The sequence below is a fragment of the Myzus persicae genome, unplaced genomic scaffold, assembly GCF_001856785.1.
Source record: "Myzus persicae strain clone G006 unplaced genomic scaffold, MPER_G0061.0, whole genome shotgun sequence".
Lineage (NCBI taxonomy): Eukaryota > Metazoa > Arthropoda > Insecta > Hemiptera > Aphididae > Myzus > Myzus persicae.
Genome location: NW_019101513.1, coordinates 1 through 57,816, shown reverse-complemented (window position 1 = coordinate 57,816; position 57,816 = coordinate 1). Strand labels below are relative to the sequence as shown.

At 29.1% G+C, this 57,816-nt stretch overlaps 2 protein-coding genes and 1 long non-coding RNA gene across 3 annotated transcripts; all 3 read left to right on the top strand.

The window, feature by feature from the left end:
• The first annotated feature begins 2,935 nt into the window (after positions 1 to 2,935).
• LOC111029405 (complement component 1 Q subcomponent-binding protein, mitochondrial) lies at positions 2,936 to 5,298 on the top strand. Its single transcript, XM_022308389.1, has 5 exons — positions 2,936 to 3,265; positions 3,347 to 3,497; positions 4,333 to 4,514; positions 4,576 to 4,664; positions 5,059 to 5,298. The coding sequence occupies exons 1-5, from the start codon at positions 3,097 to 3,099 to the stop codon at positions 5,197 to 5,199; spliced, it is 732 nt and encodes a 243-aa protein (XP_022164081.1). The 5' UTR covers positions 2,936 to 3,096; the 3' UTR covers positions 5,200 to 5,298.
• An 8,023-nt stretch (positions 5,299 to 13,321) lies between these two features.
• On the top strand, positions 13,322 to 29,051 carry LOC111029392 (beta-glucuronidase). The gene is made up of 13 exons (XM_022308369.1): positions 13,322 to 13,578; positions 16,977 to 17,194; positions 20,039 to 20,221; positions 20,715 to 20,881; positions 21,607 to 21,752; positions 23,238 to 23,455; positions 23,773 to 23,916; positions 24,010 to 24,182; positions 24,738 to 24,881; positions 26,854 to 26,938; positions 27,079 to 27,255; positions 27,371 to 27,509; positions 28,095 to 29,051. Exons 2-13 carry the CDS (start codon positions 16,991 to 16,993, stop codon positions 28,271 to 28,273), a joined length of 1,959 nt encoding a protein of 652 aa, XP_022164061.1. The 5' UTR covers positions 13,322 to 13,578; positions 16,977 to 16,990; the 3' UTR covers positions 28,274 to 29,051.
• Positions 29,052 to 47,348: 18,297 nt separating this feature from the next.
• LOC111029408 lies at positions 47,349 to 50,532 on the top strand. The gene is made up of 2 exons (XR_002604010.1): positions 47,349 to 47,435; positions 50,112 to 50,532. It is a non-coding gene; the product is annotated as an uncharacterized LOC111029408 (long non-coding RNA).
• Positions 50,533 to 57,816: the final 7,284 nt, after the last annotated feature.

The window sequence follows — 57,816 nt, the reverse complement described above, 5'->3', positions numbered from 1 at the left end:
CAGTTAAATAACAAGTACCTATAGTGGCTCTCATCACATGCCGTCTATAATTGCCAAACTCGATGTTCGTCTCCAACCGGGTGGGGAGGGGAAATAGCTCCATTTTGATGCTTAAAATGTGTGCATCCACTTTCCCATAACATTTATTTTTTTCATTAATTTAACTCTATAGTTAATTTTTTTTTATCTAAGGTTTTTTAAGGTTAGAGTTATTTAAGGGAGACTTCTGATTAATCGTTCCTTAATAATCTAATTAGTTAGAGTATTTTTTTTTGTTTAGTAATTTTTGTGTAAAAAGCTAATGATTACAATATAAACTGAAATTACTAGCTCCTAGTTAAACTATTTTTTTTAAATATTTTTTTTTGCGGTGTAAATCAGTTCCGGTACAAAAAAATCGCTTACTCAAATCAGCTACAAATGATGATACGGAGCTAGGTACTACTTGTAAAATATAAACTATAATACCAATAGGTAATAGATTAAGCAGGGACGCCTTGTATTTTGTATGTAGATTATTCGCCGTTTAGATTTAATTAAATAAAAAACAAAAATTATTCGGCGTAAAACCGAATCTGGTTATACATTTTTTAGGCTGATAAAATGTCGTTTGTACATATTAAAAGTAGCACCTACGAGATATTTTTCCTCTGCAAAGAAAATTAAGGAATCGTCGATATGATTTTGGGTTGAGGAACAATGTTTGGTACCTATTTAAAGCATGCTACATTTTCTTAAGAATTTAATTGTTTGTTTTAATTTTTGATTTGTAGTTATTTGGCAATAAACAAAGTGTTACAGAAATCGGGTAAAAAAAAAGCTTTGAAAAGCTTAAAACAGATCCACGTTGAAATACTAGATTATTTATTTCAAATTTAAAAATAAAATATTAGAAGTATTAATATATATTATTTTATATTATTTTCCTAATTACATCATAAACCAAATTACAATGTATACTCCCGATTAAATTTTCATAATTTTTGATATAAACCAGGATTTTATAAAAAAAAATGTTTTTCTTCTGGGCGAGGTTAGAGTACCTCTAGATGTGACACAGCTAAGTTTCATCGGAAGAGTCAATGTTTACACACAAATTTGTTTTTATATTATTTTGAGACTTAAATTTACTTTTTAAACTTAAATTGAATATTTATTTCCACGGACAATTTGCTAACTAGGTGACGTACAAGCATTTGTTTTTATTTCAAAAGTGCAATTTATAAAAATATTCGGAAGGCAAAACGATCCAAACACCTTCTTTTTACCAAGCCTAGTTAATACTCACCAATACGTATCTACTTTGCCTACACTATACGCCGAGTAATAGTCTTCAAGTTTGAGAGAAGTATTTAAATCAATATACTATTATTGCTATGCTAATCTTTTATCTTTATATTTTAATATTTTATGCACATTAATCATTATACCATCATATTTATTAGTGTTAACATCTATTTTAGTGTATTTTATACTCTATTCATAGGTGTTAAGTAGTTCAAAATTAATTATTTTACTATAATTATTATTTCGATCATAATATAATATAGTAACTAGCTGAATAACCCGGCTTCGCCCGTGTGTAGTTTTATTTTTTCATATTTACAATATATCCCTATAACTTCTCGGAACAATTCTTAACTACACGACTCACAAAAAGGACAGGTTGTAGGTAGCTGGAAACCTGCGGGCCGCCATGAGCCCGTGCCGTGCAGCACAATGCGTATTGGCGATGAATAATTATAATTGTTAATTACTCCACTAAAATGCAACATTTTTGAAAATCCTTTCTTATGACACTGTGGAAATATGAGAAGAACCTCTATTTCAAATTTCAAGTTCGTTCGTTGTCTACTTCAGATCTCTTATTTTGGATGAATCTGGAAAAAATATACTCTGTCAGCAGCTTCTAGCTATATTTATTTTTATACATTTTTTTTGCTTTTTAAAATGCATTTGCCCGCGGGTACTTATGTTCCCCTCTCAATTTTTTTTTCATTATTTAAACTGACTTTTTTATAAACATTTTTTAAGCTGTGATCACTCGGTGCTATCTGCATAATCATTTTTAAATGAACTAATTGACTCGTTGTTTTTTGATATATCTTCTCGTATTTGACTGTGTTTACAATATCAATCATATTATATATCAAGACGCCCAAGAGATCCTAGATGATATAAATGTAACAAATTATTATCTAGGCTCTCTACATGTACTACCTATGTACCTATACCTAGCATATGCATTAACTCATTATTCCGTCCACCTTTAAAATGTGGTTATGTTCGAATGGATCTAAGAAGTATGGATTTGAGCGCAATCGCGTCAGCTTGTCTTTTCATTAGGTACATGGGCGATGGACGTTATACCATAAAACAATATGCAGTGCAATCTCCACTGTAGTTTATATAATTATTTACCTCGATGTCAACAGCATGATAAAGTAAAGATGTGTGTCAGCAACTACTCTGTAATACGCATATCCGCCATATTGCTTGTCTCCAAGAGATTTAAAACTATTTAAAACTGATTATAAAAATTACGATGGAAAGCAATATGGCTGCATATACATAGGAAAAACTTTGGATGCTCAGACAAGATTTAATTTGTTATTGTTGCTGACTTAGGTACCTAGTTTACATATCATGGTCAACAGCACAATTAAAGAGTGTTGGATATTATCTATAATCGTAACCTGTGATCAACTACAGTTAGCAGTCAACATAAACCAAAAAAAAAAATATATATTGTGTATATTTTGTGTTGACAAAAATACGTTATACGTAATACAAATTTGAAATTTGCGTGGATAAAACAATACAAAGTAAAAAAGTCAATGATTTGAGGTTATGTTGATAAAATTATGATACCCGGTAGGAGGTAGACATGGTAATCAAATGTTGTTGGGTTGTGATGATAATTGATAATACTCGTGCTTGTTCGGCTGTTCTATCTTCCATTACCGAAGCACATGACATAGACATTCTTTCATTTAAATTAGTAATTACAGCATTTATAACTTTAAATTCGATACTCAAAACTATTCTTATATTTAATTACTTTATTCACTGTCGTGTTTTTAAATAATATTAATCATGAATACTTTAATCAGATCGTTGAGATCTACCCTGAAAATTTCCAATGTGGTCGTTAATAATTGCACCAGAAATATATCAACGGCACCCATCTATCGATCAATGTGGTTCGCAACAGGAAATTTAGACCAAATACGACCTTTCAACTCTCGGCTTGCACACTCATCAGGTTGGTTTTAATTGATGAAAACTAAAATGCTTATCATAAAATGAACTTCTAAAATATAATGTACTAACATAAATGTTTTAGTTGAAAAAGAATTGCAACAGTTCTTGGACAATGAAATAAAAAGCGAAGAACAGACGTCGGACAAATCACATTTACCTAAAACATTTGAAGGATTCAAAGTATCTGCTGACGGCGCTGAAGTAGAATTGACGAAGGAAACTTCAGATGAAACGTAAAACCCATATTCTTCGTCTATTACTTGTGTTTCTTTACAAAAAATCCTGTTTTCTAAAATACTTAGATATTTTTACTACACGTATTAAAACATTTTAGGTGCCTCCCTATTTTCAACCATAAGTTAAAGACTAAACTCATATATACCATACAATTTACTACTTTAGGTAAATCTTATTAGGCATGTAACCCATACAATTAATATCTATATTATATTAGGTGTATTCATGAAATCTATGTTTACATATTATTATGAATGATGCATTTAGTGTTGCACCACTATGGACTTGTGCCCATGCCAGGACCCCCTCTTTGGGTAATATGAAATAGTTAATTAAGTATATTAATTTAATCTAAAATATATGTTTAAGTAAATAAATAAATAATAATTTTGTGATAGTTTGTATTATGTAACCCTTGACAAAATTCTTATTTTGCTACTGATTGTTACTCATTATTATAACACAACTTTAAAAACCATTTCATAACTTAATGCACACCAAACATAAATTATAGACCTACAATATTTTAATGTGAACATAACCTAAAATATCAGGTTGGTACTGGTCGGTTGCAAAGTCACCAAACACACATACATTCGTAGTGGACTTAATAGTATTTAAACAATATTACTATCAATCCCAAGTTGTATTCTGAATGAAAGCAAAAATTTGAATTTATATCAGTGAATTTTCTAAATTAATTAAAATATAGGTAGTAAAAAAATCACTGTATACTAGTATATAGTATTTTATCTATTTATGTATTAATATTGCTATTCATTTAAATAAATTCATTTTAAATTTCTAAACAAAAAGCATGTTTGATTGTAGAATTGCTATAAAATTTAACATCAATCACTCGGTAACAGAAGAAGAAACTGACGGAGTAGATAAAGTTGCATTAAGATCTAAGCCAGATTTTGAAATAGATATAACTCGAGGTGATGTTATTCTTGGCTTCAATTGTTCATTTGCCAACAACTTTGAAAACACAGAATTAGATGAATCAAATGGTACTGGTAGTTATATTTATTATAGTTAATTTTCACATTTCTAAATCTTACAATTTTACAGATGAAGTTTTTCACATTGATGAAGTAACTATTTATAAAAACAAATACTCAGACAATAAATATGCTTTAGCTGGAGATACATTGGATGCCGTAAGTTCAATATTATTTTGTTTGTGTGGATATATACTGTTTAGGCAACACAAAATGGCAATACCATACTATGCTATATCATCCTATACTCTATTCCAAATAAGTTGCTCAACTTCGGAACTGTCAGACCACTGTGATTGGCCAGTAGTTCGTAGCTCGCTGATGGCAACTAACGACAGGGTACATGCGTGAACCGCAACTCGTTTCTGTTGTGATTTTCCAAACTTATTTGTAATAGAGTATAGCTTAATTAAGCAAACTGCCTGGACAATGTATATGTTTGCCTACTCAGCTTATCGAAATTGGGCAGTATCTCAATGCCTTGGAAATGTTTAACATTTCTATAATATATTATTTACATTCTTATTTTAATATTTTTATTGTTATTTTGTAGGATCTCTATGATTTATTGAAGACATTCCTAACAGAGAAAGGCATATCCAACACTTTTATTGAAAATATTTCTGATTTGAGTACACAGTATGAACAAAAAGTATATATCAAATTTTTAAATGATTTAAGGAAATTTTTTTAAGATTGTCATTAATGATCCAAAGTATAAACCTAAACACTAACTTTGTATATTATTTTAGTCTCATGTAATAGAAAATAAATTATGAATCTTTCCAATAGTTTTTTTCTTATCAGGTTTTATTTGTTTGTTTTTTTAAATTTTATTATTTTCCTTGGTATTTGTATATCCTGAAATATATTTTCAGTTATAATAATTTTAACTATAAATATTAGTCATGTACTGAGTCTTGTTTTTAGTTTAATCTTAAAAATTATATTTTTTTCATTGTAAATAGTAATTTATTGAATTAGTACATATAAGGGTGTTCCCAGACTTTGGCCGCTTCAAACTCTGCCAAGTTGTCCCAAATCATAGAATATATGCCTAAAGCTAGTCTACTTTTTTCATAATTTTATTGATAACCTGCAATTTTTCTATTATGTGTATAAACTATAAATTCATATAATATGAATGCATCATAATATACACTTTATAACCTAAGGCCTTGCAACATAGAGTGGCTGCTGTTATTAGTTTTTGTCAATAAATTCAAACTTTATTTAAAAACTAAAAATCAACAGTTTTTACCTGTGAGAACCAGAGCCAAAATGACATATTTTGTTTAACATTGTGAACAGTGTAGCTTGGCCACAGCTAGTTTAGACGTTCTCTGGTCGTGTTTGTCTGGGGAAGAGTGGATCACACAAGACCCAAGATTTATGACACATTGTCATGTAACTTCTGACTGTATTTAATTCATGTTTAAGTTACAAAAAACAAATAAGTTGAATATTCAATGTCCTCAAAATGTCGCATTATGCTGAAAAATGTTTCGTTTTCATTAAGAGGACGCCGCACCCGCATGTGTTGTCTCTGTCTTACAAACGCTTAACATACCAAATTTACGCTCAGCAGTTCACGTTTTATGCCGTTAGCTTAAAAATTAGAGTAAATCGATCTATTATGAAACTTGATGATAAGAACTTTATCTGTGTTTTGTTGGAAGTTTTTTTACGACAATTCAGTTTTTAAGCGAGGTATGCTTGTATAATAAATGTAAATTAAAAATGCTCATTACTCACTTAAAAACTGAATTATTGTAAAAAAAACTTCCAACAAAACATAGATAAAGTTCTTAACATAAAGTTTCATAATAGGTCGATTCACTCTAATTTTTAAGCTAACGGCATAAGACTTGAACTGCTGAGCGTAAATTTGGCATGTTTCTCGTTTGTAAGACTGCGACAACGCATGCGGGTGTGGCGTCCTCTTAATAACTACTAAACCTTCAATTAAATTTTCAATGTTTTTGCCCAAGCATACAATTTTTATCGACATTTAAAAAAAAACCAAAACAAACTGTTTAAAATGTCTATAAATACCTAAAAATAATAAAAGATTTTTGAAAATGTTACCATTTATAAATACCTACATTACAGTAGAATTCGCTTATTAGTTATTATGATACTGTTTATAAATGATAACGAAGTTCAAGTACATTGTACATCGATCTTATTCTCTAGGTCCCTTGAAGCGGATTTTAACGTAACGCTAATACAAACATTTTGTGAAAATAACTTTTATCAACGATTTTCATTATATTTTTCCCAATCAATAAGATTTAAGAAAAGTACCGTGAATTGTTTACTTTTACTCCCTTCCCCCTCCTAAAGTACCAACTAGATCCACTTTAATAATAGAATAGTTATTGAAGTCGAAGATTGAAGCATTTTTACTGATTCAAGGGGTTATGCCAGATAGTTATGATAAATAAATACAAATGTAGGATTTACAATGTAACCAAAATTATAAAATATAATAAGTATAGTAATCTACGTATTGAATAATCAAATTTCAAAATTTCGTAAGATATAAAGAATGTTATTTCATTGTACCTATTGTTCTATTTTGGAATGGGTGTGTTCTATACCTAATGTTTTGGTTTGTCCTTTAACCTTTTTTTCTTTAAGTGTTGTGAAAATAATTGTATTGGTTAACACATTCATTGAGTTATAATTACTTGAATAAAATATTGCGTTTGATTTTAATTTATATACATTATTATCGCTTTTCGTGTAGGTTGTGGATAGGCATACGTTTTATATAATGTATTATAGGTACCTACCTATAATAATTATCTCTCCCCTGAATTGGCCATGATAAAAATACGTATTGTCTAATAGAATTATAGCCTATTTAATTGTTGTTAGTGTATCTCATTTCACTTACTTTTTTGGATATGATTTGTTTTGAGTTCCAATCTAAAAGCGTTTTAAAGTAAGTAAACCTCTTTGTGCGTGTGTGCTGTGCTCAATTAGCATGGCTCGTTAGTTGATGCATTTGCATATCAATCATTGTAACCTGTATAGTATTAAATATTAATGTTATAGGTACTACCATAGAAATTCGTTTCAAGGAGATAGAGTTCAATATGTGGCATTTTTTATAAGCTTTGTTAATTTTATTTTTAGATAATGAGCGGAGTGATTTAATGTTACAGTGATGTGTTTTATCTGTGCCCGTCGCAGCCAAGTATTTTCTGTCAGAAAAGTGACTTTATAGTAAGTATTTTGGGAGTCAAAAACACGGAATTTTTAAGCAAAACCAGTTTCTACCGAAATTGATATTTGATTTTCATATTGTTGTGACTCCCGTAGAATCTTATTAAACATTTTCACATATGTTTATATTATTAGCGTGTTCTATACAAAGCAAACAATTTTCAAAATATATTTTGAAACTATTTATAGAAATTTTATATGATCGATCATTTTTAGTTACCTTGCAATAATTGCGTCGTTTAAAAATATTTCATTCAGTCAAAATCAAAAAAGCTTAACAATGTTATTTTAGATTTATTATAAGTTGTCATTACTGGAATAAAAAAAAATCATTGTCCGTAAATCCACAACAATCTTTTATGACTGTCTGAAGATAAAATATTGACGAAATTGGATACTTATGCTAAAAATAACGATTTGTAATCAATTAATGTTGCGTGGAGTGTGGACTAAGAATTTTGCTGGAGAAAATAGAGATTGTTATTGCTGAAGATGACTTGACTACACAACTATATCTAATAAAAAAAAAATGTTTTCAAAATGTTAAGAGCATTTTTAAAAGCGTATTTTGAGCGGTTTTTAGAGCGTATAAATTAGTTTCCAATACATTATATTATATTGTTATGATATATATATATTATATATATTATATATTTAAAATCAAAAATGTACCTTAAAAGTTACTGAGGTTGCCTATATTAGGTCCCTTAAATACACATGTGTCTCCTCAAATACTAATTTATAACACTTATATATTATAATATATGTATTATAGACATATAGATATAGTAAAAGTATAGGTATTGTATAATACAATATATTCCAATTACTAGGTATTTTTATTATATATTTATGTATCAGCTTTAATAAATCTTAATTTATTATAGGCACACTAGTTCACAAATTTGAAATTAGTAATTACTAATAAAAAGTGGGAAAGTACCTATTTAACCGCTCTACTGAACCCATATTGGGTATCTACACTATAGGTGTCTGGTGTCACTCGTTATTGGGTAAGTAAATGTTATAAATGTGTTAAATTTTTACTTAATGGTATATCATTGTATACGACGAACGATATACGACCTATATGGCTGACAAAGTGACAACTAAATATATTTTATTATATGTTTATATTGTTATTATAGGTAGTAATTTATTTGTTTATAAAAAACAGTAAGGCGTTATACGGTACAAATAAGCGAAATTATCTTAAAATCAGTTTAAATATTTTGTAAATGTTATTGAGTATGGAAAATAATAACTTAAGAAATAATGAAATGTTTCAAGTTTTTACGGTTAATGCCCTTTGAATTAGGTAAATTGAAGAAAAAATTAAAATTGTGTTTTGTGTTCCTATAAATATCTATGGTAAATCGTGATTTCACGAGTAGGTATATTACAAGTAATATCCATAATATTTTTTAATTACAACAAAATTATTAAAATCGTTATTTTTGTTTTGCTATTTAACTTTGTCATCATTTTAACAATTTAACTTAAAATTTCTATAAGCAAAAAAAAACTGTGTTTATAATTGTAGATATTTTTTAGATTTTCTGATTTAAGTGTGAATTATGAACTAGGTAGGTACTTATGATTAACCTTATTTTACATTTTCATTCTTATGGCTTATTAACTGTAAAAATTAAACATATTATTAACTTTTAACTACAAAACTATTTGCAGATATTCGTGAATTTTACAAAATTTGCATGTTTCTTTAATTTTTTTAAATACTGAATTTTAAAAGTGAAATGCACTTATGAAATATGAGGAGTTTTGAAAAAAATTTGAATATTGAAAAGTTAACGAGTAGCTCTAAAATTGTAAAAATTGTACAGGTGGAATTTACCTTTAAAAGAGTATGTATAGTTTGTGGAATTTTCAATCTATAATAATTTGTGTAACGATGTGAAACCAGTTTAGTATTAGTAATTAGGAACACTGCCAATTAATACCTATACATGTAATATATGTATGAACATAGAACAATATACATAAGTATACCCGTAGACATAGGTCTGTACTACTATACGTAACTATTGTGTATTAAATACAATAAGACTAACTATAGATCGTAAATCATTTAGTTATACAAACATTTAAAATGTAAACATTCGATAGGATATATTTTATACATATTCCAGTAATAATAGTTAAAAATTGGTTGATTACTTAAAAAGTCATTAAATTATAATATTATGTACGTCGTGTCTGTGCGGAGTACCCGTTGAAATTAAATAATCCGACATATTAAATTTCCGTTAGTGACTACAAAAAGCCAAACAAGATACACCGGAAATGTCCAATTTCAGTACCAAGCATAATATAGAATACAGATCATCCGTAAAGTTCAATTTATATGTACGTAAGGAAGTATGTCAATTATGCAACTAAATCATAAACAAAGTCTACCTAGATATTCGCGTATGTCTAATTGAAAAAAAAATATTTACCTCCAATATTTAGTTTGAGAGCAGTTGAGTACCTATACCAATATAAAATTTCACTCTCTTTTTACGCTGCAGCATGCCAGTATCTATACTAATGTTATGGATGTAGACCGACTAAAACCCTAAGGGGAGGAAGTTCACCGACGACTGGTAGTCTAATGATTTAAAATACCCGTCGGGTACCTACTCGGATCTTCAAAGATTTCTTTAAACGGCTTGTAATTAATAATCAATACTCTCATGTTCGTAAAGCCGTTTCTAATAATATTGTGCTCTATAATTATTTCGAGTGTGTTTTTTTTTTTTAGTTGTTAGTTATTGAGTTACTAATTTATAGTAAGCACATTATGCTGTATAATATTTTATATTGTGCGAATGATTTTCATATATATTTTCGATTTTGAATTAATAGCAAATGACCTATATTTTATTGGTGCTTTGACAATTTATAATAGTTATATAAAGTTAAGTTTTAAATAATTTGTAGTTACTAATTAGTAACACATTTCTTCAAATAACCCATAAATAGTAGGAAATCACATATTTTTAAACGCACAAGGCACAATAAATTATCTTTTGAATATATATTTGTTATTGAATCAAAAAATATTTTCTGTTAAGGCTAATTTTTTACTAACTTAATAAAATAATTTTGATTTGAAAATATTCCAATTAATTTCTAAAAACTGTTGAAAGCAGAATAATTTTTCATGAATTTCGTTAAAAGACATTATTAATATTTAATTATTTATGTTAACATACCCAAAACATACCAATTCAAAAAGCATTATAGTGATCAAATTAAACGTTCTAAGAATTTGAACTTTTTTAATAATAATAATTTGTATTTAAAAATTTATAGATTTATCTACTTTAAGAAATTTGGACTATTTGTATAAAAAATAAAAAATATGGCGTGGCACTAATAAACAACACGTGATTTTTAGTTATTATTTCAAATCTCATAAATAGACATTTTATAAAACAATTATTATGTACAAACAATAATTTTCTTATTAATTGATATTTGTCTAAAATTTAAAAATTAATTTTATAAACTGTTAAATTATATTGTAACTGTCGAATGTCAAATGGCCGTATACAAATTATCCACAGCTCATTTAGCTGTCGGTAAAATAAATACTAAATAGCGTATGTCCAAACACTAAACGGAAATTTGGTGATTAGCACGTGTGTTGTGAATTTCTGGTGAAACCATGAATACTAAGTAGTCTTCATATCATATAGTCGTATTCATATACAATATAGACGTTCAGAAACAAAAGAAAGTTTTATTATAATTTTATTACTTCAGAGTTGAGACTTCCCTTTATTAGAAGTTAATTTTACCAGAAAAAGTGCACAATATACTAAAACAGACTACAAATAGTCCTGTTGGTCCTTTTAAGGACATCGATGTTTGAAGGATCGACACAAAGGGGGAAAGTTTCTAGACTTGATACCATTACGGTACCATTCGTCGGTGCATTGTTGTCACAACGGTTGTTTGTCAATAGACCTATATAATATATTTAATATATCCAACCACGGTATAAGTAATGTACAGGAAAAAGTAGCAGAAAAAATATCAATGTGACGACCAATTGACCTCTTTGGCTATCTTGCTTTGTGTTTCTTAGTCGTTATGTAGAAATTAACATCATTCGGTTAACGAACTCAATATTTACGACAGATTAATTATTACTTAGACGACTATTAGACGTCTGAAGTGTCGATAAAAATAAGCGTTACATTTTATACCTTAATCTGCCAAATAACAACACATTTAATAAAAACAAAAGTTAAATGTCATTTGTTAATCTATTTCGAATTCCACATGATAAGGGTTGATATATATACTGTGTTGCAAGATCATACACTTAAAGTTTACATACTATGTATTTTAAACATATATATTTTATGATAAATCTATTTCAGTATAATATAAAATGTAGACATTTTTCATTTGAGAAAACTTTATATTTTAAAACAAACATAATATGCAATATTGAAGAAGGTAGGTAGGTAATTAATTTATCACTGTGATGTAGTGGTTATTAAGAGCTGGATTATTTGTATAATAGATTCTATAAACTTTTTTCAAATTTAATTTACCCACATGAAAAAAATCACTATTATTTAAGTATATTAAGTATAAAATAAATATAATTTAATCAATGGATTGAATGCGACTATATCAATTTTTTTTTATCTGATCAATATAACTATTTTATTATTTATAATATAAATATAAAAATATATTATAGAATGAATTCTAAAATCACTTAATTTATGTAAAATAATATTATTATTTAACATAATTGTACATCTATATGCATTTATGTATTGTGTTTATATAATATTTCACCAACGTATATTTTTATTGATTAAAAAGTATTTTAAATTCTATTCATTTATATCGCATTTATATTGCATCTAATTATTAATTTATTCTTATATTGTTTGTTTTCAAAACGTAATAGACACTAAAATCAACTACAGACTAAGAGTTTAGTATTAGTGTCTATATAGATGCATAAAATTATTGATTATTGAAATTGTCTATACCTATGGCCTATAAACTATATTTCTATAATAATATCATTTTATTAATAAACAATGAATTTATATAAATATACCTCATACGCCTATATACAATATTAAACGTATTTTTTAAATTATCTTTTTTGTTTAACAATATTATACGCTTTACATGTACCTGCCTTATTTTGCAGTATCAATTAAGTTGAAATTCATAATTTGAAATATTAAACTATACTCACAGTTAATAATCTAGTTGAGTACCAACATTTTCAATTTGTACAAATGGTACTTAAACAATTATTTCAGCCAACTACACGTACCAACGCGCGTTTCGCGTGCTGCGTATTATACCTGTGTTTTGGAAGTCCGTTCAAAATAATAATCGATCAATATTTTAAATTTAATATGATTTTAACTATCCAGTTAAGCATATGAATTATTGATACGATTTTGAAAAAAACGATACGATCGCGTTATGTTTACGATAAAAGTTTATTGGCGCGTGCGCACGTTGAACGTATATCTAATGCAACCCACTTTCATGATAAGTCCTACCGGCTTAAACGGACGGTATGTTAGTTACTACAGACAGTGTGTTGAAGACATTCGTATTCTAAACACAATTCTTATTGAAGACTTTAAATAATTCATAATCATATTATTTATTTTTGATTCAAAGCTAAATAGTGTTAATTATATCTACGAATATAAATTATATTATACTAACGGTTTTTTTAACTTTTTAATTTTATAATATAATTTATTAAATGTTTTAAACATTTTTTTTTTTTTACAAACGAGTAAATGTTGTTGACAAATTCCATACAATCATCTTAGAGGTAACAATACAACTATTACAAATATAATAATTATTAGTTATTATTTATCATGATTTATTTTATGACCCAATGTATATGCATTGTGGTAGCTAAAAGTAGGTAAACAGTTACATATTAATTTTAGTTAATATACTTTTATATTATAAACTATTAACTATTTTATTGAAAATTAAAAAATGTTTTAAAAAAACTGTTTAATAGTGTAAAATATATCACATAGATAAACTAACAATAAGATATTACGAATTTTTAATTAATTTTGAGATACCTATTATATTATAGATACATATTATGTATAATATCAAAATCCACGTATTTTGTATTCTATAGTTTATGCATTGATTATTATTATTTTATTAGGTAGTTTAATTATTATAATAATTACGTTTTGTTAAAAAATTTAAATATTACACATTTTTGATAATGGTAGATATAGTTACAATGCTACATATAAAATTTGATCATTAATTTAAATTGATATAGGTACCTATAAAGCATAACTGAATGGCCTGACAAATGAAATAACTTTTGTTCTAATCAATATTTAAACATTTTTTTATGTTTATAATTTACAGTTGCTTTTGCAACACAGTATACAAATTTTAATTTTTAATTTTTTAATAGTAAAAATAATAAAAAATTTTAATTTAATTATATTTTTTCTGGAAAAATTCAAATATAGTCAAATTGTATAATCTAATTTTTTTTAAAAATGATAGATAATGGTAAAAATGTTAATTTAGGTATGTAAAATAGTTTATTTTTTGCGTTTTTAAGAAAATCGAATAAATCAATTCGAAACATTTTAACTTTTTTAGAAATAATCCTTTTGGGAAATTCAGATACAAGTAAATCTTAAATAATTTATAATACATCTATAATTTTCATACGTTTAACTAGCATCAATTATTGTTTATCAGGTCATTCTGTTATACCCTATATGGTTCATATTTAAATTTTACAACAATTGTCTACTACAAAGAATTTAAATTCATTAAATATTAAAATTGCTTTTATATTTTAAGATACAACTGAAGAAAAATTAAATAATACTATGTATAAAATAGGTACATACATTATCTACGTTATTAAAATATTCCATTCGATTAAAAAAGTAATATTTGGTTTGTAAATTATTTTTCTATCGTAGACTATAAAACATATTATGAAGTTAGAAGAAACGTCATACTTTTTTACTTGGGATATAATAATATTTCATTTACGTTTAGGCAAAGAAGCAGTCATCGATTTACTGAAAAAGAGAGTTATGTTTTGTTTAGTTTTTTCCAGATTAAATTAAGTAATATAAATAAATACGATTGTTAAATTGTTTACTTAAAGCGTTATTCAATGACATAACGACCTACATTTATTATAATAAAACGTTGTTAAAAAGATACATCGTTGAGCTTTTAGAATTAAACACTTCCGAGGTAATACCGATAAGCTTGCATTATATTTACGTTCAACGCGTAGGACGTAGGTACACAAAAAAAGTTATCATAGCATTACTCTTTAGGTCATGTGTTAAATATATCAAATTTTTATAGTATAATAGTATTACTGCGTGCTTGAACCGTTCATTTATACATACAGCTATATTAAAAGTGTTGTTTATAGTTTTATACAAACAACGATTTAATTACCTATGTTATTACAATGATAAAAGTAGAATGAAGTAATTTATTAACTACCTACTTATTTGTAGCACATTGAACCAAATTCAATTACTTTATTTTTACTAATCATGAATAAAAATGTGAGAAATATTTTTTTTGGAATTTGAACATGTGTTACATTTCCAGTATATGTCATAGAATTGCCGCTTAATAATTAAATCACCTGACTGGTATAATTCTGGTTCCGTAAAAACACATACCTATATTACCTATATCTGCAATTATCCAATTATAGTCATTGGTAGTATATAGTATTGGTTCTTACTATATAATAAACTCATTCATTATTATACAATATATATAAGTGTATTATCATACTAATTACATAGGTATAGTAGGTATACGCAAAAGAAAATTATATGAATAACGATAATGTTAGCAGGTACCTATTTATAATTATTCTTCCCAGTTTAATCTGCTTAATCCATTATTTCAAGAATATTCTATTATAATAAACACTATATACAGTACACAACCTATTAAATACAATAAAAATAATATAGTCAATGATTTTACAATAGTAGAAGTGAAAGTGTAATTTAATTGGATTAAATATACGATGTATATTGTAAGGTATCTATAATATATGATTAAATTAAATTATATACTTATTAAATGTTCAAATGATTGGTATGTTATTAATATTATTTTTTATCTCACATTCGTAGGGTACACTAGCAATTACTTTTGTTTTAATCCTATTTGTTTCATTTAAACAAAAGTTGAATACCTAAGTAGTATAATATTAGATTCATAGTTTACACAGTTCAATATTCTGATAACTGCAATTATACTGAAGTCTCGATGAAAAGGTGCCCACCTACTTTATTAGACACACCTTAGCTGTCTATATACGGTTAATAAGCTTTCCTTCGAAATAAACTAAATATCTCGAATCCAGTGGAAAACGTAAACCTCGGTGTCCAGAGCATTTAAGACCATTTTAAATGAAAACTAGAAAATTATAAACAGAAAAATTGACTATTGTGTATATTTTTAGAAAGTTCACGCTGCGACGGTAATCGTGTGAAATTCATAGAGTACAAACAATATTTGTCATAAACCACATATGTGTGTATATATATACAAAGCATAGGACACCGGATTTCTTTGTAAGTCAGCCGGCATCAGGTCGAATTCTCTTAGTAGATAGCCGACGTGGACGGGAAGGGGAAAATCATATTAGGTATGAGATGAGCATATATCGACATAATTTTTTAATTGTCCCACAATACGTTTTGATACTATATAATTATTATGGTCGTGTTTCCCGTACGCGTTTCCTCCGAGAAGACGTAACTTTTTTTCTTTTTCATTTCTTTCTCCGGTTAGTACATAGTACTTACATATATATATATATATATATAATTTATAAACATTCATATAATACATATATATATATATATATATTTGTTACACTCTTTAAACCAGTTCCGATATGATATAAATTACGGCAGGATGATGATTATTATAAAAAAGCAAAAGAACTATTTTGATATTAACGAAAACCAGTTTGTCAATTTTGGTCATAATTTTATTTGTATAATATATATATATATATATATATATTATTATATTTATATAAATTTTCATCATTCATCATTGCATTAATATTATATATTTATATAGAAGTATATAGTCATATTTTTTTGAAAAAATCACATTTTTTTTTCGCTGTCACCCAATTATAATTTTAATAGTATTGTCTTATTTGTATAGAATCAGGCTACTATATGTCAGCCATTATGCGGTGTGCAAGTCTAATGGTTTGCGTCTTAGCTCTGGTGACATGTGCCAGCACCGCAGGTATTTTGTACCCACGAGAGTCCGAATCTCGGGAAGTCAAATCGCTGGATGGCATGTGGAATTTCAGACTATCTCTTCCCGACCCCCTCGTCGGTTTCAAGGAACGCTGGTACATGAAAGACCTGAGCAAGGTACGTTTTTAGTTTTAGTTTAATATGAATGAGTATCAAGGTATTATATTATTATTTCAGTTGTTATACTTGTGACATAATTTTCATAAGTTATGTTAAGACATAAGATGGAAATTATTGTGTGTAATATTATAATATTACACTATAATAGGTACCTAAATAAATTTATTTATGTATATTATATTTGTTACCGAATATTATAAGTTGTTATGTTTGCTGTAGAAAATAAATCTAATAAATCAACCTATTATTGAACATTATATTTATAACATTATAATTATGAGATTAAGAATATAAACTAAAGAAATGTGACTTTTCTAAGAAACATTAATAAGAGGCTAGATATTATTACGTTATATATTTATAAGTTAGGTACAAAAATAAATTATAACTGCAACTATAGTTCCTACGCTCTAGACTGTACTTCATAAATCATAATATAAGCAGTAGTGACAGCTTAATATTATTGATTTCTGGAAACATGTTATGTACAAAATCATACGCGTTTCCTAATTGTTCAAATTGATTGATTAGTTTCTGCGTAATAATTTAATATTCTGCTAAAAAAATTCTCAGTTGTTTTTTTTTTAAATATTATTTTGTTTATTTTTCATAATTCACAAGTTCTCCTAGTCTCTTGCATGGAGAATTTTATTATTTATACTAACATTAGTTACATTAAATATTAATTATTATATTATCTGCAGCCCACTGCCTAAAATACCTAATTTTAGTTTTTACGTTTTCTGATTGATTGATAACAGGTTCACGAAAGATTGAAATTTAACATTACCTACATATTCAAAAAATGTATCTTGGTCTATACATTTCCTTAATAGCGGCTTATTAGTATTAATGATAGATTTTTAAATGTAAATATCAACTAATTGAGTAAAATAATTTTAGACTATAATAATACATACATGATTACCTATGTATTTACTCGAAACAAAAACAATCCAATGCTGTATAATGGAATTAGTAAATTGCATTATTGTTTGGGCATTCAGAACTGTACACAACAACACTGTTATATATATGCTATGCCTGCCTACCTAATTGCCATAACACGCTGCGCCTTATGTGCCTGTCTCACGGAATAACGTTAGAAATATAGGTTTATATACATAATATTACAAATTATAATAAACTGATATACTGCGTACCTACTGTATTGCTTGAACGAGACGACGTGCACTTTAGACGTCTCATATAGTCATATATTGTACACCTATATAGTCAAACAAACGCAAGTGGCACACTCGCTGTTTTCCATAGGTACATCGTAAAGATAGTATAGAAAATACATTATGTATATAACATACATTATAGTGTATGTTATATTCTGTGCAGTTCAAATGCTAAAACCAGAAAACGAATTAAAATCAATAAAAATCATGTAGGCATCATACTAGATTATTATTTATTATTTAATCGACAAACCGGGTTCAGGTGTTCTTGTACGTCTAATTGTCATCTATATTACCTACTACGAAAAAGTAATTAATAGGTCTACCTCAAATAATTAAGCTCAATATGGACGATTATATTCCATATCATAAACAAGTGTCCATTGCACGAAAAGTTATTCACATCGTGTAACAAAATATGTAATATTCACGATATGGATGTCCTCTTCTTAATGAAAATAACGATTTTACTAAATGGATGCGTCATTGCGATAACAATTCAAAGACAATATAATATACAGCCGTACTGGATTTATGTATATTTTAATTTGAAGTGTTGTTCATTGGTTATAAATCGTATTTGTAAATTGATATGAAATTTATTAATTAAGTAGGTACGAGACGGGCACACGTGTACAACAACCAACATTTATGTATTACAAATAATGTGTATACATGAAAATGTAATACAGTGGTATTAGTATTAGTCAAGTATGAGCACTTATGAGTTATGACTTATCTTCATCGTTATATAAACATAAATATTAGTTTTATAATTTTTAAAACCTAATTTAGCAGTCTGTAAACATTACACATGATATGTTCAATTCTTTTTTTATTTCTATTTTATCTTGCGACTAAATAAATATTAAAGATATTGATGCACATCAATACATCGTTTAATTTTAAGAATCATAATGATTTTGACAGATATTTTTAGTGATATAGTACATGCCTATACGTACTTGATAGTTGATACCCGGGTATTAGCATCTACCTACGTCCTACAACCTACTTCATTATTTTGTTGAAATGAATTCGTGTAATATGTTTTCATAATCTGTCATACATAGGGTTAGCATTGTACAGTCGTATTATTGGTTAACGATTTAAAGATTTAAATGTCGTTATTTATATGATTAAAGATACAAACCCGTTTAAACAATGCGTGTACACTGCAATTCTGACTTCTCAATAATATGTTTTAACAAATCGTGTGACGAAAGAATGAGAATAGCGATTATACTAAATTTCTACCGTGGAAATAATAGTATTTCGACACGTACCTACAAGCAACATAATTGCATATACATAACGCCTTTTTAGCGTAATTCGATTTTTGTGATTATATTACCCAGTTATTACGCCACTGCTTGCTATTTCCAGATGAGCCAACCGTTATAAAATGTCAAACAGGTGCGGTTAATATTTGTACATAATATTATTTTTGTATAATAAATTTTGTTTGAAATGTCTTCGAGGATATTTTGTGAAATGTAGTATGGGTACCCATATTTAGTATTTTATAACACTCTTGGGGTACCTACCTATATTATAGCAATTTAGAACTCATGTGTTTGCGGCCATGTAAAATATTATATGGTTTATATTATATGATTTATGAATTATGTTTCATAATTGTATTTTAATTTAGACTGGTCCAGTGCTCCAAATGCCGGTGCCCAGTAGTTACAACGACGTGATGGTGGACAAAAAAATCAGAGATCATGTCGGTTTGGTTTGGTACGATAGATCGTTTTTCGCCCCTGAGTCTTGGAGGCAGCAGGGTTATAGAGTTTTCTTAAGATTTGGCAGTGTTAATTACGCAGCTCAAGTAGTAAGTGAAGTATTACTTAATGTATAATACAACAAAATTAATAATGCATGAAGGTATTCCACTATATGTAATATTACTCAGATTCATTCCATATTCGAATTGGTTATAATTTTTAAGCAATTCGTTTTTATTTTACATTTAATGAGTTCACTTTTGACACCTATATATAAAATAGGTCATAACATTTTAAACTTTATATTTTTTATTTGGGACTTTGTAGTTTTGTACTAACACATAACAGTATTAAAATCTCAATTTTATCAACATAGTTATAAATTATTAGACAAGAATATATTATTATTACAACTGCTGTAATATACTAATATTATTTTATTAATAATAACATACTTGTGTTCAACTGTTGAAATATTTTAGTTATATCATGCGGATAGGTGTTTAATATTTATATAATACTTGGGTACCTAAGTATTACATAAATTCCTTTTACTCATTGGATGAAGCATTATTATAACTTTTATTTTGTTATTTAAAGTGGGTGAATACACATTTAGTACTCAATCACGAAATTGGACATTTACCTTTTCAAAGAGACATAACAGCTAATCTTAAGTTTGGACGGCTGAATAGAATAACCGTAGCCGTGGATAACGTTTTATTAGCAACGACTGTACCACAAGGATCTTTACAAAACATTAGCACGTGAGTATACGATTTTTGCAAAATATCGCGGATAATATAAACTATCTCGTAACACTTAATGTTGCTTACAAACATGTTTTACACCATAGCTGCTGAAAAACACGAAATCTGAACAATAAATTCATAATATTATTAATATACTGTTTAAGTTTATAATAATATTGTGTTACAAAATATTATTATAATATACGTGCTGTGGACCTTGTTCTAATTCCCGAAAAGTTGTGATTCGAACATATTTTAATGCAAGAATACCTATTTTATTTATACCTGTCGCATATGACAATAATTTATGATATTATATTCATTCTAACTTTCCCCGAGCCTCGACGTATCATCATTTAAGAAGTCTTTGTATTATAATTTGTGCGCATCGTTAAACTTCCATGTTATCTATATGCAAATATGCAATTTAATCTCATCAATATCACCCTGCTGCAATGGCCACGACTGTTGCCGTGAGTTTATTTAAAAAATAAGATAATGCAATGACACAAACGACTTGTTTGATATTGTAATTTTTCTCTGTGCTTAGGTATACCCTTGTATTTTAGAAAACAAACAAGAATTGCATACATATTATATTACGATGTTGTGTACACGACGACAAGACGTGCTCATTGCAAAATAATATAAACACAGTCACATAATATAATCTTATAATCTATTATAATATTTTGAAACGCATATCATAACAATAATAATCGTGACTTTATATTATACAGAAATACTGGACCTAAGACCATACAAACGTATACGTTTGACTTCTTCAACTATGCCGGTATACATAGGTCCGTGTTCCTGTACACAACACCTATTTTGTACATCGACGATGTCGACGTGACGACCGATGTCACCGAGGATGGCGTAGGTAAAGTGATTTTTTTGTATTAATAACATATAATATGACTTTGGAGTAAATCGTCATTTCATTTAACACTCGTCAAGTCATAAAAAAATATAGCTAACTTATTCGACGTATATATCTCTGTAGCGTATCAAAGTTAGATCAACTATAGACGAAAAATGGCGACTGTGAATTTTAAAAGTCACTGGTGGGCGGGTGGTATTTATGTAGTGAAATTAAATTATAAGTTATAGATTATAATAACCGTGTGTAAAAACATATAAAACTGTTATAATGAACATTAAAAAATACAACAATAATTAAGTCTAGGGCTTAAAACCGTTCCTGAAATTATAGGCAATCGGCTGAAAATTTTTTGATAACCGATTACCAATTTTCTTGTTCTAAGAAGTGTTGTTAACCAGTTACCGGTTACCTTACACCAGAATAATGTAGTAGCTACCGGTTACCGATTTTTAACGGTTTATGAAATATGTGAATACTAAATAACCGCTTACCGATTTTAAGTTTTAACCGGTTGAAATACCGATTTTCACAAAATGTTTTTTGTTATTACTAATCAATTACAAATTATTTATAATGTGTTTATAATACGGACTAAGATATATCTATACATGGTTTATCTGTATATACTCTTAAGAGGATGTCAGCGCACCATTTGTTTTCTCTATCTGGCCCAAGCGCGCAACATAGACAAAATGCATTTACGAATTATGAATTACTGTATTACGAGAAACGGCCAAATAGGGGAATACCAGTAATATGAAATAATCACTAATCAGCACAGCTATAAATATATTGTTTTTAATATACATCATAAATTCATAAACATATTAGTATTATCCGTATGGCGTAGGTATTGGCGTATGGCGTGTCCCCGGTGTACGTATATTTTGACATTGTGATTGTGTATAATATATAATTATATCATACACTTATAAGTTCAATATAACAGGTAAATATTTTTCTACAAATAAAATATAAACTGAAATAACAATAAATGATTGGTAATTGGAATAAAAAAAATCTTTTCCGCATTATAATGGTAACCGGGTATCGCTAAATGAACGATTTTCAGAAATGTTGATAATTGATTTTTGGTATACGACTTTATAAACTTTTGTTAATCGGTTACCGATATCCGCTTTCCATACTGCAAATAAAACCGTTAAACGGTTTAGGGTTCTTAAAATTTACGGTTCTTAACGGTTTTCGTGAAAAACCGGTAAACGGTTTTAAGCCCTGTAATTAACACGACTTGTCAACAGATAAATCGGTTATAACAAAATTCTATTCCCCCGGATTAATCTGGAATCATATAATTTACGGTTGTTGAATTCCGGGTAGATATAATTGTTGCAAAAAAAGTGAGCCGTTTTTGAGTTAAAATATATTTTATTTTAATAATATGGACTATGTGTACGATATATTCTATTGAAAAATATCTTAGAAATTGTCCGATGATGATGACTACGTCATATTTTTTAGGTATAATTAATTACAACATACAATATGGAGGATCGCTGAGCAGTGGCGAAAAGTTAAATTGTTCAGTAACATTGCTGAACAACGAAAACGTGCGAGAAAAAATCACCGTGATCACCAACGACGAAGAAGGTCTGTCGGGTATTGTAAAAATCGAAAACGCGAAACTGTGGTGGCCGTATTTGATGCACGAAGAACCGGGATATATGTACACGTTGGAGGTATTTACACTTATATATATATTTACAGTATAATCAGTACTCGATATTACAATATAATATAGTATATACTATCATACATCCGTGAAAACGAGCAATAGTATTGTTCGTAATATTCTGTGACAACAATACGATTTTGAGTTTTTCCCGATAAAATCACTTGACGATTTTTCAATGCATTGATAATAATCATTGCAATTCTGAGTTATTCGTACGCGCCGTTGTACGGGCGTACATCCTCGTATATAGTTACTGTCGCGAACTCGCGACACAGACGTAATATAAATGATGACATGTTTTGTTTGAACCGAATATTGTAGATCCGGCTTTCGACCACTTGGAATGTGGACGACGTATACCGATTACCGGTCGGCATCAGGACGATCAAGTGGACGAATACGGCGTTCCTCATCAACAGCAAACCGGCGTACTTGAGAGGGTTTGGGCGACACGAAGATTCAGATGTAATATATTATCGTAGTTGTCACTCGTCACGTTTTCGTGTAGTCGCAGACCGGCGAAACTAATTCTGAGGACTGTCGTGTTGAATTATGTAGATACGAGGGAAAGGAATGGACTACGCGCTGGTGACCAGGGACTACGACCTCATCAAGTGGATCGGAGCGAATTCTTACCGGACGTCGCACTACCCGTACGCTGAAGAAATCATGGACTTTGCCGACAGACATGGCATAATGATCGTAGACGAATGTCCCAGTGTTGACACCGAGTGAGGAAATCATAATTATTACGGGCCACGGTGTGCAGAGTGTGCCTAAAATTCAATAATTTCAGTTTACTGCTATGAAAATGTCCGGTATAATTAATATGTGGCCCGATGTGCGATATGCACTGGTTTTGTAAGAAATTAATACACAGACATAAATAATTAGCTTTTTACAAAAATGTGCGACCAAGAGTTGAAGAGTAAAAAATTTTAGCTTTTTGAAAAACAGATTTTGGGTGTATCACGAGATAATAGGCGCGTGAATACACCTGCTTCGTGTCTACAACTCTTCACTCGCACAACATAACTATATATAGTAAATACTTATAACTTATATAGTAAATATTTTAATTTGGCTATTTAGCAGCAATTACCTACTTACATTATTGCGCTTGCAATTCTAATTATAGCAGGCTTCCACTTTTTCGACTTTGAATAGCAGTTAATTTAAATTGGGTCGATTAACAATAATAATATATAGCGCCTTATTAAATGTACGATAATAACTTTATCCTAAAATATTAAATTTACCAATAATTGTTATGTACACATTTTCAGTAATTTTTCTGATAAACTATTGAAGAAACATACTACGAGCTTAGCGGAACTAATCAAGAGGGACAAAAATAGACCTAGTGTGGTCATGTGGTCCATTGCAAACGAGCCACGATCGGATCACAAAGACGCCGATTCGTATTTCAAGTGAGCGTTGTCCTTTTTCTAGACAGATAATAGACAACACAGTTTACACAAAAGATACTGTGATGGTGTACACTTTTCACATTTTATTGGATCGCATTGATGTAAATCATAAAATACACAACCCTAGTATAAGGAATAAGTAATAATTATTCCTTATTCTATGACTCCAACCACGTTTAATAAACACATGCACACAATCACACGTCATCCATGCGTCGATATAAGCCAAATTATTCGGTTAATAACGAAATTACAATAAAACCATTTTGTACCGTGGCACAAGCACTTTTCTATTTTATAATCAATGATATTGGACTTGTCTTGAAAAGTATTAATGATTTTATAATATTTCATTCAATTTGAAGTCATTATAAAACATCATCTAAAAAAATAAACTTTTTAAGTTAGAATTTTAGCCAGCTTTTAATTTTTGAATTACGTCATGTGATTTAAAGTTGCCCATCCAAAACATAATATTTGGATGGATACAAATCAGATTTTAAACGAGTAGTTGATTAGTTATAACTTATAACTTATAAGTATTGGTGATCTGAGTTGATGACACAGGTTTTGGTCTTCTACTCCACCCATCGAAATTTTAATTACTTAGGTATATGAGGTAAAAGTTATGTCTAATTAACTGCTTGTTCGAAATTTGATTGTGATGCAATGAAATTCTTAGAAACATAATATATTCTACCTTGGTATATAAAAATGGATACTGTGATTCAAAAAAGAAAAAAAAAATTATAACGAAAAAACATTTTGTATTGTATAGCGACTTAAAATTATTTTCAAAGGTTAGGTTGTAAAATACATATTCATCGAGATAATAAGTGTTACTGTGAAAAATTAAAAATAATTACACAGTATACTCGTATATTCATAATTCGTATTATATTATAATTAATTATAATAGTTTTCAAATAATCTGACGTTGTGTTCGAGCTTATACAATTTATTACAACAATATTGTTTTACAATTATTGGATGATTAGAACATTTTAATCGAAAATCTCATGTTTACTTTCCGAGGAAAATTTGTATTATTATTTTGTTATCGATATAGGTACGTCGTGTAATTTGTCAAATCTAAGGATAGGACACGTCCAGTTACTGCCGCTCTGAACAAATGGTACAGCATTGACAGGGCGGTAAGTATTTATAATTATTAACTATCATTATGCTATGAACACAAATATATGTTTATGGTATTGTGGTCAATATTATTGCAAAAGAGTATTCAACTTTGTACTTGTGCTTTAATTTTATCTTAGCTTCTTTTTAATTTTACTACTATTATACGTCGCTGTAACATAATATTTTAACGGTACTATAGCTTTTAAAATGGATACCTTAAAATACACTCCATCTAGATAAATAATTGTAGTTTCACAACACATTACACACAACACATTTCTAACACTGCACACAATGTACCTTATGAGCAGTGGTGTTTTTGAGGGTATACGAGGGGTATGAAGCGTATGCCCATTTACCATTTGGTGAATAATTATCGTATAGCCGGTAAAAATAATGCAAATCCTCACGTGTACGCTCGTATACCTCAATATTCTTAAAAATGAAGCAATTCGTATTGTGTGTTAATATTTGTTTCATATGACACTTATTAATCATACAGGTATATTTTGGAACCGTGTAATAAATAATTGAGATTGGGTATGTAATATTCTGTAAAAGCTTTGCAAAATATTTGTTTGGGAGCGAAGAGGGCTGCTTTTTAAAGACTTAAATCTGATTAGTTTTGCTCTCATAAAATCTCAATATTTATTGTATATTTGCATCATTGTTTTAAATTCATAAATGAGCGTATACGGCGTATAGGTTATAGTTTTTTTTTTCTACGAAAACACCACTGTGGCTATAAGGTATATCAGTTATTATGGCTGTAAACTTACTTCTTGTCTACTGTCTTATATGAGTTCTTGTGTATATGTACCTTTGTTTATAGATCTGTAGCTAATTTTGTCAAAACCTTAGACGGTTTGCGGCCCATAACAGCAGCTATTGCGACACAACTCGATACTGACCAACTGGTGAGTGGAAACACTATGGTCAAAAATTCTTCGTGCAATCTATTCTTTTATGCTTAAAAATCAAAAAAATATATAACGCCTTCGTTTCGATAAGCGTGTTGTCGTCATGATTTCTAGCGTCTAACAGCAGTTATTTACAGGGTCAGCATTTAGACATCATCGGCTTCAATAGGTACAATGGCTGGTACTCATTACCCGGTCACACGGAGATCATCAAGAGCCGGATAGAAGACGAAGCAGCCAAATGGCACGCCAAACACAACAAGCCGGTTTTCATGACAGAATACGGTGCTGACACGTATGCCGGTTTGCATATGGTAAGTCGAAAGTCGTGATTCATAAGTATAACATAATATTATTCAATCATATTCATCTAGTAAAATAATTTTCTTACAATATTATACACGTGGTCGTTTTGATTTGTGTTCATAGGCTCCTTCGTTCGTTTGGTCTGAAGAATATCAGGTAGAGCTGATGTCCGAACATTTCAAAGCGTTCGACGTGCTCCGAAGTAAAAACTTCTTCATAGGTGAAATGATATGGAATTTCGCGGACTTTAAAACCGAGCAAAGTAAGTTAATTGATACTTTCATGTCAACTCCAGACAGTCTGTAAACTATGGTAAAACATTCTTGATTTACTATAATACTGTCTGCCTACTTATCAATCGTTTGGAGTTTAGAGTAGACAGTGTTCTGTTTTTAGTTTCTACAGGTCAACGATTTAAGCATACTAATGATAAGTAACTAGATCCATAATAATCCAAGTATATACATTTTGATATTTGATTGTAAAGAGGATTATTAGGATTAATAGTGTTATGTAGAATACAGATGCAGTATGCGCATGGGTATAGATAAGGAAATTACTGTTCCAAACATTTTAATTGGATACATTTAATTTAATATATTTTGTACTTTTAATTTTTGTTCCATGTGAGTAGATAAATGCATAGGTTAATTGAAAAAGTAAATAGTGAGTTGATTCTGACGATACTGCAGATATTGAATGTTAGGGTTTAACTATATTTGTTTTATAGATATTATTAAAACATTGACTGGACAAATATGACGATGTATAATTGTATAGTTCAACAACTATAGTTGCTCCTGCATAAAATACACATATAAGTATTATAAAAACTGTTTTTTTTCAGCTGTCACAAGGGTAGGAGGGAACAAGAAAGGTATTTTTACACGACAGCGAGAGCCTAAATCGTCGGCGCATCATCTGAGAAAAAGGTACTGGTCATTGGCCAATCATTTGGACGGTGCACAATTACCTTGCAACCTTCAATCTTACGTGATAGATGGTCAAAATAATGTTGAACTTTAAAATTTAAATATAATATAATGGTAATAATTGTCGACTGTGATTTAACATATTATATATAACAGTCTTCCTAAAAATATGAAAAATATGGAGATATATAAGTAAGCATTAGCATACTATACTATTTCTGTTTGTGTATTTATTAATAATATTATAATTCATAATTATATAATATAAATTAATATAGTTGTTCGTATCGGATATACCAAGAATATTATGAATTTCTATGTAAGCTGATTTATTTAAATAAGAAAAATTGGGTTGCATTTTAATGGCTTATGGCGAAGTTACTATTATTTAAAATGTAAGACTATATTTAGTCAATTACCTAATACCTATATACAAACAATATAATGTTTTACATGTTACAATTATTAATTACATAACTTTTCATCTAATGTACCTTGTGTAATTTATTTTTAAATGATTTTAGTAGTATAGTTTTAAAAAAAATTGGATTCAATATAAACTAAGTAGGTACCTTGGTACCTATATAATGCTGTGTTTTGTATAGGTACCTGATAGAAAAAAAACAATAACTTATTTTATGGATAATATTTTTACTTATATTTTATATATTATGCTTTTTGTTGTATAAAAATGCTTAAGATGTTTTGCTTTCGAATTTAAAAGTCCAACTTTTAATTTCATACTTATATATATATATATTTGTTAAGTTTTAATTATTTTAATACCCATTTGAAAACAAACTTCTCTTGCTATTGTATATGTAAATTGTATTTATACTAATAAATGTGTGTAAACGTTTTTTTTTCAAAAATAGTTGGATAATTTCTTCGATTTAAAAATATGAATGAATAATTACATATGGTCATATACGGCTATATGGATAGCAAGATCTGTGGTCTGTGTTCATGATGATATTACTGTAAATTGTAATAGTGTGATTCGGTGATAAACATTTGGTCTTTTTTATTCAGTCATTTATTGGAAGTTGGAACGATATATATTATAAAAGAACATAACGACAGTAAGTTCACTTAATATTATGATGTTTAAAATATTGAATAAATAATTGACGCATTAAACACGATTGCTGTAGACTGTATAGTTGTGACAATAATGTATGTATATTTTGTACCTAAACATAATATTATTAAAACTGCAATTGTACTTATCTCAATGGCATCAACAAAACGCTTGTATTTATGGCTATCGATTTAGGTCGTGTACCAAGCGTCAATAGTCAAGACACAAATTCCTATAAGGTCCAATCGTTTTTTAAGAATTTGTATCTACCTGAGTTTTAGTGAGTGGAATGGCGGTGGCTACTAGTAGCATGCTTTCTCGTTTTTACTTCACTAAAGTACAATGAGTTTTTAAATGGTATAATGCTTAACGTATTCAGAATTTTCGAGTTCAAGCTAATTTGTTTTGTTCTCCCTCCCAATCTTGGTAAATTTCAATTTTTCACCGTAAAAACCAATTTTAAACATCTTGTGTAATTGAATAGGATATAAAATTCGACAAACAAAAATAAGCACATTTCATCATCAAAGAACACTACGACCTGCAATAGCCTAAGGACACAGTGTTTTTGAGTAATAACCTAACCTCAGAATCTAAAGTTATAGGAAAATGAGTTATGTAGTCATGTAGAATGTAGTTGTTAGGCCCAATCTAACATAATAATGATAAATAATCTTAATGACTATTCAATATATTGCTTGTAAAAGTTACTACCTACCAATTACCATCAATGAGTACTGATATTATTATTTTATCATCTATATTATAATATGGTAGTCTTGTACTGGTGGATCATACTAAGGGTCATATTATTATTATTATTGAGCATCACGAGCTAAAATTCTTTTTTATCTCATTATATTTATTTGTTCATCATTTATTACAATATTGTTGAACAGCAACCATAGTACCTATTTGAAGCGTTTCAGAGTGTTAATAACGACCATCACAGGCCGCTGTAAATAAAAAAACCTAAAAGCGTACATTATTATAATTATATAATATACAAGAAGACTTTATAAACAAAAATCTATATGTTCTTATGTACAAATGGTGTACGGAAATAACAAAACTGTTTTTTTTCGAATATAGAGTACGACTGTAACGAACGAAATATAAACATGTGATTTTTAAAATATTAATTTGCTATACATACATACCAAGTATATCTTATTAATAGGTGCAAACTGACATTGATTATATAGTATTATTATTATTCATTACATATATATATTATATACTTATGAGAAGAAATTTCTTACTCTTCGCTATTGAAACATTTTACGATTTTTACTTTCGAAGTTTATGTTTAGCTATTTTGTTTTCGTGATTTTTTACATACTCATTTTAGAATCTAGGGGATTTAAAAATAAAAATATAGTTTTATTTAATTTACAGTATTATTATTTATGATATCGAATTTATTACAATATGTAACATTTTAGATTTTAAATCACAAAACTGATCGACAACCTGATCGACAGCCTGATCACAATACTAGCAAAGTATAAAGTGACTTCAACTTTGGCTTAGTATATCCAGATATCCTTACATCATTCATCAGCTACTCTAAACGATAAAATGCTCAGTGTTGCTTAATACTTATTATATGCTTCATGGACAATTAAGATTCTCTTCTTTTAATGGTGAAAGTTGAAATCTCAACTAGGATGTGTACCTATAGTTCGTTAGCCCGATTGGTTCTAAAGTTTTTTCTCTCGCGAAATGGTTCGTAACAAATTAAACACATGTAGTGGCGTCCTTAACTAATACTTTGTACATTTTTTTATTTATAGCTGTGGTTTTGATTTCAACTTAATTTTATATGATGCTATTAAAATCAAGTTTTTAACCAGTTTTGAGGTCTTGTTGGAGTACAATTAATAATATATTTTAAAACGTGTTATACTGTTATTTAATATTTTCAATTTTGCATAATAAACAAACAGTCGTAACAGTTTCGAACAATATAAATAGTATTATGTACCTATGTTTTCATACATTTTCGTTACTGCATACTCCGACGCAATCTCTTAGTCACTAACATCATCATCGATTGCGTGTTTTACGTCATCGCTCATACAAACAACGACCGCTAGACAACGCTTCATACTACATAATACTCTTGGGATCAATAATAACACATTAAATTATTGTAAAATAATAGTATTATGTTGTAAGGTGTTATTAATAATATTTATTGTTTAGCTGTTTCTAGAAAAAAAAATTGAAGTTGGCGGAATCCATTGTTTGGGTGAGTCGTTTGTTGTGGATGTGAAATATGAGGTATCTGAGTCGTCGATTTATCTGGTGTAGACCTAATCGCCTAGATAACGGTCATTCCAAGTAAGTGTGAGTGATATACTGATATGTAGATTAGTGTGATGGTGGGTTTGTCTTTAGGTCTAGAAAAAATATTGATTTTGTTATATGTATTTTGATCCCCCTGTCCTTGTATCATATTGTTGTAGATCCAAGTTAGCTAGGATTATGTTTGAATCTATTTCAGGATCACCATGTGAAGGGTCAAGATGTCTTTATCATGTGCATAGTCACTGAGGTAGTGAGGGGAATTGTGTTTATTACTTTTAAAGTCTTGAATAAAAAAAATCCCAGTGACTTACTCCAGATTATAAGTCATACTAAACGAAGGTTGGATAACTTTAAAAATAAATAATAGACAAACTCACTAGTTATGTAATTCGCATTGCAATATGTGTCTAAAATCAATATAATATGTTATAACTTATAATGTAATACTTATAATACATGTATATTATTATAGGTAAACGATACCTAAATATAATTCTGCATAGGCAATATTTATTATGAAGTTGTTCAATAGTCGTTACACACGTCACACAGTCGATGGAAATCTATACACCTAATATATAAATTTTTTTTTATTGAACATTATTAATTATATGTGCTCTCTACAGCCTATATTTATTATACTATTCTTATTAAATACCAAAGAACACTTTAAATATTTTCAATGTTCTGAAATAAACTTTTTCTCATCAATATAGGAAAAGCTACAAATAATGATAATATGATGTACCTATTCAAATAATAGCCTTTACAAATTTTTGACCCTGAAATAAAATACATACTTTAGATCATATATTATTGTGTTAGTGAGTAATGTACGAGGTGCCTAATGTAAAATTAGGAAATGTTTCTTGTAAACTTTATAATAACCTGCAATGCCCAATGGGTTATACAACAATTGTAACGAAATATAAATAGGTTAAACTATAATAAGTTATAATATTGTAGAGTATAAATACCTAATTCAATTTATTACTATTTAAAATCTCGATTTCGATTAGTTCATTGTTAGATACAAGAATCCAACGATACGAAATGATGTCAATAGTTGATATCCAAATAAGTGCAATTGGATTTTTACAATACTAAAACGCTATTATAATATATTATCACCATTTTAACATGTTAGAGATGTATTTGTCAGCATGGGTGTGGGAGTCTACGTGTTTTTTTTTGTACAAAAACTTACCACATGGCTCACGGGATAAGTGACCATATTTTTATATTTGTTTTATTGTTTTTTTTTTCCATTATTTTATGTAGGCATTGTTCGTTTTTAGATTTTGAAAACCTAGAATTTTGAAAAGTTGTAGTAAATTATGAATGTACTTATAATCACATGTTTTTGAGTATTTTTAAGTACATATTTCTGACATTGTTTAAATTCAACTCAAAAATCTGAATCCATTGCGACCTAATGAATTAAGTTTTTCTCTTAAAAATAAAAAAAAAGTATCGAAATCCGATTATTCTACAGATGCATAAGCGTTTTTCCAATAAAGTTGTTTTTGATCGATGAGATGATTTGATTGTACTTTTTCCGTGCTATATGTTGTACGGCCAACGCGCAAAGCAACTAAAAATTGCCTACATAACCCCTTAATTATTATCCACTTCCAACATCGCATGAAGTATAGCTAGATTTATTTTTATTGTTTGATAAATGAGTCAATTGAAAAACATAAATCGTTCATAAATAATAATCACACGTAGATTTGACAATTTAACATTAATATTTTTAGACGAGTTATTGTATTATATAATATAAAATATTAATAACCATATAATTATTAAAATAAAAAACACGTAGGTACCTACTACTGCACTGGTTACTATATAGACACCTACCTATTATTTAAGTATCTAATTTTGTATTGAAAAAACTGTCTAGTGAGACGGATGAGTTGGGTGTGCCTCAACGGGGGCGACGGGTGTATTTAAATATAAAAGCGTTGATAAATCATTGAAAAACGATTTTTAGTTTAATGTAGCGTGTTCACAGGACGTATTTCTAAATTAGTTGATAATAATAATTAACATGACACGAACTAACAAAGTATTAGAAATTCAAGCGTCAAATTAAATATATTTTTTACAGCAAAAACAACAAATTCTATTAACATTTTTAAATATATCTAAAAATGACCTCACCGTCATAAATGGTAAAATGGGCATTTTAGGAGGGATTGTAAATTTGTATATACACGTACATAAATGATGGATAATAAATACCTATATATCTACAGGGGGTAACAGAAAGAACTGACTATTGCAATAACTTTTGTTGTAATCAATAATTACAATTTTTTTTTTAATAATTTAATTTATGAACATTTGCTCTATATATTCATACTTTATAGTAAAAAAAAGCGTCACGAGCCTGGCTTACTCAACACTAAGGGTCCAATCAGACGATCGGATTTTGCCGGCCGGTTTCTGCCATCCGGTTTTTTTTATATATGTATAGTTAGATTGTGGTAAACATTTCGTTCACCCAGTTCGGCGGCTCCGGAATATTTACTGCTTTAGGAGGAGGAACACGGCGACCAGCTGGCAAAATCCGATCGCCTGTTTGAACCCTATGGTTTCTATGGTAATAAATAATAATCAATTTGTCCCTACTTTTGTACACAAATTATAAGCTAATTTTAATTTTGTTCATTTTTGTTTTTCCATTACAAACTTAATGTTTGACCGTGATGAATCTTTTTTTTCAAACCCTCTGTAAAAATGTTTACTTCATCAGCGCATATGATGATTTTTCTATTTCTTGACATAAAAATTGTTATCGAAGTCAAGTAATTTATCTTTTAGAATAATATCAATTTTTCCTGTTATATCCTTCTGCTACACTCTGTATACATATTATATTATGGATTAAAATTATATTTAAATAAATACCTAAGGAAAATTGATCTATAAGACGACGATATCACATTCATAAGTTTGAAAAAAAATTGAAACTGGCGCTTAAATAGTACATATTCTAAAATGTCTATTACCTACGTATTATATAACAGGCGTCAAAGAGTCTACTACGGGTTTTGAGTTGATATCCATAATTTATTGTTTTGCTCGTATATTGAAATATTAACTAATGGATAATATACGAGTCAGTGAGTCACGTAAGCAGGGATCGTATAAAATCGCGGGACAAATTTGTGCATAGGACGTTTTTTTTTTTCGTTTGACTTTATTAAATTATTCGGTTCCGCCAAAATTTAACGATTCCAGAGAAAGGCTATAATTACGGTGTACTGCAACCACCTAGCCGTGCGAAAACATAATAATATTATATAGGCTGTCTGGTCGTAAAACTAAATTAATCCCATCGTCTCATAACGCACATGGTTGTTTACATGTACGCATATATATACTATCTTCCCGTATATAAATATATAATACTGTGCCTGTGTATAGCATCGCATTTAATCGCCATTTTAAACCCCTAGCTTCGGTATTTTTTGACGCCCTCCGTTTTATTAATAAGACGTTAAATCGTGCTAATCATTTGACCTGTTATACAATTTGTACGTACGTACGTAAATATTTGTTTGATATTTCGATCGCAAAATCGAAGGTGGCCCACGTTTAGGTACTCTTATATTTTAATGAAAAAACATGGTGTGACACACACGAGTACCGTAGGAATTCAGACGTGTTTTCAATACAGCCGCGAGAAATCTAAAAACAGACTTTGATTTTTAATCCAGTCTACTTAGGTATATTGATGCCGACATTTCTACACTTTTTATTTCACCGCTCTAAATCCTAAACAATTTATATGGAAAAAATGAAAACCGAAAAATTGTATTGTTTCAAATTTAGAAAAGTTAAAAAAAAAATATGGGAAAGTCGATCTCAAGTAGATTTATAGCTAATAGTCTGCCTATGTGCTCACCATACACAAAAAAGACTACCTAGGTGATACAAATAAAACCAATTTAATATCATGCACATGTATATTATATTTCATATTGTGCAACTAAAAATAATAAAACGATAGTTCTTGTTTATCATATAATATATAGTATGTATAACCAGGGTAGGCAGTATCTTAGGTACAATTGTATCTTGTATCGTGATACAATTTTATGAAGTATCGATTATCTTGTATCGCGGTACTTTTTTAGACAATGCATCGAGTATTTCATAAAATAATTTAGTCAAAAAATACTCGATACTTTAAAAAATTAATTTTATTATAACCCTACCAGGAATAAATAAAATAAATTATCCGACAATACTTTTGAAAAATTAGTATTTTTAAAAGGAAATAAGAATATGATATGATACCTATTTATATATTTTTTCTTATGATTATTTATTCGTGTAATTTGACAATAATAAAATTGACTTATCATAATATATTTATACTATTATAGCTAATTAATATTTGAAATCTTAAAGTTAAATGCAGTAAACGTTTATTGTCGTGTCATATACTATTCGATATTATGATATTTATAATATATTTTTATTAATATTTATTTAATTTAACGATTGACTTATTATAATATATGTATACTTAACTACTATTTGGAAATTTAAAGTTAAATGCATTTGTCTAGATTCGCAACCTACCTAATTGTATATAAATAAAATTAAAAAAATATCCTATTCATTGTAGGCTATGACTAATTTTTTTCAAATGCATCGAGTATCTAAATATTTAAAATATAAGTATCGAGTATCGAGTATCTAAATACTTAAAATGTAAGTATCCGATTTTCAAGTACCTCGATACTCCAAATACAAGTATCTAGTATCTAGTATCGCGATACTGATTTTTGAGTATCTTGCCCATCCCTGTGTATAACCACAGTTTACAATTTGTATTATTATATAAAAAGTGAAAATAATAAAAAAGATTGGCCTGGATAATATCAATATAACGAAGTAGTATAACCAATAGGTAAGTCGTAACTATACAAAGTTTTCATAATATTATACATTTGTCCGAATTATTTCACAAAATAATATTTTACAATATTATTGTTTAAGCACTTAATTATTCTAATGATCGGATAATGTGATACCCTGTTATTGATGTAAATAAAATTAGGCCAACATAAATTTATAATCTTACTTTAAAATTTACATTTAATATGTTTTAATGTCTCACAAGTGCTAACCATAGACTATATAAATAATATGACTTCATATACCTATAATATGTATACTAAATTATATATATACATATAATTATGTATCACATTATCGCAGTGAAGCCATGCCATTCCACATCATGTGCAATTTGTTCCTCTGATTTAAATCCCTAAGGGAACTATAGTTTTAATATAATTATTATGGTTTTAATTGGGTTTATTAATTCAGCTTAATCGTTTTCTACGATTTTTAGCGTAGTAGCACTTTGTGTTGAGTGTAATATGTTGGTTTAAACATATTTATTTTTAGATTTATTTTATGTGCACAATATCTACATAATCTTCAAATACAATATTTACAATAAGCATAATATGATTATGTGCAATCAAAAAATTATAATATGTGGCTTATTGGTGTCGGGCTTCAGTCACTGTGGATGTGTTCTGAGTGCCATTACCGGTTGTTGCACACTAGTTCCTTCGTGGATGACCACACGGGTTCTCAGTAGCAAATCCTTGCCACACATACAAGTGTTTGAACTACCCATATCAACCGTACTAACCATTCCAACCTTACCAACCGTAACCTCTACCTAATGGAAATAGTTTCCGAGACCAAGATCAATAAAAAAAAAATCATAATGTGCGATGTGATTTGACAAAGGCACATGGAAATAATAGCAGCCGTCCAATTATGACAGTTATTACAATTTGATTTTTTTTTATTTGATTTTTTCATCGAATGACGGGTTGGTAAAGATTTAAATCTTTGCACCACTTTATATTAATTCTTCTTTGAGGCTTCCTGGAATAGTGTCAGAGCCAAGAGCGGATATTAAGAGATTTGAATAGTTTTATATGGCCGGGAGCGAAAGCTTCGCACCTATATGATAATATATGGCCTTTCCCCCTTATTTTAAAATTTAAATAGTATTAGATTAACTCAAAACGGTTTTTAAGCTTATTCCCAATGCATTTTATGTCTCTACTTTCATAGTATGTATGCGTAATGATGCGTAATGCACTAATAAATTTGTAATACAATTTTTTTTTTTAAACAATGTTTGTATACATATTATATTCAGGTATGTAAGGAGTACAATTTACAATTCGACTTTCGATATGTTTTAGTGATATTATTTACAGTATTCTAATTTATAAAAGTGAGTGTGTGTACATTATAATAATCTCAATTCTTGAGTTCGCTTCACCCGGTCCAGCCACTTTATTAAATACTATACGCCCTACACGACTTGTTAAAACATAATTTCTCGCTACGACTATTCCGAAATGCGATACAGCGCGGAGTGCCGTAATTACTATCGTAAAATTATTCCTATATACTTACGTGACGCGCGAGCTCTTTAACCGGTCCATTTCCCCGGCCACAGCATCCCTCTATTTCAATTAATTATGCTTTAATTGTTTTTACAGCAATTTTATTCCCTCGCAGACAAACTAAACCTCACGTATTATTACATATTTATATATACCTAATATAATATAGCAAGTATATTAGTGGATGGGTAGCCGGATGGGTACCTACAAGATATATTATATTATTATATTGCTCATAATATAGTTACCTACCATAATGTACTATATATACCATAACGGCAACTGTGCAGCATAACACGTAATACCCATGATAAGTATTGTTTGTATTATGATGATGTTTACGATGGCAATTTGTATAATATTATTATTATCAATATCGACGGGATTTATTAAATCTTTCATTTGAAATATGATACAATAACAATACATAATTTTCATTGAGCAATAAGCATAACGGAAACAATGGCACAACATTAACATAAATCACTATTGTATTTGACGGTGGTACCTAGTTTACCTTAAGTAATGATTATAAGAAACTTTAAATAAGTTCTTAATAAACTTTAATGGGACCGTGGTTTAGGTGCTAATGCAGTAATGATAATTGCAAAAGCAATGATAACGGGAGTAATCAGCTCGCAATACCACATGAAAAAAATGTTAGATTATTTCTATAGGTACCTATTATATAAGGATATAAATCCACGCAATTCAAACCATAATCCATATTTTTCCATCCATTATTTTAACATGTGACCTGACTTTATCACAATAGCCAGTTAGGTTTTACTAATTAGTTTAATATTTTAGTCTTATTATAGTTATTTTAACTCTAAAAGGACGCCTTACCAACATACCTTACCTCAGTGTTTCAAACGCATAACATGGGAAATAGTACATTTTGAATTATTTATTTAACTCTGTAATGTTTAATTTTAGAGTGAATTGATCTATAACCAAATTTAAATGTAAGAATGTTATCTAGCTAATGACATAGGTCATAAGTTCTTTTTTATATTTTAGTTTTAAATCGGGTTATGAGCATTTTAAAATGTACGAACAATTTAATATTTTAAAATTAAAATTCATTATATTTATTTATGTACACATACATACCTCGTACATAATACTTACAAGTTACAAGCTACATTTATATTGTACATATTATATAATAAATTCTATTTATTATAGCAAAAACTATTTTTGATTTATTTGTATTCGATTAGCGTACCAAATCTTGATAATAACTATGCCTATTTATTTTAATATAATTCTATGGTTAGGATTATTACATTTTAGTATTCAATTGATCTTATTACATGGTATTTTAACGAAAAAAGTAAATTCTACTTAAATAAATGTATACTCATGAAAACACTCAGACACGATTCAATTTTAGAAAAAAATTGTTTACTCCATGGTGGAATTGGCCTTTAATCCGTCTCTGTTTACCATCATTGATTTATAATAAATTATGATAGTAGTCTATAATGGTAGACACTGGCCAAACCTTTTTATATATTGTGTCAAATAAATAAAATGAAGTATAGGGATGTGCCATGAATAAACAACATTTTTTCATCACTTAAAATTATAAAATATAATATCAATTATCTTAACATAAATAATCGAGAATACGTTTAATTTAAATTGAGGCAGTATATTGAATAAATAATGATACAATTTAGTTTCAAATAAGGTAAAATAGGTATATAAAAATAAAATAAAATGAAAAAATGTAATGATAACCTAGGACACACTTAGGTAAACAATTTAGTTTTAATGATTTTATTTTCTTATAGGAATTTTGAACTTGTTTTTGACTTCTATAGGCTAGGCAAGTGGCAAATTAAGTCATAGCGTTGATTATATATTACTATAGGTATAGTTTTGTTATATATTATATTATACATACATGTATGACTAGTACCGAATTTGTTCCCAAGCCCGTACCCCTCATGCCGAATTGGTTCCTGTTTAAAAAATGTATTTTATTCAGATGAGCTGATTTGGTTCCTTTTTCCGTTTGGGTCAAATAGTTTAAATTTAAATTTTAAAGAATTTTTCGTAATATGAAATCATATAAAAAATCTTCCAGGACCCATCCTGATATTTATTTATTTTATGGAGACTTTAAATAGTATTTAAAAATTAAATAATTACTCTAAATTTCGTAGTAGTAATATAAATAGATTTAACAGTAAACAAGAAAAAAACAACCTGCAGTACTTGAAAAAGTGTATGACTACACTACCTAATGGAAAACATACACTATTAGAATATTTGAAGAAAGTTTGATTCAAATTTGCAAGATTATAGTTTAACTTAACCTACCAGTTCAACAATTTAAAATTAAAATTTATTTTATTTTTTTATACACCCGAGTTCGATGCCTAATCAACTTACATTTCGACAATGATTAATGCACATTTTTAACTATGCCTACTTTAAAGTTGACAGTACTAGAAGGCTTGTAAAATAGAGAAGGGAAATGTGCGCATAGTTACGAAACAAGAACCAACTCGACCAGTAGTGGGGTCGTCGTAAATTCAAACGGGAACCAATCCGGCTTACATTAATGAAATACCTTTTTCAAACGGGAACCCAGTCGGCTACTCCCAAATGTATATTCAACAGCAGTAGGTGCACAACTATACTATCGGTGTTTAGGACTTTTAGTAATTATCGTGGATCAAATTGCCATAGCCCTCGAGCGTAAAATTCAGCAGCGATCTAACATCAAAACGCGAGTGTACAAAATGTTCAATACGATTTTTCTCGTCTTCGTTGTACATCACATATTTTATAATAATACTAACATGCAGGGGCAGAATATCATTAAGGGCGAAATCGCGCGTATAATTCCGTCACGGTAGGGCAAGGTAACACAATCGGATGTTTTCTCTCTCTCTCTCTTTCTCTCTCTTTCTCACACACACACACACACACACACACACACACACACACACACACACACACACACACACACATAATAATGTAACGTGCATTACTTTACATAGTTAAAACTCACTCTATACGTATATATGTATAACGATATTAATTCGGGGGCAATACAACTCGAGCTGGTCGCGACTTTTAAAGGGTTCGACCTTTGAACGACTCACGCCGCTCTATACGGACCGTGACGATATTTCGCAAAGGTCGTCCTTTTGTCGACGTCGCCGTCCGTCATCGTAGAGGGGACTCGCGGTAGTTCTCAGTGTAATAAAATAATAAATTGATAACATTATGAATATTATACATATCAGTGCGAACGCGTGTATACGTATATATATACACATAAGCGCGGTGTATACCTTCCTTAAATTGTATACGAAATAATAATAATATTAATGAGTGCACTATACTGCTGCGTCCCAAGCTCGGCTCCCCAGAGATATAGAGAAATACCATGCAAGCCCGGAAAATTGTTATCTATGTTGGCTTTAATTCGTGTTCGTCAATCGCGCAGTACGCCGTAGGTTATTAATTATTATCTACCCCTATCGCGTTTCGATTGCTGCAGGCTAGCAGAATTTTTTAATGCGATCGTTTCTCTTTTTCAAAATTGTTAATAGTCCTACAGGGCGTCGATGTAAATGTGCATATACTGTACATCATTATGTGCGCATCGTGTGAGCGATAGTGCCATACGAGTCTGGCGGTGATCTAAGTAATCGGGTGTACGTATGGTTTTTTTTTTTTTTTTTTTGGTTGTTTTAATTCGTTATCGTTGGCAGAAATTCCGATAAAACTCGTACTCTGTTTGTCGTCGTCGCTAACCGCCTCCCGGAAGGTCCCGTTCGTCTATACGCATAGCATTATTGTACTCAATATTGCATCTGCTATAATATGCACTGCGGAGTGTATAGTATTCAGAGGCGATATAATATAATATGAATATAATAATAATATAACATAATAGATTGACGTCTGGTTAATCTAAAATAGTGTGTGTATGTGTGTGCTGGAAAAAATATGCAGTCATGTGTGTTGGCGTGTTGCTCGTGTATATTAATATTATAAACATGCCGTGCCATAAGAACGTACGTATCCAACACTAGATAAATTATAAATTAAATTATAATATAATAACATACAAGCGTTTGTTGGGCGTCGGCGGCGGCGGAGGCCGTGTGTTGATAACTTCAGACTAGTGACTACTCGAGCAGATACTCGCATTTATAAAAAGTATTATATTATAATAACCCACTTGCGGTGGCTCGGGCGCTCTTATTACGACAAAGGCACACAGACATTTTAGCAACGACTAAAAAAAATAAGCAATAGGTAACATCAAAGGTATACGGTTACCTACACTTGTCCAAGGGTGCAATTTGGGATATCGCATCTGCAGGGTATGCATGGGTTGCCCCATTTTAACCGTATACATAGTCCCGTACCTACCATTACTGGGCTACCTTAATTTTATGTTTTCGCCAGTAGGCAAAATTAAATCAATCGATACAATAAAAAGGAGTAGTAAACATTTTATAAATTAATGAGCATTGATTGATACGTTTAAAATTACGTAATAGCCTGTAGGTGCCATGGTACGTTAAAGCAGAGTCTCGATAGTTGTTGTATTAAAAAGTTTAAAAGAGAATGAAGCTTACGAGCAAAGCTAAGAGTTTTAACATTATAATTTTAGAACATTTATTTTACATCCTGTGTAAAAATCAGAACAACGTACATACGTTTTTCAGTTACTTCTGTGGCCCAGTGGCGGAAAATGTATTATTCATTCGTATTGTACATATTTTATACTCGTAATAGACCCAGAGCGAAGAGAGTAACTATTCGCCTGACCACCATATTTTGAAAATCGTAAATCAGGCCCCGAGTTCTATTATTGTATTAGTAATAACTATGCTATTATACATGATCAGTTTCTTGAGAGGTCACGTTTTTAAGAGTAGTCGATCAGTTAAAACTTGCTGACCTCATACTGGCTCTCATAGGGTTCGGTGCCACGGTAGCACTAGCACAACCATCCCTTAATATTCAGTCGTGTAATATAGTGGCTCAAATTTCCAGATTTTGAGTGGAGATTCAATCCCTCCTCCCGTGAACTGATTGATCTTTATTTTTTTTGTCAATAACGACTAATACGTAGACAAAGTATAGAGTAATAGGGTAGAGAGCGTGTTTTTATATTTATGTTTTTATAAATGGTGAAGTACTTTTAACAACTATTTGCAATAAATACTCGAATATTTATGAAAAATAGTATGACGAATAAAGTGTTAAAAATACTATACACGTATTCATAAAATATCTAATTTAGATATTAAAAAAACGATACTCGTCTTAGAGAAAGTGTGAAATTATAGCCAATATTAAAATATATTGTATTTGTATGTATACAACTATAACTATAAGCTTATAAATTATAATGTTTATTATATATATGTACTGTGTAATTTGAAAACTCAGTTGACGTAATAGTGTCATAATTATTTATATAAATACTAAATATAGGTAGGTACCTACCGTCTACCGACACTATATCACTTGTCAATCAATAACCATATACCGGTGTATTAAGACTGCGCTTTTGGGTCGTCCATCCAATGCAGATTGCAATAAATCGTACAAAAACGTAAACAATACGAACAAGAAACGAAAAAAACACTAAAAACTTTTCTGCTGTGATAGCCCTATGTATATAGTATATAAATCATTGTGGCATATATGAATGTTTTAATGTTAGCGTGGCGTTTACAGTGCGAGGGGAGTGAAAAATCTAATTACGTTAATGTTCAAATGAAAACGAGTCAGGAGAAATTACAATGTTTTCATTGTTTTGTCATAGTTTGTAAACCTAATTATCAAATATGAATTCCTTATGTAAAGGAGGAGGATCGTTATTAAATTAATGCGCGAGTGCTCTAGAGTTATTCGATTTGAAAATATACCAAAACTCAGACTCTTAGAGGTCCAAAATATTCGTTATACCTACCTGCGATTGGCAATACAAAAAATAGCATAAATAAAATTAGCACATTTTTACCAACCATAATTTTTTAACCTAAAGATGTGAGTTTGTATAATATAGTGGTATAAATACTATACAACTGTATCATAGTATTATACGCAAAGTGTTAAACTATTTCACACGGGTTGTATTTAAAAAATATATTAGTAATAATAATATTATTAGAAAATTAATTTGATATTTAAGAGTATAATTTGCTATACTTTGTATCTACACATTATTTTTAATTTAAATTATTTCTCGTCACTATAGGATTGGTAACATGACTTTAATTTGTAATTTATTCCAAAATAATTCTTGAATTAATGTGGTTTTTAAAATGTCTTTTGAAATTGTTAAACAATTTTAAATTGCTCATTAGTTGTGCAATACTGGTATAAAATACAAAAAAAAAAATTTTTAAAAACACCATATTATAACATCTCTATGAATGCCTATTTAAAATTTGTTATTAGTTTATGAGTTGACAACGTGTGAGACATATTGACTACAGTCAATAAATAATAATATATGGTGACGTGGAAATAAGTATAATATCCGCTTAAAAAAACAAGGTACCCAAAGGTGAAAAAAACAATAACAATAAAATGTTTAACCAATATCTGGTGATTGAAAATATTCTATTATAAAACGCACATGTCTCCTACGTAAAAAGTACAAATTTGAATCAACTGCTGCGGTGCACTTATATTTTTCTCTTTTTATAACTTAAATATTTGTAATGAAATACATTTTAAACTATAATAATAACAATAAGAAGAAGAAGAAGACTAAACGTCAATACCTTTATGGTTATAACCATATAGTATACTATACTATTACTATATAACTAGTGCATACACTATACATAAGAACATAACACACTCAATAATGGCCATATACTAAATAACCATTATATTATATGAGTGTCTAAAAAGTGTTCTTGTTTCCGTGGTATAAATCTAAATAATTATTATTATAGTATTATAGTATTATACTATTTATACTCAACCGTTTGAAATCCAAAATTTAAAGTGTATTATTTAATATTATCAGTTTTTAATATGTATTATATATTATCATATTTCTACAGATTGCGTGTCCTAATCTGAGATATTCATTGACCATCATCATATACCACGAACGAAATTTTAGCAATAATTTATTCCATCTATCATAAAAATCCAAAAATAATATAATACAAGCGAAGACGCCATGAAAAAAATCGTGCTTGTTACATAGTTCGAGTGGATGATGTAAAACTATTTAACAGAGGGTATGAAAAAAAAGTTCAAAACGGTCAAATATTAAGTTTGTGATGGAAAAATTACAAAATTAAATCTTTAATTGAAATTTATTTATTATGGCTGTACACAGATACGACAAATTGATTATTATTTACTACCACCGAAACCTTAGGGTCCAAACAGACAATCTAATTTTTCGCCCACTGGTTTGTTTATATATCCATAGAATTAGATTGTGGTAAACAGACAGTGACGTCTTTCGCCAGCTGGTCAGTTCGACCAGTTCGTCGGTTCCGTCATATTTACTGAGCTAAGAAGAACACAGTGATCAGCTGGCAAAATCCGATCGTCTGAGGCACCTTTTAGTGCCGAGTAAGTCACTAACCTTGACGCAACTTACTCCCAAGCCTAAAAATGTATACACTTCCATAAGTAATAATACCATGATAATACTTGTACACATTCATATTATCTACCTATATTTATATCTATTTATATAAATATGTATGCTATTTATGTAACTATTAAGAAAATGTTATGTTTTCCTGTACACCTATTATAGTCGTGTTACACCTTATGGCTTATACTGTACATTAGATCTTACATACATTTAGTAATATTATTATGTTCTTACTCAGAATAAACTTAATATAATATTATGTAACGAGAAGATCTATATATTCACTAGATTCTAGTGCGACGAATAAATAAAATTATAGTAACTACTGAAGTTCGGTTTTTATTACAAAATTTTTTTGTTTATTTCATCGGTCGCAAAGGCGTTGTTTAACATAATTAATCGGGGATGGGCTCGTCCGTGGTGTACCTACTGTTAATTTATATAGCACTCACAGTAAATTTAGGACTAGTTCCAGAAATAGTAAAAAATAAATATTCTTCAGTCCGTCTCACGAACGGTTTTCTAATGCCGACTCGAACTTATATTTATAATAAGACCTTTAACAACCCATTTCAGACCTCGTAAGTCCTTGATGTACTAATATTTTATACATACGATTTGTGCATCTTGAATAGTGAATTTATATCAAAAGTATTCATGGCAAAAGTTACATAATCAAGATGATTGAACAAATGTAATGAGATGAAAAAAACACATAGGTATTCACAGCACACAAATTTTGAGCTCGTTTACCTTGCAGTCCGCAGAGTACACATTATAATACAGTTGTACTGTATAGGTAGTATTTATAGTGTATTTAACGGTTTATGAAATTTATGTTTTGAAGTTTCAGACGATTAGAAGTACCCATTCTAGAAATATTCAACTTGAAATTTATTAGTTTATTGTTATCTGCTGCAATGGGAGTTGAAAATATGAAATACAAAGGTTACACTTTTTTTTAGTGATTTTTAAAATTTAATTGTAGAATACACAGGTATTAAATATTTCAATGATTCATTATATTCATTACTATGTATAATTTAATTAACTTAAATGGTATGCATAATAGTATCTCATCTTCAAATCTTTTTGTAACATCTAAAAATTATCCAGTAACCACCTTCGTATTTATTACTTGTATTTAAAATTTAGAAAAAAACATAAGCCAAATGATGATAATATTGTAGAAACAACAATATAATAACAATATTATATAATAATTATAACCTTTTTTTGTCTACAGCATTAAGAGTAAATTTTAAATATTTTTGTTTTGAAAACTCGAAAATTGACTTGGAGAATTATTGTACAGCCGGCTAAATCGATCACGTATTCTGTAGGTATATAATATTATACTAACACGTGCAGTGTGTACCCTATATCGTTATTTTAAAAATGACCGCTTCAGTCAAAAAGGACGAACGGACGAAAGGAGACAACGACCGAAGGACCGACACGGCGCGGCGTGGGCGATATGCTTCCGACTCGGTGCACCACTTCGCCCACCCATCTCATCCATCACCCGTCGACCTTCCTCCCTCGTCCACGGTTATTCGTCCCTCCGAACTTAGTTGCGTGTGTGCGCTATCGGTGCACGTACGCACGCGTGTGCTATCATAATACCAGAGGGGGCGTCTCCTCCGTGGGTGCTATATAAACGGCCAACGACTCTCCGAAATTGAGCACTACCACTTGACGGATGTACCCGCACGGATGGCCGCTGCCACTTCGCGATCGGCACGAACAATGAGGACGTATACACGCGACCGTCGTAAGTACCCATACGCGAAAAATCGCAAACTGTTTTTTTTAGATCTTTTTACTTGTAGTACGCGTAGCTGCGGTCCAGTCTAAATAAATAGGTATCCATACATATAAGCTATAGGTATGTAGTTTAAATAAGCTAGCACCAAGTGAAATTTTTTTTTGGAATATTATTCATAAAAAATAAAAATGCACGATTACCTAATCAATTATTGTTATTATTATTATTAAGTTAGTTATTACGCTTAATTATTCGTTAGACAAACTCATTTCGAACAACTATAACAGTGCAATGTGACTACATAATATATGAGTAGAATTTTCAAATTTTTATTTTTATTTCTGTAAAATGTAGAAATTATGCTACCGAATGCCCACGGGGTGTCCCCGAAATCATCTGTCAAAACATTTTTTCTTCTTCTAAACCATCTGCATCATTTTGTACAAGTAGAGGTTAGGCGGGTGCCAGCGGGTGCGGCTGCTGGCGATGTAAGCCCTAACAATATAGTGTTGTTTTTTCAGCGCACATTTAAGTGTTCTTCTAATGTTAAATCAAAATAGTAATAACAGTCATAGTAATAATAATAATAATAATAATAATGATAATAATAATAATAATAATAATAATGACTAACTTAGTGTGTGCCTGAAAGTTTTGTTATGTAAATTATAATATAATATACACAGCATAGTGCATATAAGTGGTGGCTATACAGGGAGCAAAATTGCATTTCAAATGTTTAGCACAGTGCCGAATATTTTAATCGTTTTAAATCGTGAGGCATAATTTTAAATCATATAATTCAGGTCATTATAGAACATATCTAAACATATCTGATTTCCTCGATTTTTGCACAAAGGCATTCACTTTTCTTGGTTTACAAAATATAGTAAGGTTATTTATTTCCTTTCACATAATTTTGTTCAAATTATGAATGTATACACTTATAAAATATGTTTTGATACCTATATTATTTCGGTGAATATAAATTTATTTTTTTAAATTATTTATTTTTTTTCCAATTTTATAATGATATAAGCTTAAACAAGTATTTTATAGATTTTTGTTTATATTAATTCAGCTTAAAAGTTAAAATATTCGTTATACAACAGTACCTAAAGCCACTCGAACAGTTCTAATTTATTTGAATTTGATAAGTATCATTTAAATGAGGCTGCTGAAGTACACATGTCAAATAAAACGTTGTCGAGTGATATATATTATAATAATTTTATAATATAGTATAGTTTATTGAATGTATAAATGACAACAGATGTTTTTTCCACTTCATTTATAATACAGATTTTTTTTTTAACTTAATATTTTAAAAAGAAATCTCACTTCGATGCATTTGCTCAAGCACTTAATATACGCGTGTCAAAAAAAAATGACAAAACAAAAAATGTCAAATGTTCATTAACCCCGGTAGTATAATATAAGACATAATATGATTCTTTGTATTTAAATCTCAGCGTAATCCGTACGGCAATAATGGTACCTATTATAATATTTAATACGACACGACTACGTACTAGACATACAACTCGTTACATTTCTCCCTTATTTATTTATGTAATGTCGTATCTAAGTTCATATATTTTTACGTTCCGCAATTTGCACGATACTGATGTATAATTATTATACTATGTTTACACTTTGCATATATTTAATAATTTCTATATTCATTATACACACAGTGTGTAAAAGTCTTAATACCTACACACTTATTTTATTATTATTATTATTTAAGTTCACAGATATCGGACGATACAGAGTGTCTCACTGTATGTGTTTGACTTAAGCCCTACTGCCTATAGCTGAATTCTAAGACTTTCCTAACTGTTTAAGTATTTGATAGTGGACAATTTTAATTCTAGTTGTAAAATATTTACATACTAATACTGATATTTAATAGTTTTGAGTAAATAATAAAAAATTAAATCGTATAATATACTATTGACTATAATAATATCATAGTTTTCCCACACAGTTATAAATAGTAAAAATCGTATTCCAATAATACTTATTAGAAAGTAAACTAAAAAGTCGTCGGTGGGGCATGAGACACTCTGTATAATTTAACGCGCTGACGATACGACGTCGTCTGCGTCTAATATAATACGTAACAATAATGTTTCCTCGGTGCAGGGTGCAACTATATAATATTATATCATACGCCTTCGACTCTTTGACATTTCGTAAATCGCACCCCTTCGTCGATACGTCCACGGTAAACGACTCGAGCACTAAAATAATGATAGTATACTGTACCTATACAATAATAATAATATTTCTTTTCGGCGGCCGACTGCAGAATGTCCCAGGCGGCGCTCTTAAATTCTTCGATATTATGTACACGCAGATAAGCGCTGCCACAAGCAGCATGGATTGAATAGGGGTTGTTGTAAAGAGCTTTTAGGCGAATGTAACCCGCTCGGCCACTCCAAGTCCTCTTTTCATTAAGTCGCCGCATGTGCCTCGCCCACTCCATTTACGTGGTTTTTTCTTTTTACTTTTTAAAGCACACATATTTTTTTTTATTATTATTAAATAATGCCGCCGCCGCCCCGCAATATTTTCACACGCACATTTACCCGCGCTCTCGAGACTCTCGCAGACATAGTAGCTGCAGTTACACTCTGCAGGGTATATACGAACTTTTTTCCAATATTTTATACGTAGGTATCGGCCACTAACGGATTGGCTGCGAACGGAATACATCACACTTCCATATACCGCAAGACGACCACAACGAGGACACCGCGGAGTGACGACACGTCACGAATGGGATGCCGAAAGAATTTACAATAATTTGTCCGATGTACTAGTACAAGTTATTTCTATGAATTTCAAAAAAAAAAAAAACTATTAAAATAACAAAATATGATAAACAATATAAAACGCAATGGATATTCAGAGTTACTCACTCAATTTGGATGTGATGTTCAAATTGGCGCCACCACAACCTCCTTGAGTGAGCGACTCGGGGATCTACATGCTCGTCGCAGGCTGCAGTGCCCGCTTGGATTATTGTTTTGTTTGATTAACAATATGCCTAACAGATAACATTATTATCATTTCGATTAAGTGACGCGATGCCGTGGATATTATTTTTCACTGGTGTCTTTCTATATATGTATATATTCCCGATGCCAAGTGCAGTTGCATTCTGGCGAGATCAAATACGTATATACACTGCATGCATACCTATTTAATACATTATAGCAGTGTTTCCCAAACTTTTTGCAATAGCGACCCATAAGTTTGATCTTTATTGAGTACTCGATCCCATGCTAAAAAAAAATTCCATCGTACATTCTACAATACTAGTTGGACTTCACATTATTACTATACAATATAGAGATAACAATTTGCGGCTAAAATAACAGTAATCGTAACCACGAGTCACAACCCATCAAAAAAACTTCGCTACCCATTATTGGGTCGAGACCCATGATTTGGGAAACGCTGCATTATAGTCTAATATTTGTATGTTTATATTACCTATATTTTACTATTTACTACCCAGAAAATACGTCACGTTGTATTACGTGATTGTATTTATTATAATATATTATAATGTTATTGATATTGTCTTAAAAACTTTAATTTTATTTTCGTTCTGACGAATTTTATAAGATTTATTTATTTTTATCAATATCACGTACTATCGTTAACGGTGGGAAATTTGTAATCGACATAATTTAAATATATCATATTTTTATGCTATCACCAGATTATTTAGTAAAATGATGTACCTTTTTTTATCATACATAATGTAAATGACCACCGTCCGGGCATGTCCAGTCGTACTAATAGTAATTAAGTTAATTAGGTATATTTTAATTAATGTATTTCATATTGTACAAATAAAAAGTAAAATCACAATCACTATTATATACAATTTTCCTATAAAATAATAATTATTTGATTTATAATACTAAAATGTATAGTGTTTCCAATACTAATCAAAAATGTATACTGTTTCCAATACTAATCAAAAATGTATATATGTCCAATGTCCATGTTTCCTCTCTCAGTCAGCAAAACCGTATTTACTGATTGCTTTGCCGAACATGTGGGCTCGTTGAATTGTATCAGCTGTAAAACATTTCAATATTATTCTTCCAAATATGAAATATTATGCTGATTTAAATTTTATCTTTGTGTATTTTAATATTGTTGAATATCTTATCTATAATAGTATAATGTAATATATATATTCATTGTTAGATGCATTTTTTCTCGTCGAATAAGAGCTTTAAACGTTTTGCGCAGAAAGAAAATGTGAACAAATTCAATTTAAATGAGAAATCAAAATAAAATACAATTGCTGAATTTATCTCTGGATTCCAGTTACACAATTTAGAGTTTTTTTTTAAATTGTATTGCATAAAGAGTAACTAAATTATTTTAAACAATAAACACTGCAAATTACACAAAGTTCACAACTTGTTAAACAATAAACTCTACGTGAAAGCATTTAATGATTGTAAAACCCAGAACCCTATACCCAGTTAGGTACGGTAAATCAGATTTCTATTTACAATTAAATCATGAACAAATTATATATATGTTTGGCATAAAACGATATAGTTTTTATGATTCTTTTATTTGTTTTCATAGAAGCTTTAATCATGTGTGACTAAATATTTTTAATTTTTTAACAACAGTAAAATTAATCTTTGTTAGCTACAGTTACATTTTAGGAGTTTATTATTTGTAAAACTACTATGTACAAGTCTATTTACGGTTAGTAATTTATATTTTAATTATAAATTATAACAATTAAATTAAATACCTACTATAATACGTTGATACCGTTCATACAAAAAATAAAATAAGTAATAATGTAATTACCTGTATAATTATAGGCATAATAATTTACAGTCCAAACATTTTTTTTTGGCTATTATTCAAATTAATCAAATTTTGTTTTATATTAATAATTGATAGTGGTAGGACTTTTAATTGTGTTTTAGGGACATTTTGCAAGGACGTATTATGCAGTATAATTATTATTGTTATATTATATTTAAACTATATTTGCGATTATTGGTTTAATACCACATCAACAGACTATACAGATATTATACGATTAATTATAGTTTGTAGTTTGTACGACTATTCCACCATAAGATGATTTACTGCATCACAGAGGGGATGAACTACAGATAATTGTGAGTAGGTATACTATGAAAATACATTTAACTATATGTATACCGACACGATAGGTTTAGTGGTATATTATCTTATCCAAATTATTATTGTAACCCTTTGACATTATTTATTTTAAAAATTGTATGGTATATGGGTATGTAACCAAAATCTTCAGAATACCTACTTGAAGTCTTTTTTTCATGAAGTAATTTTAAATTTAGTGCTATATAATAATATAACTCCAAATGTATAGAGAATAGGTACTCCTGCAGGTAGGTAACAAATAATTTCAAAACCATAAAAAAAATGTAATTTTTACATATTAATAATATACCCTCAAATAAAAATTATTTTGAACATTATAATACATACACGTACAAAAATTAAAAAAATTAATCAACATAATAAATATACAATACACAGTATTGTGGGCTCAAACAAAACACACGAATATATAAAATAAAGGAATATTAAGTTCACATTAAAATAAGTGCGTTGTTAGGTGGCTCAGCACGCAATAATTAGAAGTAACTTGTTAAATAATTTTGATATACCTGCCCGAATTACTAGCCAAAACACTCCACAATCACCGTCAGTCCATGCCAACATCATCCAATTCATCACAGTCGCCAATCTTTAAACCAAAATTTAAAATCAATATTTAGAATAAGTATCCATCATAATATGTTATCGACTTAAATTATTTGTAAACTCAATGGCTCATGTCACAGAGGGTATTGCATCAACAACAACAAAAAAAAAAAAATGATAAAATATTTCATAGCAAACAATATACATTAAAACATTATATTGGTCTTAACTTTTAATAAAATATTAAGTATACCAAAAAAGATTATTAAACCTTGCCATTTTTTTCTTAATTACACATATAAAAACAAATTTAAATGGATATTTAATTTTAAATTAGTATTCATAATGATGTTACTTCTAGCCCGGAAAGCAATTTATTATAATAATTGAATAAATTAATGAAATATCTTGGCATGATTTTGTATTGACTTGTTTTCAGTTCTATGAACATATAATAATTATTAATTTAATTAATTTAATAATATTTGTTGATAGATACGCAACAGGAAGAGGACATTTTCATAAAAACATGTTTATCCAAACATATAACTATAATGTATATATTTTACGGATACCTATTAAAATTTAAAAAAGGTGGGGGACAATTTAAAATATCTAAAAATACTTCTAAAAGAGTCAATATATTTTGCAAATGGTTTCATACCTAAGAAATGATTATATAATATAAAATATAAGCATTTAGTGACAGCTTCAAGTATTTAAGGATATTTAGTTTTCGAGTGCAAAAACGATTACCAAAATCGATTTTGTCAAAAACTGATTTTGCTTAAAAATTCCTAGGTATAATATTTGCTACATTTTTTTGCTTTTTTCTGATTATTTTGAAAAATACTGAGAATTTTTAATTTTAAACTCTTAAAAGTGCCAACTAGATTCAATTTTCTACCAAAAACCTTCTTCAAAGTTGAAAATTGAAGCTGGTTTTCTATTATAAATCGTGTTAACATACACAAAAGTAAACCTCATATCATTGGAAAATCAATACATTCATCGCTCCCCTCAGAATCTAAAGTAAATAATACTCTAAAGTCATGTAGTATTGTTATAATAAAGGATGACTCAACGACTGGAGTATTTCAAAGGTGACTTCTATTATTAGCTTACTTACAGTATTTATAATGCTCATATATATACGTTAACGATAAGTACCTACTACCTACTCATGATATAACTTATAACTAATTAAATATATAGGTAGGTACTCGTTCGATCATTATTTATTGAAATTCTGAACAAAAATATTCTATTTATGAATACTAAATTATTTAATTAAAAATTACGTTTTCGCATCAAGCATAATATAACCTTTCACACATATTTATAAAAAGTTAATATAATGTTAATACACTTGTGCGATCTGGTGATGAAAAATTAGAAAAATTGTTAGTGGAAAACAATTTCTCGGTGTGGCAGTATATAATGTGTATCCATAATGCATATGATATGCATTCAGGCGCGGACTGGTAAAAAAGGGCGCGGGATGCTACATAATTTTAAGGGCAAATAAAACAAATTTTAAATAATAGGTTATTTATAAAATATTTAAACATTTTCTTTTGTTTTATTAAAATATTGTAAATACGTTAAAAATGTAAATAGGTGCCAAATTACAACAGCAAGGCAAGGTTAAAAGGCAACTGCAAACTTAAGGGTCAGTAAATTGTGATTAATTTTTGCCCCCCCCCCAAACCCCGCCACATAACAATTAGAGCTAAGTTCCTCTTATAAAGATTGTGTTAATAATAAATTAAGAAAGTATATTTAATGTATATATAAAAAACTGCTCAAACTAATTTACCTATTTTCTTATTGGCTACCTACTTTAAATGTATTCTTTTTTATTTATGATTGTTATAGTTATTACTTATTAGTTATTACATAAATAATAGATCTACATCTACCTACGATTTTATCAGAGAATTTTAACCTTCTCCTTCAAAATTCAGATTAATTTTAGGTGGGCACATTTATACCGATAGAGGCAAATATATTTTAGGGCAAGGGATGCTGTAGCATCCCAGCATCCCAGCCAGTCCGCGCCTGTATGCATTATGTTGCATGATATATAATACATAATGTATTATGTATTTATGTAATATTATACATTACGTATAACGATAAACGTTACACGTTTTCCTGATTTTCAGTAATCTATACGCGGAAATAGCAACTTCAGGATGAACGCAGTTTTATATGAAAATAAATAGGCAAAATAAACCATTACTACTGTCATTATTATTACTTTCTTAACGGTTTAAAATAAATAATAATATCATGATTCATTTGATACTTTTGGCATCAACTACGAGCTGACTTTAGCTGATTCTTCTATTATTGCAAAGCCTATGTGAACAAAAACAAAATTTTTATAAATTATTATACAATAAGATCATTTTAAAAATTAAATTATTTATGTTTAAAAAATTGAACTTTCCTGATGGAATTGATAGTCATTTTTTTTCGCCTGTAATTTACTGTCTGCAGTTACCACTTTTATATTATACGAAAAAGTACAACAATATAATAAACGTACAGACATACAGTATGCATCATTTAGTACCAATATAATAAACGATGAATAGTGATTATATTTAATGATCACACAAGAACAAATCATTTTTAATTTTATATTATACAGAGCTCATTTTATACCATCTGCCTGAGTGCCCTAATATCTCAAAAGTAATTATAAGATTCGCCGCCTTGTTCTTTGTGTGTATGTTTTATAATTTATATCATCTTAGGTATGTGTTCAAATAAATGCATCATGTGTATTGCATGTATCTAAGAAATCCTCGATACTGTGCGATGCTTGATGCTTTCTACCCAGTGCTCACATTATTTAATTAAATTTGTTCATTATTAGTTTTTTTGAATTTTGAATTACTAAATAAACATAATAATATGCCATAATATAAACATTATATACTTACTTAAAGTCTAAAGGCCATATATTTTCAAATACTTATTTAGATATCTCTGAGCATCTGATAAAAATGATTGTTTTTGTATTTTAATTAACAGATCGTTTTACAAATGGAAATATCAAAATAAAAAACTCAAAGAAATTTGTCCGATGGAACAAAAAATGACTAACTTACGGTAAATAAATGAGCAGAATATTTTTTACTTGCAGGCGAAATAACAAATAACACAACCACAGTATGCATTTCTATACATAAGTATTAAGTATAACATAATAATTTATTATTATAATGGTAATTCGATATACGCGTTGTTTTCGATTAACTTTTTTCGATCAATTTGTCGTTGTTCGACTTATACATTTGAATGTTTATTCGTTATAAATTAAATGTACATTTTTATTGCATCAAAACAACACTCAAATGTAAACTAATATTATATGAATTCTATGATCGTGGTTTGAGAGCCAATAATAAATTATTATTGTACGCTGTATTATATATTTATAGGTATATAATAAAATATTGATTTTACGTTATCTGAATTATGTGAAACGCGATATTATGCAATATATGGTACTAATAACAAACAATAAAAATCGTACGTGTTGCTTCGGATAAAGTGAAAATGTTTACAGAGGATTTTAACAAAAAGATTCATCAGAGTCAAACATTAAATTTGTAATGAAAAAAAAATAATAATAATAAAATGTTCAATTGAATTGAATTTATTACTATTATATAAAGATAAGACAAATTGATTATTATTTATTACCATAAAACTTAGGGTCGAAAACTCATAACAGACTATCGAATTTTTCCGGATGGTCGCCGTGTTCCTCCTAGCCAGTGTTGAGTTGTATCTAGATACATTTATCTAGATAATTTATCTAGATGAAAATTAAGTACCTTTATCTTATCTAGATGAATAAATTATATAATATCTAAATGGTATCTAAGATTTAAGTTATGGAAATCTACATAAATATCTAGATAAATCTCGTTTTATAATGCACATTTTTCATTTAGTCATTTTCCATCCAATATTATGATAATATGATACTACGCAAGTATGTTTAATGACGATTCATTATTATCGAATTAACAATAACACCCGTACGCCGACCGCAGACGCTGTCGAGGTCGTATATCAATACAAGCTGTTATACCCCACGATAATGTCCCGTCGATCAGTAAATAATGTGGAAAAAACTAAAAATAGTTCTCGACCGGCAAGAATACACACGCACATCTATGTTGTATTGACAATACCAATTCCCAATTGGATGTTATAAATAATAATATTTGCACTTTAATTTAATTTCTTTACCAGATACTAGTCACTACTCACTAGACTTTACCCAAAAGTAAATGTTTTGTCATTGCATCAATTAGTCATCCTAAGTTCAAATTAAGTTGGATTCCTGTTCGATACATTGAGTTGTGCAAAAAACTTTTTTTGACTGAGTGCAATGAAATGTATACTAATATGAGTGATATCAATAAAAAAACGGCTGTAGCTAGTGATAATGAAGACAGTGATGATAGTGACCAGTAATTTTACTCATGTTTGTATGAACACACTAATAATGGATACTCTGCTGATGAATCAAGAATTACAAACTTTTCTTGTGTACAGGCTTTGACGTTCTTAAATTCTCCCAAAAAAGAATTTAGTGTTTTAGAAGATT

Excerpts from the sequence above, each read along its gene's own strand:
- LOC111029405 (XM_022308389.1), top strand. The coding sequence starts at position 3,097 with ATGAATACTTTAATCAGATCGTTGAGATCTACCCTGAAAATTTCCAAT. Across the intron at positions 3,266-3,346 it reads TCGGCTTGCACACTCATCAG|TTGAAAAAGAATTGCAACAG; the intron begins GTTGGTTTTAAT and ends TAAATGTTTTAG. Across the intron at positions 3,498-4,332 it reads AAGGAAACTTCAGATGAAAC|AATTGCTATAAAATTTAACA; the intron begins GTAAAACCCATA and ends GTTTGATTGTAG.
- LOC111029392 (XM_022308369.1), top strand. The coding sequence starts at position 16,991 with ATGTCAGCCATTATGCGGTGTGCAAGTCTAATGGTTTGCGTCTTAGCT. Across the intron at positions 23,456-23,772 it reads GATATATGTACACGTTGGAG|ATCCGGCTTTCGACCACTTG; the intron begins GTATTTACACTT and ends CGAATATTGTAG. Across the intron at positions 27,256-27,370 it reads CGTATGCCGGTTTGCATATG|GCTCCTTCGTTCGTTTGGTC; the intron begins GTAAGTCGAAAG and ends TTGTGTTCATAG.